General features: G+C 45.7%; 4 protein-coding genes and 2 non-coding genes across 12 annotated transcripts; 5 read left to right on the plus strand and 1 right to left on the minus strand.

The window, feature by feature from the left end:
- The first annotated feature begins 8,783 nt into the window (after window positions 1-8,783).
- On the plus strand, window positions 8,784-11,356 carry LOC123447030 (glucan endo-1,3-beta-glucosidase 7). The gene is made up of 3 exons (XM_045123584.1): window positions 8,784-9,130; window positions 9,272-10,555; window positions 10,864-11,356. Exons 1-3 carry the CDS (start codon window positions 9,064-9,066, stop codon window positions 10,896-10,898), a joined length of 1,386 nt encoding a protein of 461 aa, XP_044979519.1. The 5' UTR covers window positions 8,784-9,063; the 3' UTR covers window positions 10,899-11,356.
- A 16,459-nt stretch (window positions 11,357-27,815) lies between these two features.
- LOC123447031 lies at window positions 27,816-30,131 on the plus strand. The gene is made up of 2 exons (XM_045123585.1): window positions 27,816-28,123; window positions 29,402-30,131. Exons 1-2 carry the CDS (start codon window positions 28,062-28,064, stop codon window positions 29,607-29,609), a joined length of 270 nt encoding a protein of 89 aa, XP_044979520.1. The 5' UTR covers window positions 27,816-28,061; the 3' UTR covers window positions 29,610-30,131.
- A 1,180-nt stretch (window positions 30,132-31,311) lies between these two features.
- Window positions 31,312-31,384, minus strand: TRNAR-CCU. The gene has a single exon. It is a non-coding gene; the product is annotated as a tRNA-Arg (tRNA).
- A 2,963-nt stretch (window positions 31,385-34,347) lies between these two features.
- Window positions 34,348-34,419, plus strand: TRNAQ-CUG. Its single transcript has one exon. It is a non-coding gene; the product is annotated as a tRNA-Gln (tRNA).
- A 4,722-nt stretch (window positions 34,420-39,141) lies between these two features.
- On the plus strand, window positions 39,142-40,139 carry LOC123447032 (glycine-rich RNA-binding protein blt801). Its single transcript, XM_045123587.1, has 2 exons — window positions 39,142-39,362; window positions 39,509-40,139. The coding sequence occupies exons 1-2, from the start codon at window positions 39,255-39,257 to the stop codon at window positions 39,887-39,889; spliced, it is 489 nt and encodes a 162-aa protein (XP_044979522.1). The 5' UTR covers window positions 39,142-39,254; the 3' UTR covers window positions 39,890-40,139.
- Window positions 40,140-43,164: 3,025 nt separating this feature from the next.
- On the plus strand, window positions 43,165-47,064 carry LOC123447033. Of its 7 annotated transcripts, none has more exons than XM_045123592.1 (6): window positions 43,869-43,959; window positions 44,059-44,080; window positions 44,181-44,505; window positions 44,766-44,822; window positions 44,903-45,011; window positions 45,134-47,064. In XM_045123592.1, exon 6 carries the CDS (start codon window positions 45,603-45,605, stop codon window positions 46,890-46,892), a length of 1,290 nt encoding a protein of 429 aa, XP_044979527.1. In that variant the 5' UTR covers window positions 43,869-43,959; window positions 44,059-44,080; window positions 44,181-44,505; window positions 44,766-44,822; window positions 44,903-45,011; window positions 45,134-45,602; the 3' UTR covers window positions 46,893-47,064. The 7 variants fall into 7 exon arrangements, with proteins under 7 accessions (XP_044979529.1, XP_044979528.1, XP_044979525.1 ...); XM_045123591.1 differs by having other exon boundaries at window positions 43,884-43,959; window positions 44,048-44,080; XM_045123590.1 differs by having other exon boundaries at window positions 43,867-44,080; window positions 44,737-44,822.
- Window positions 47,065-71,686: the final 24,622 nt, after the last annotated feature.

The following is a 71,686-nucleotide window of genomic DNA, read 5'->3' on the forward strand; positions in this document are numbered from 1 at the left end:
AAGAGGATAACGCGAAGCTGAGATGACAATCTCCACAAGAATGGAAAAAGACTGAGAGAAACACTCCTTCGAATCTTCAATGGAGAGAATGACGAGAAGAACATCACCAAGAATAGTTGAGACACTCCGGAATAAAGAAGAATGCAAGGTCGAGCCAAATAAGACAATTAATTCAAATAGGCCTTGGAGAAGGGATATGACTGATGAAATTCATACTTACATCATAGTTGAAAAGAATTAATGATCTCCAAAAAAGGATTAAAAGAGCCAGGAAAGATCGTGGGAAAGAACCTGTGGGTTATGGGCCCACTCAAAGAAATCACCGTTAGAAAAGATTGCTTAGAAGAGAGATATCGCACCGGTATGAAGAGAACTAGATGAGGTTAGCACCTCGAAATAATTGAAAAGAATGGAAACAAAAAAACTTCTAGGATAGCTTCAACGCTCCGGATCGAAAAGAGAGGAATAAATAACAAGATAGGCTCATAATAATTCCCAACATAGGAAAGAATTACAAGGATGAAAAGGATGTGATGAATCACGGACAACTGAATTAAAATCACCGGAAAAGATGACAAGAATGAATAAAGATGAACATGAATCTCCTGAGAATGTTCACCATGAATCACCAGTTAAAATAGAAAAGAATAGACAGCGGAAGCACAAAGAAAAGAAAACTCTTGGATGAAAATTGAATCACTGAAGAAAAAGGGTGTGAGGGCGGGGGAAAACAAAGACAACTCGGAACAGATGAGACAAACTCCGGAAAGGATTGAGAGAATGATCTGCAAAAATTAGAGAGGATTGAATTCACTTAAGAGAAGCACACCGGTTGGAAAAGAATTGATAAGACAACTCCGGTAGACAAGAATTGATATGACAATTTGAACGAACAAAAGAATTTGCATTCCCACATAAAAATATGAGAACACCACTTAGGAAAGATATGAATTCACCACTTGACATCGAAGCAACACGAATTACCATAATCAACAAAGCAAAGGGAGAGGCTTATGAAACAAGCCAGAACAAACTCATGAGAAAGATTTCGTCCGATATTTTCGTGGACAGGATCGCACGGGCTCGATTTTACAGTAGCCATCAAGTGCAAGGCAGTGCACCCGACATACGAAGCGTCCCCGAGTCGTAGCAAGCTACAAGGACTCTTTAAGACACACCGTGTACTGCTGTAAGTCGACCGTGAACAAACGAATCCACTAGATGTCGAACCCCAACCTAACATCATGCATTTGTTGGAAGATTGTCCTATAAGAAACTACTTGAATTCCCACCTATGAATTCCCGAAATATCTGGTCATGCAATCCGGTACACGGATACAAGGAGTAATATTCACACAACTCCTATACTAACCCGTCACCTGTATCACATCCGTCAACACACGACCAGAATCTCGGACCTTCATCTACAACAGACCCTCGTGATCACAACGATACAAAGTATGGCAGTACTCCCGAACAATCTGCACCAGTACTGGGGACATCGGGGTTATCTCGCCACTACTAGTATTGAAGCAATTACGAACATCCTTCGTTCTGAGATACTAAGAAATCTGAATGATAAGGATGTGCTCAAGAATCCCCTGGAGCTCAACTCCCCGGAAGAAAATCAAGTTAGACAGGAGGCACCAAGACAGAACTCCGTCACATCGGCATCATATAGATTCCAAAAATATCCGTGTGATCCTAAAAAACATATTGAGTGGGAAGAGGAGTAGAGTAAATTATTACGTCAAGATTCCTCACCAGAGCATAGAAGAGGAGAAAAAAGAATCCTACTCTCTGATATATAACTAGACTCAAATAGTTTTTCACTAGACTCGACTCGACCATGTTCGATCAATCAAGGGGGCTCCTAGGTCGGTCCTTGTTTTGATACCAACTTGTCACGCCCAAGATGCGACCCTATCCTCAATTTGGCACAAAGGCCTCGTCAGGGATAGAAACGCATCTCGTCGTGTCGCAAGAATGGATATCGTTACAAGTACATGTACTGAAAAGAAGATATATATATATATATATATATATATATATATATATATATATATATATATATATATATATATATATATATATATATATATATATATATATATATATATATATAATTGGCTTACACTCGCCACAAGCTACATCAGTACATTACATAATTATCAAGAGTAAGAGCAGGGTCCGACTACGGACGAAAACAAACGAGAAAAGAAGAACGACGTCCATCCTTGCTATCCCAGGCTGCCGACCTGGAACCCATCCTAGATCGATGATGAAGAAGAAGAAGAAGCAACTCCAAATGAACAATCAATGCACTCGTGTCAAGTAACCTTTACCTGTACCTGCAACTGATGTTGTAGTAATTTGTGAGCCACAGGGGACTCAGCAATCTCATTTCCAAAGGTATCAAGACTAGCAAAGCTTAATGGGTGAGGCAAGGTTAAGTGGTGAGGTTGCAGCAGCGGCTAAGCATATATATGGTGGCTAACTTACGAGTACCAGAAATAAGAGGGGGAAGATCTACGCATAACGGACGTGAACTACTCATGATCAAATGAATGATCCTGAACACCTATTTACGTCAGACATAACCCCACCGTGTCCTCGATCGGAGAAGGAACTCACGAAAGAGACAGTCACGGTTACGCACACAGTTGGCAAGTTTTAATTAAGTTAACTTCAAGTTATCTAGAACCAGTGTTAAACAAAGTATCCACGTTGCCACATAACCGCGGGCACGGCTTTCCGAAAAGATTTAACCCTGCAGGGGTGCTCCAACTAGTCCATCACAAATTACCACAAGCCGCATAGAAATCCTCAATCACGAAGCTCGCGATCTCGTCGGATTCCCTAGTGGAAAACCTCAACTCTGAGATTACCCAAAGCATCACGGTATCCCGATGCACAAGATATCTCGTCAAAGGTAAAACTAATCCAGCAAGGCCGCCCGACGTGTTGACGATCCCGATAGGAGTCGCGTACCTCGTTCTCAGGGCACGACGGGTGGGTCACACTAGGAGATACCAAACCTCGGGTTGCCCCGCGGTGGCCTCGTAGTCTGCCAATTTAGACCAACACTCATGAGGAGCACTGGCCCGGGGTTGATTAAATTTCCTCGGGTTAATTACTCCCTATGCAGTTCATTAGTTATTAGGCAAATGTAGTACCAAAGTTGGGCCTTGCCACACCAGCTTTAATCTAAAAATTATTATCAAGGGGGTCCCCATAACAACCCCGATCGTGTTAGGAGCGCTCGTTTATGGAACATAACACCGGTAGCCGAAAACTAAGGGGCAAAGGTGGAACAAAACACTAGGCTAGAAAGGCTGAGCCTTCCACCTTTTACCAAGTATATAGGTGCATTAAATTAAATAGCATTTAATAGGGTGATATGACAAGGAACCCATGTTATCACATGGAAGCATCTGCACCTGCAACTAGCAACGCTAACAACATGGGTAAGCAAGCGGTAACATAGCCAATCAGTGGTTTGCTAGGTCGAACAGGTTGAAGGTATTCATGGCATTGTTGAGAGGCTGATATTTAACATGTAGTAGGCAACGAGACATAATCGATAGCATCGAAATAACTAGCATGGCAATGATAGTAATGGTATCTGGGGAAATGATCATCTTGCCTGAGATCCCGCTTGGAAGAAGAACAACTCGGCGGAGTCGGCAAACCAAAGTAGTCGAACGGGTCCTCACATCCGACACGCTTGCGGAACTCTATCGAGACGGGGAAACCGGAAACAAGCATCAACACAAATATTCACCACACGATGCACAACATGAGGCATAACCTACTATGATGCATGATCAGTTCAAAGATGCAAGGGATGGCATGGCAATTCATCTCACGCAAACTCTACACACCAAGTGAAGCTCGATATGCAACGGGTTGCATATCGACGAAACTTCACGTTTAATTATTTAATTCACTCCCGTTAATTTGCCGGCAAGATTAAATTGTTGTTAACATGGCAAGGGGTGAAGCGACAGACCTACATGACAACCTAATCGACAGCACGTCGGACTTAGAACGGAGCTACGACACAAGAACATGCAACACAAGATTATATGCCATGAATGCATCATGCATGCAAGACATCACACCACGGCAAGAAGGGAAAGAAGCAAGGTGTCGACACGGCGAGCGAAAGGGAAACTATGTCGGCAACATGGAAACAAAGCCACGGCAACGTCCCTATCCCGATACTCGTCGAGATATCGTGCCAACGTATAGGAAGCGAGTGCGGGAACGTTAATTAAAGAATGGGGTGATCCCGTATATCGGGTTCCCATGTGTCGGGGCACAACAAAAGTGATACAACGTGCTACAGCTACATACGACGCAAAACATACGGTGCATACACACGATACAACTCATACATCACATGCATACGGTTCTCGACCACGTCTCATCGGTATACCTTCGATCAGTGAAGGGGTACAAGATCGTCGTGGTCGTCGTGGAAGTAGTCGTACACGCGCCGGTAGTTGAAGTAGTGGTACACGGTCTCGTCGACGGTAGTCGTTCGCTCGGCGTCGTGGTTCTCAGGTCTTCGACGTCGGTAGTCGATCACGGGTCTTCGGCGACGTCGAGGAAGTCGAACTCGTTTCCGGGGGTCGTCGAGGGCGTCGTGGTTCTCGGGTCTCGTCGGAACCATGAAGGAGGGAATGGCACACGCGGCGGCGGCAAACAGCAGCACAAGCTAGCGACGGAGGCCACGGCTACAAGCGGCAGCAACTAAGAGCAACAGCTACACGCAAGCAAGCTCTAACATCTACAACAACTAGCTAGCTAGCCAGGCAAGCAACAACTACAACTAGAAATGCTAGCAATAGCAACTAGCACATCTAGCTACAGCGAACATGCACGACAGCTAGCAACGACAAGCACGCAAGCAGCAACTAGCTACATGCATCAGCCGGCACAACAACAAGCCATCGGCAGCAACAGGAACAGCACTTGGCACGCAGCATCCTCAGGCATGCAACAGCCGCGTGCACAACAACAACATCGGCAGCTTCGGCCACAACGACAACAACACATAGCAGGCAAGCACAGCATCCCAACAGCAAGCAGTAGGCGCGACAGCAACACGACACGACGACATAGCACGCAGCGGCAGCAACGGCAACGCCAGCGGCGAGCAAGCACGGCAACATCAAAGCGACACGGCAACGCTAGCAACACCAAGAAACGACAGCGACATGCTACACAGCAGCAAGCATCGCCTCCAGCATCTGGCAGCAGCAGCAGCAACAGCATACCAGCAACAGCAGGAGAACGCAGCGGCATACACACACTAGACCAGCAGCCTACGACAGCAAAACCTAACGCAACAGCAACAACAAGAGCTACTGCAGGGGCAACAACAACAGGAGAGGCCATGGCACAGCGACGCTGGCGGGGGCCTCGGGCCGGCCGAGAGATGGAGGCGGCGCCGGCGCACGGGAAACGGCAGGCGAGGCCACGGCGCGGCGACGGGGAGGCGCGGGGCGCGGGGCGGACGAGGTCGGCGGGGGAGCATCTCCTGGCGGCGCGGCGAGCACGGACGGGGAAAGCACGGCGCGGGGCAGACGAGGGACTCCGGCGGCGAGGCGAGCCGGCTCGGCCGGGGCTCGCGGGCAGGCGCAGGGAGGGACGCTGGTGAGCTCGCGAGGCGGCGAGGTCCGAGGGAGGAGCGCGACGGGGTGAGCACGGCGACATGACGGCTCGGGAGACAGCGACACGGGCGGCGGCCATGGCGCTTTAGCGACGGGAGAGGAGAGGGGCTGAGAGGGAGGAAGGAGGCGCTCGGGAGGATACGACGCACGGGAGGAAACAGGGAACGAGGGAGGAGCGGGCTAGGTCAGGGAGGGGAGGCTGGGCCTTGGGCCGGCTGGCCTGGGCTGGCTCCTCCCCCATTTGTTTTTTTTAAACTAGATTTTTTCCTTTTTTTTAAAAAAAAGGAAAAAAATCACAAGAACAGGTTTTAACAGAAAAATTTAAATAAAGAAAATGTCTTTTAACTACTTAAAAACATACCCCACTATAAGAAATAGTTTTGGGCATTTTTTTAAACGAATAAAAATAAACCTTTTGAAGAATAAAACTACCCCTTTACAAAAGAATAAAAATCAAACCCCTTTAAAGAATTAAATAAAAAACTCTTTATTTAAAGGATAAAATAAAAGCTCTTTAAAAGAGAAAATAAAATGAGACGGTTTTAAAATAAAACAAAAGGAGAATTAAACTAAAAACCAAGGGTTACCCCCACATTTAATAAAAGAACCCTTTTAATGAAAAAAAGAAGACGACCCCTTTTAAAATAGAGGTTTTAAAACGGGAAATCTTAGCAACCGCAAAAAAAAATACAAGAGGAGAGGAGGGGAGCAAATGTTTTAGGTCCTCGGTGCAAAAGGGTTTAGCGGTGGCTCTCACGCACGCACTCTCAACACGCCAACAAACGACGTCACACTCACAAAGCTCTAACACCCAACAACACGGCAACAAGCAACACCGTCAAAACATAGTTGACATGATGCCATGCATGATACGATGATGCAAACTACATGACCATGCAACGAATAAATCTAATCACACGACGGAAACGGAAATAAAGGGGAATCTTCTGGGCGTCGGCATCGGGCTGTCACATCCTCCTCCGTCGCGTGCTAGACGCGACTCCTCACTGGAGTGACATCGCCTATACATATTAGTCCACCACGCGTGGTGGCACTAGGAGTATCGTCGGCCAGTGCAGTATCCGGATGTCAACCCGCCTCGTGGCTGGCATGTGGATCCGCAAGAGATCCTTATTCCGGGAATGCCACATTTAGTGTGGCGCATGCCGAGGAGGTTCGCCGGCGTCGCGAGGCCCTCAGTCCGGAGCAGCGGTAGATGTGTGCCTACTCGCCAGACTCCCCCAACTGGGAGCGCTGGTTCGTGCTAGAGCACGAGGAGGAGCGCCGCCAGGGCGTTCACGTCGACCACGACGCTCCTCCGTCGCCACATGAGGTTCTGTCGCACGAGGAGGACGAAGAGGCGGCGTACCAAGCCGCCCTCGAGCGCGCCGTGCAGCAGGTGCTGGAGGCGAGCATGATCGAGGAGGAGGCCCAATGGGATGAGATGGAGCAAGCCCTCGCCTTGTCGGCGACACAGCTCAGTTCACGCCCCGCTCTTCGTCCCGCCTCCGCCACCACCGTCGCTTCCCATCGCTGAGCCCAAGGCGGAGCCGTAGCCCATGCCGACGCAGAAGCGCTCGCCGCCTCCACCCACTTGGTCGGACGAGCCTCGCGAGTGGGTAAGCGCGCCTCCGGTCCACTACGTCACGACGTCGGAGGAGGTGGAGGCACACCTTGAGCGCTGGAAGGCGCACTGACTCACCGAGGAGGAGGCTGACGACGAGCGACAGATGCTTTGGGAGCAGTTGTCGCACCGCTATGCATAGGCACTGCAGCTTGAGGAGGAGGAGGAGAGTGCGCCTGGCGATCCGCAATGCCGGCGCCTTAGCAGACGCCGGAGGAGGCTGTCCTAGCAGCGTACCAAGCGGCGTTCTGGTGGGCTGGCTCGGCTCCCGTCTTCACCAACTTCACCGGTGGCGATGGCGACGTCAAGGGCAACGACAAGGCCAACGACGTCTAGGGCAGCGTGAGGGTGTAGATTTTTTTATGTTTCAATTAATGTTTAATTATGTTTAAGTGGACTTAAGCCGACGGATGATCGACCACTATAATATTCCATTATGTTTATTTCTGGACCTGTTTTTTTTTTCTTTATACGCGGATAAATTTATGTCCGCCTTCCGTTAGGCGCTCAAGGCGACTCATATGAAAATGCGGATGCGCATGTTCGTATGACCGTTGTAAACGAACGAAAAACGAACAAAATACACGTTCATTTGGTCCTACGCGTTGGAATTGATTTTAAAAGATCATATTTGCAATGTCTGTTACTCTAACTGAACGGGAAAGCAGGGACGGCAATGTCGCTGTCCCAGCTATTAACACGCCACCACGTAAGCCTTGTTCGGTTCCTTCAAAATTGAAGGGGTTTGGAAGGATTGAAAGGGATTAAATCCCATACAAGTCAAATTCCTCCTCAATCCCATCCTCGATGGGATTAACCGAATAAGCCTTAAGGCCTCGTTTGGTTAAGCGGGATTGGGGAGGTTTTGGGAGGGATGGATTTCAGGGAATTGGGTGGATCCCTTTGTTTCACCCAATCCTCTCAAATCCCCGGGGCTTTGCTTTCACTAGTCCCCCGAGGAGGGTTTTGAAACACATGGATAGAAAGGGATTGAAGGGGAACGGAGGGGATTGGGCTAAATAAACCCCTCCTACCAAATGGGCGCCCGAGAATCTATGGGGTTTCTGGCCCTCCCAGGGATTTTTCTCGCAAAGCCCCGGGGATTGGACAGGATTAAGTGGAACAAAGGAATTCACCCAATCCCGTAAAATCTCTCTCCCTCAAAACCTCCTCAATCCCTCTTAACCAAACGAGGCCTAAGCCCTTGTTCGGTTCCTTTATATTTAAAAGGATTTGAAGGGGATTGACAGGGATTAAATCCCGTATAAATCAAATTCCACCTAAATTCCCTCCAATCCTCTTAGTCCCCTTAAGTGAACAAAGGCCAATATCCTCTCTCTCTCCCCCACCATCGGCCGCGAGCCATGTCGACCGTCGCCCGTCGCCCGCTCCGCCGCGCCCCCACTCGTCTCGTCGCCGCACGCACGTGGCCACCGCAGAGCTCGGCACACGCACGCTCCAAATCCCAAGCCCCCTTCCACACCCAATACCTTGCCTGGAATCCGCGTCCACGAGGCGAGCGCGAGAGGTCGCACTCTGACGCCACGCAACGCCGGGCGCCACCCGTCACCGCTACCGTGCCCCCGTAACCCGCGGACGCACACGATTCTTGCTCGATTTGGCCGGCCTCCTCCGTTTGCGTGTCGTCCTAATAACTAACTGCTTCACTCTCTCACTGCTCCCCTCTCCCTCCTCTCGCTTTCCGGTCCCTGGCTGACACACACATTAGCTCCTGCTGATCCGAGCAAAGATCCGTCCATGGAGGCCGAGTCGAGAAAGCTCCTCCTGCTCTGCCTCTGCTGCTTCGTCTTCCTCGCCACATCGGGTAAGCCAGCCACCAAAGTGCCTCCGCTTTCCGACCCATCGCCACTCCCCAGGAAGGAAGGAAGGAAGGAAGCTTTCCACTCCTTTTCCACCCGTAAAGCGCAGCTGTTTTAGCTTGTCTGGATTTCATCCATTCCCGCAGGCGCGCAGCCGCACATCGGCGTCAACTACGGCGAGGTGGCGGACAACCTGCCGCCGCCGGACGCGACGGCGAAGCTGCTCAAGTCCACCGCCATCACCAAGGTCCGCCTCTACGGCGTCGACGCGGGTCTCATCCGCGCGCTGGCCGGCACGGGCGTCTCCCTCGTGCTCGGCGTGGCCAACGGCGACATCCCCGCCATCGCCGCCGACCCCAACGCCGCCTCCGGCTGGCTGGCCGCCAACGTGCTGCCGTTCGTCCCGGCCTCGTCCATCTCCGTCGTCGCCGTCGGCAACGAGGTGCTCGAGTCCGGCGACGCCGCGCTCGCCGCCGCGCTGCTCCCGGCCATGCAGAACCTCCGCGCCGCAGCCGTCGCGGCCGGCGGCGCCGCCGCCGGGATCGGCTTCTCCACCGTCAACACCATGGCCGTGCTCGCGCAGTCCGACCCGCCGTCCGCCGGCGCGTTCCGCGCCGACGCGGCCGCGCAGCTGCAGCAGATCCTGGGCTTCCTCAGCCGCACCGGCGCGCCCTTCATGGTCAACCCCTACCCCTACTTCGCGTACCAGTCCGACCCGAGGCCCGACACGCTCGCCTTCTGCCTCTTCCAGCCCAACGCCGGCCGCGTCGACGCCGGCTCCAGGATCAGGTACGCCAACATGTTCGACGCGCAGGTCGACGCCGTCAAGTCGGCGCTGGGCCGCGCCGGGTACGGCGCCGTGGACATCGTGGTGGCCGAGACCGGGTGGCCGACCAAGGGCGACCCCGCGGAGGCCGGCGCCACCGTGGACAACGCCAGGGCCTACGTTTCCAACCTCGTCGCGCACCTCGGGTCCGGCGCCGGCACGCCGCTCATGCCGGGGAGGCCCGTGGACACGTACCTCTTCGCGCTCTACGACGAGGACCTCAAGCCCGGCCCGGCGTCCGAGCGGGCCTTCGGGCTCTACCACACCGACCTCACCATGGCGTACGACGCCGGCCTCACCTCGTCCGGCTCCGGCGCGGCCACCACGCCGACGACGCCGACGACGCCGAGCAAGGGGTCGGGGTCCGGGTGGTGCGTGGCGAGCGCGGGGGCGACGGAGGCGCAGCTGCAGACGGACATGGACTACGCGTGCTCGCAGGTGGGCGTGGACTGCGGCGCCATCCAGCCCGGGGGCGCGTGCTTCGAGCCCAACACGGTGCGCGCCCACGCCGCCTACGCCATGAACCAGCTCTACCAGGCCGCCGGCAGCCACCCATGGAACTGCGACTTCCGGCAGTCCGCCACCCTCACCTCCACCAACCCCAGTAAGCCTCCAATCCTTCCTTGCCACCTTCCATCGCCATTGCTCGCCGGACCATGCATCACGGGCAGGGCAGCAGAGCTTGTTCTTTGCCCTGCCAGTGCCAGCATTTGGCACTGCGCTGCCCACATGTGCATTGGTCCTTGATCGCCATTCACTCATTGTCCATTGCATCTGCCCACTGACAGTTAGTACTGGATGGAGTCCTACATCACTGTACCTCATTAACCATCCTCTGCGTTTTTACCGCCATGTCGAATGAATCAATCAAAGAGGCCACATACTAACCATGGTTGCGGTGGTTTGCTGCAGGCTACGGCTCGTGTGTCTTCACCGGAGGCCAATGATGCAATGCAACTCAACTCAAAAAATTCTTCCGGCCGTGATGGTGCGGTGAGCGCCATGATTGGATCGAATCATCATCGAGTAAAGCCACGAAACAGTGGGCGGTGGTTGTGCGCGGGATGCGTTGCTGCATACGCATCGCATCCCCCATGTTTTCATTTCGTTTCATTCCATATATCCTTGCAGCCGAGCAATTCTTTTTAGATCTAGAGATGGCGTGTGCTGTACGATGTACACGCCCAATCCTTTTCTACCTGCCTTGGTCTTGGTGTGTACTGTACAATGTACATGGGTGGTGTGTGGTGACGAGCTTTGTGTGCTTCGTGCGTGTGTGTGTGTGTGTGTTTGTGTGTACGCCCGTAACTTGGATTGCTGGTAGAGTGTTGTACGTAGTATTATTTGTTCGGCGTTCATGTGTAAGCATTTGACATTGAGCAATTGGATCTTGGTGCCTGAATCAGTGAATCTAGCCGATCTTCAATTGGGGAAGGGTCGCTGATGGTGGTGCGGCGTCATGTTTTGACGGCGTGGAGGCAATTAGTTCGTGGGATTACGGTTGTGGTTGGTCTGTGAGTTCGACCATGTGCTACTCTTGTCGGGATTCCGTTTGCCTTGTGCCACCTACCGATGCCCCGTGATTGGCTTGGCTGGCTGAGAGCTGAGTTGTTTGTGTACGCTCATCCTTTTTCCCCTTTTACTTTTTTTACAAAAAATGGCGCCATTGATTCGAATTAAAAACTTTCTATGGTATATACATTCCTACATAAGCATCTACAGTAGTGGACATCAAATCCGGGCCCTCAAACTCCACAAATCCGGGCCCTCAAACTCTCACGGACGAGACAAATCCGGGCCCTCAAACTCTCACGGACGAGACAGGCGGCGACTGATCACGTCCCATATTAGGTGTTAGTTTTGCATCTGATATGTCATCCCCTAGATTCATATAAACCATGAAAAAAAAAACCTACGTACTAGTCTAAACTACGCTTCGTCATCGTCGGAGATGTCCACGACGTCCTTGTCGGGTGCCTGGTCGCCGTCATCGATTCCGATCGAAGCATATCCACGCCAACGTCCTCACGTCCTCCTCCTCCTCTGACGTCCTCCTCCACCTCCGAATGCGGTGTATTTGGAGATAGCCCCGCGGCGATCCGGACTTCGCGCCTTGCCAGGATGTGCTCAAGGAGCTACAACCGGCGCTCCGACGTTAGATGCGTTGCCCGACAGCATGGGGCAATGGCTACTAGCTGAAAGTGCGGGATGGCGAGTAGAAAGTGGCAGACGGCGAGCGTAAAGTGGTGGCGGCGGACGGGAAGGAGGGAGGGAATGCAAATGGATGGGGTTACGGTGACGGTGATCGACTTAAATAGTAAGGCTAGGACACGACAAGGTCCGCCAGAGCTGCACTAGGAGGCAACAGAGGAGGCGCCTGTCAGACTGTTGGGTTTCCAGACGATTTCGCGTGGGCCTCGGATGTCAGTCCGACGTGCCGGACGCGTCCGGTCACGCCCCGACCTTCCCATATTCGTCACATATTTGGTTTGGATATGAGGAGTATCGGTCAGCTCGGTCATTTGAGGCGCCCGTATGTGTCGTTTTTCTTTTGACCAGTCACTGACCGGACTGTCCGTCCATGCGTTCGAGGCGGGTTTGTGGTGTCTGATTATAGATGCTCTTGCATCTGATGGAAGGAGAGTACCTATTAGAGTGAAGATCTTGTTTGTAACCTGAATGCTGCTAGCATTTATTGTTATGAACTTGACTTGTCCATGTGAATCTGCATAGGACGCGTTTGGTTGCCTGCATGAGGCCCAACCAGGCCTGCGCGAGAAGAAAACAAACTGTTTGGTTGGTTGCATACATTGTTGGGCCTGCATGGCACGATGTTTAAAGCACTCCTGGGCCTAGCTCCGTAAGAACGCTCGAATCGGCAGTTTCTCCAGAGCCAGGGGCGAGCGGTGCACGTGGGCGGTGGCGGCTGCACTCGCTCGACCACTCTCTAGAAGCCGCTTTGCTTCCCGAAAGGCCGGCAGTTATTAGCCTCATCGCCCCCACCGCTCCCTCTCCCCACTCTCCGCCACTATCCCAACTCTCATCGACGACGACGGATTGGAGGAGAGCAAGAAAACCACCGGACTCCATCACCGGTGAGCGGATCATCACCTGCCCTGCGGCAATGGCGCTAAGCACTTTTCTGTTCGCCATGCACTACTTTTTCGCGTTCGATCCGGCAGTAGATTCGATCCACGATGCAAAGAGGAATGGGGAATAGAGGTAGATAAGCATGGCACTTCATACTAGTTTATACGAGTTCATAGTAGTTCATACTAGTTCATGTAGACACTGGCTAACCGCACCGTTGAGGCGTACAGAGCGGCCGGTCGAGTGGATGGCCTTCATCTTCTTGTCCATCGACGTGTGGGGCGGCGGGTCATCGTCGTCCTTGGCGAAGTCGAGGTCGATCTGCCAGCTATGACAACCTGCCTCCGGCGCCCTCACTGGCATCTGCACTGGTTCTTCCTCCTCCTTAGGCTCCTCATCGATGACCGACGACGGCACGATTGCCGTCTCCCAGTACACTGCGGCACGACGGTCATTAGGAGCCTAGTAGTTCTTGTACTTGGACCACCTCTTCCTATATTTAGCGTCGTCGGAGATGGCCTGATTCATGGCCGAGCGAATGATGTAGACTACCATCGCGCCCTTCGTTGGGTTAGGAATAAATGTCTTCAACTCTTGTGCAGTGGCCCTCATGAGCACTGCATCAGATTCATTCTGCATGTCAGACATAGAGCCAAAGTTAGAGCACACCTCCATGGTGTTCTCAAACTTGGTGTTGTCACCATTCGACCACCCGAGGAAGAAGGACCTTCAGCTAATACCCCAACAGAAGGGGTTGGCGTTGGCGTTGGAGCTGGAGCTCATGACAATAGAGGAGCAGGAAGGTTGATAGTGAGAGAAGATAGGGTGTGGGTAAGTAGTGGTGGTCAGGTTGAGTAAATATAGGCGCGATGGAGAGGAGGAAGAGTGGCAGTCATGTCGTTTTAGCTACATGCTGTTCAATGAGCCATGAACTCTGTCTGTGCCTGACTCCATGAATTATGTGCGGATCGAGGAGAGCAATGAGATGGGCACGGAGGTGCTCCCGACCATTAACAAGAAGGGCAAAGCGGCGGTTCATCCAATACCCGAGGTGGTGTTGTCGCCCACCGCCGAGGAAGGACCGAAGACGCCAACGGTTGGTGACGACGAGTGCATGGAGGATCCCCGTAGTAGCAAGCGTCGCAACTACGGCCACTACCATGAGGAGGGTGGCCCAACTCACTTCAGGAAGGTCATCCTTGCACCGAAGCTTGAGTGCATCCTCATGCCCCTGGACTTCACCAAGCACTTCGCCACGGTGCCGACGGAGTTCAAGCTGAAGAACAACACCGGCTGCTCCTGGAGGGTGACAGTCAAGCTGATGAACGACAGGGTGACCATGGATCGGGGTTGGGCCACCTTCACCGCCATTCACCAGATCAATATCGACTACATGGTGACGTTCAATCTCCTGACTCCCGACACCCTCGAGGTCATCATCTTCGATGACGAGGTGGTCAAGAAGTGCGGGAAGCATGAAAAAGCCTTCGTCGCCAGGGACTAGGGCCGGGGCACCTCCTTCCTAAGTACTATCGAGTCTGTTTGAACTATGGTTTATGCGTTGGACTATTTGAACTATCGTTGTGGACTATGTTGTTAACTAAGTTGAAGCTCTGTTTATGCTCTTCTCTGCTTATGATGTGTGGTACATGGTTGTGCCGTAGTGTGCTGCTAACCTCACCAACTAGCCAAAGAGGTTACCACACACCACACGTTGCATACAACCAAACACTATGCCTTGGATTTGTCCACTAACATGCAGGTGTTGGAAATATGCCCTAGAGGCAATAATAAATTAGTTATTATTATATTTCTTTGTTCATGATAATCATTTATTATCCATGCTATAATTGTATTGATTGGAAACACAATACTTGTGTGGATACATAGACAAAACACTGTCCCTAGTAAGCTTCTAGTTGACTAGCTCGTTGATCAAAGATGGCCAAGGTTTCCTGGCCATAGGCAAGTGTTGTTACTTGATAATGGGATCACATCATTAGGAGAATCATGTGATGGACTAGACCCAAACTAATAGACGTAGCATGTTGATCGTGTCATTTTGTTGCTACTGTTTTCCACGTGTCAAGAATTTGTTCCTATGACCATGAGATCATATAACTCATTGACACCGGAGGAATGCTTGTTGGAAATATGCCCTAGAGGCAATAATAAATTAGTTATTATTATATTTCTTAGTTCATGATAATCGTTTATTATCCATGCTATAATTGTATTGATTGGAAACACAATACTTGTGTGGATACATAGACAAAACACTGTCCCTAGTAAGCCTCTAGTTGACTAGCTCGTTGATCAAAGATGGTCAAGGTTTCCTGGCCATAGGCAAGTGTTGTCACTTGATAACGGGATCACATCATTAGGAGAATCATGTGATGGACTAGACCCAAACTAATAGACGTAGCATGTTGATCGTGTCATTTTGTTGCTACTGTTTTCTGCGTGTCAAGTATTTGTTCCTATGACCATGAGATCATATAACTCACGGACACCGGAGGAATGCTTTGTGTGTATCAAACGTCACAACGTAACTGGGTGACTATAAAGATGCTCTACAGGTATCTCCGAAGGTGTTCGTTGAGTTAGTATGGATCGAGACTGGGATTTGTCACTCCGTGTGACGGAGAGGTATCTCGGGGCCCACTCGGTAATACAACATCACACACAAGCCTTGCAAGCAATGTAACTTAGTGTAAGTTGCGGGATCTTGTATTACGGAACGAGTAAAGAGACTTGCCGGTAAACGACATTGAAATAGGTATGCGGATACTGACGATCGAATCTCGGGCAAGTAACATACCGAAGGACAAAGGGAATTACATACGGGATTATATGAATCCTTGGCACTGAGGTTCAAACGATAAGATCTTCGTAGAATATGTAGGATCCAATATGGGCATCCAGGTCCCGCTATTGGATATTGACCGAGGAGTCTCTCGGGTCATGTCTACATAGTTCTCGAACCCGCAGGGTCTGCACACTTAAGGTTCGACGTTGTTTTATGCGTATTTGAGTTATATGGTTGGTTACCGAATGTTGTTCGGAGTCCCGGATGAGATCACGGACGTCACGAGGGTTTCCGGAATGGTCCGGAAACGAAGATTGATATATAGGATGACCTCATTTGATTACCGGAAGGTTTTCGGAGTTACCGGGAATGTACCGGGAATGACGAATGGGTTCCGGGAGTTCACCGGGGGGGCACCCACCCCGGGGAAGCCCATGGGTGTTTGGGGTGCCACACCAGCCCTTAGTGGGCTGGTGAGACAGCCCAAGAGAGGCCTATGCGCATAGGAAAGAAAATCAAAGAGGAAAGGAAAAAAAAGGGAGGTGGGAAAGGGAAGAAGGACTCCACCTTCCAAACCAAGTGGATTTTGGTTTGGGAGGGGGAGACCTTCTCCCTTGGCTCGGCCGACTCCCTTGGGAGTTCTTGGACCCCAAGGCAAGTCTCCCCCCCTCCTCCTCCTATATATAGTGGGGTTTTTAGGGCTGATTTGAGGCGACTTTTCCACGGCAGCCCGCCCACATACCTCCACGGTTTTTCCTCTAGATCGCGTTTCTGCGGAGCTCGGGCGGAGCCCTCCTGAGACAAGGTCATCACCAACCTCCGGAGCGCCGTCACGCTGCCGGAGAACTCTTCTACCTCTCCGTCTCTCTTGCTGGATCAAGAAAGGCCGAGATCATCGTCGAGCTGTACGTGTGTTGAACGCGGAGGTGCCGTCCGTTCGGCACTAGATCGTGGGACTGATCGCGGGACGGTTCGCGGGGCGGATCGAGGGACGTGAGGACGTTCCACTACATCAACCGCGTTCACTAACGCTTCTGTTGTACGGTCTACAAGGGTACGTAGATCACACATCCCCTCTCGTAGATGGACATCACCATGATAGGTCTTCGTGCGCGTAGGAAAATTTTTGTTTCCCATGCGACGTTCCCCAACAGTGGCATCATGAGCTAGGTTCATGCGTAGATGTCTTCTCGAGTAGAACACAAAAGTTTTTGTGGGCGGTGATCCCTCCTTAGTCTTTTCTTGATTCCGCGGTATTGTTGGATCGAAGCGGCTCGGACCGACATTACTCGTACGCTTACGAGAGACGGGTTTCATCGCTACGAGTAACTCAGTTGCTTAAAGATGACTGGCGGGTGTCAGTTTCTCCAACTTTAGTTGAATCGGAATTGACCGAGGAGGTCCTTGGATGAGGTTAAATAGCAACTCATATATCTCCGTTGTGGTGTTTGCGTAAGTAAGATGCGATCCTACTAGATAGCCATGGTCACCACGTAAAACTTGCAACAACAAAATTAGAGGACGTCTAACTTGTTTTTGCAGGGTATGCTTGTGATGTGATATGGCCAACGATGTGATGTGATATATTGGATGTATGAGATGATCATGTTGTAATAGTTAATATCGACTTGCACGTCGATGGTACAGCAACCGGCAGGAGCCATAGGGTTGTCTTTAAACTAACGTTTGTGCTTGCAGATGCGTTTACTATATTGCTAGGACGTAGCTTTAGTAGTAATAGCATGAGTAGCACGACAACCCCGATGGCGACACGTTGATGGAGATCATGGTGTGACGCCGGAGACAAGAAGATCGTGCCGGTGCTTTGGTGATGGAGATCAAGAAGCGCATGATGATGGCCATATCATGTCACTTATGAATTGCATGTGATGTTAATCCTTTTTGCACCTTATCTTGCTTAGAACGACGGTAGCATTATGAGGTGATCTCTCACTAAAATTTCAAGACGAAATTGTGTTCTCCTCGATTGTGCACCGTTGCGACAGTTCTTCGTTTCGAGACACCACGTGATGATCGGGTGTGATAGACTCAACGTTCACATACAACGGGTGTAAAACAGTTGCACACGCAGAACACTCGGGTTAAGCTTGACGAGCCTAGCATGTGCAGACATGGCCTCGGAACACATGAGACCGAAAGATCGAGCATGAATCGTATAGTTGATATGATTAGCATAGAGATGCTTACCACTGAAACTATTCTCGACTCACGTGATGATCGGACTTGACATAGTTGATTTGGATCATGTACCACTCAAATGACTAGAGAGATGTACTTTTTGAGTGAGAGTTCTTAAGTAATATGATTAACTGAACTAATTGTCATGAACATAGTCTAATGGTCTTTGCGAATTACGATGTAGCTTGCGCTATAGCTCTACTGTTTTTATATGTTCCTAGAGAAAATTTAGTTGAAAGTTGATAGTAGCAAACTTTGAAGAGGATTGTCCTCGTTGCTGCGCAGAAGGCTTATATCCTTAATGCACCACTCGGTGTGCTGCACCTCGAGCATCGTCTGTGGATGCTGTGAACATCCGACATACACGTTTCTGATGACTACACGATAGTTGAGTGTAAAATACTTAATGGCTTAGAAGCAAGGCACCGAAGACGTTTTGAAACGTCACGGAACATAAGTGATGTTCTAAAGAGATGAAATTGTGATTTCATGCTCGTGCCCTTGTTGAGAGGTACGAGACCTCCGACAAGATTCTTTGTCCACAAAGTAAAGGAGAAAAGCTCAATCGTTGAGCGTGTGCTTAGATTATCTGAGTACGACAATTACTTGAATCAAGTGGGAGTTAATCTTTGAGATGAGATAGTGATGGTTCTCCAAAGTCACTGCCACCAAGCTGTGAGAGCTTCGTGATGAACTATAACATATCAAGGATAGATACAATGATCCTTGAGCGATTCGCGATGTTTGACACTGCGAAAGTAGAAATCAAGAAGGAGCATCAATAGTTGATGGTTTGTAAAACCACTAAGTTTCAAGAAAGGCAAGGGCTAGAAGGGATACTTCGTGAAACGGCAAAACAGTTGCTGCATTAATGAAGAGACCCAAGATTAAACCCAAACCCGAGACTAAGTGCTTCTGTAATGAGGGGAACAGACACTGAGGCGGAGCAACTCTAGATACTTGGTAGATAAGAAGGCTGGCAAAAGTCGAAAGAAGTATATTTGATATACATGATGTTGATGTGTACTTTACTAGTACTCCTAGTAGCATGAGGGTATTGGATACCGGTTCAGTTGCTAAGTGATTAGTAACACGAAATGAAAGCTACGGCATAAACGGAGACTAGCTAAAGGCGAGGTGACGATACGTGTTGGAAGTGTTTCCAAGGTTGATATGATCAAACGTCGCACGCTCCCTCTACCATCGGGATTGGTGTTAAACATAAATAATTGTTATTTGGTGCTTGCGTTAAGCATGAACATGATTGGGTTGTGTTTATTGCAATACGATTATTCATTTAAGGGGAATAATGGTTACTCTATTTTCTTGAATAATCACCTTCAATGGTTTATTGAATCTCGATCGTAGTGTTACACATGTTCATGATATTGGTGCCAAAAGATACGGGGTAATGATGATAGTACCACTTACTTGTGGCACTGCCGCTTGAGTCATGTTGGTATAAATTGCATGAAGAGGCTCCATGCTGATGGATCTTTATACTCACTTGATTTTGAATCACTAGTGACATGCAGATCATACCACATGAGCAAGGCCTTGTTTTCATTGAGATGAAATAAGATAGTAACTTGTTTGAAGTGATACATTTTGATGTATGCAGTCCAATGGGTGCTGAGGCACGCAGTGGATATCATTATGTTCTTACTTCAATGACGATTTGAGTAGATACTAGAGTATTTGCTTAATGAATCACAAGTCTGAAATATTGAAAAGTTCAATTCTGTTTCGGAGTGAAGTTCGTCGTAACAAGAGGATAAACTGTCTACGATATGATCATAGAAATGAATATCTGAGTTACGAGTTTTGGTATGCAGTTAAGACAATGTGGAAATTGTTTCGCGGTTCATGCCACCTAGAACATCATAGTGTGATGATGTGTCTGAGCGTCATAGCCACACACTATTTGGTATGGTGCATGCTATGATGTCTCTTTACCACTATCGTTTATGGGTTAAGCATTAGAGACAACCGCATTCACTTTAAATAGGGCACCACGTATTTCCGTTGAGATGACATAGTATAGACTGAGGTTTAGAGAAATCTAAACTGTCGTTTCTTGAAAGTTTGGGGTTTCGACACTTATGAGAAAAAGTTTCAGTCTGATAAGCTCGAACCCAAAGCGGATAAATGCATCTTCATAGGATATCCAAAACAGTTGGGTACATCTCCTATCTCAGATCCGAAAGCAAAGTGTTTGTTTCTAGAAACGGATCCTTTCTCGAGGAAAGGTTTCTCTCGAAAGAATTGAGTGGGAGGGTGGTAGAACTTGATGAGGTTATTGAACCATCACTTCGACCAGTGTGTAGCAGGGCGCAAGAAGTTGTTCCTGTGGCGCCTACACCAATTGAAGTGAAAGCTGATGATGGTGATCATCAAGCATCGGATCAGGTTACTACAAGCCTCGTAGGTTGACAAGGTCGCGTACTACTACAGAGTGGTACGGTAACCCTGTCTTGGAGGTCATGTTGTTGAGCAACAGTGAACCTACGAGTTATGGAGAAAGCAATGGTGGGCCCAGATTCCGACAAATGGCTGGAAGCCATGAAATCCGAGAGAGGATCCATGTATGAAAACAAAGTGTAGACTTTGGAAGGACTACTTGGTGGTCATAGGACTATTGAGTAAAGATGGATCTTTAAAAGGAAGACAGACGATGATAGTGATAAGTCACTGTTAAGAAAAGCTCGACTTGTCGCAAAGATGTTTCCGACAAGATCAAACAGTTGACTATGATGAGACTTTCTCACTCGTAGCGATGCTAAAAGTCTGTTAGAATTATGTTAGTAGTTGCTGCATTATTTATGAAATATTGCATGTAGGATGTCAAAACATTGTTTCCTCGACGGTTTCCTTGAGCAAACATTGTATGAGATACAACCATGAGGTTTTGTCGATCCTAAAGATACTAGCAAGTATGCAAGCTCCAGCGATCCTTAAATGGACTGGTGCAAGCATCTCGGAGTTGGAATATACACTTTGATGAGATGATCAAGGATTTTGGGTTTGTACAAGGTTTATGAGAAACTTGTATTTCCAAAGAAGTGAGTGGGAGCACTATAGAATTTCTGATAAGTATATGTGGTTGACATATTATGGATCAGAAGTAATGTAGAATTTCTGTAAAGCATACAAGGTTGTTTCAAAGGAGTTTTCAAAGGAATACCTGGATTGAGCTACTTGAACGTTGAGCATCAAAGATCTATGGAGATAGATCGAAAGCGCTTAATGGAAGTTTCAACAAGATGCATGCCTTGACAAGTTTTGAAGGAGTTCAAAATAGATCAACAAAGAAGGAGTTCTTGGTTGCGTTGTAAGGTGTGAATTTGAGTAAGACTCAAAACCCGACCACGGCAGAATAAAGAGAATAGACGAAGGTCGTCTTCTATGCCTTAGCCGTAGACTCTAAAGTATGCCATGCTGAGTACCGCACCTGATGTGTGCCTTGCAACAAGTCTGTTGAGAGGTACAGAGAGTGATCCATGATTGAATCACTAGCAGCGGTCAAAATTTATCCTTAGTAACTGATGGACTAAGGAATTTTTCTCGATTATGGAGGTGGTTAAAGAGTTCGTCGTAAAGGGTTACGTCGATGCAAGCTTTGACACTAATCCGAATAACTATGAGTAGTGAAACGGATTCGTATAGTAGAGTAGATATTTGGAGTATTTCCGAATAGCACATAGTAGCAGCATCTATAAGATGACATAAAGATTTGTAAAGAACACACGGATCTGAAAATTTCAGAACCTTTGACTAAAACCTCTCTCATGAGCAAGACGTGACCAGACCCCATAACTATATGGGTGTTGGATTCGTTGGAATCACATGGTGATGTGAACTAGATCATTGACTCTAGTGCAAGTGGGAGACTGTTGGAAATATGCCCTAGAGGCAATAATAAATTAGTTATTATTATATTTCTTTGTTCATGATAATCGTTTATTATCCATGCTATAATTGTATTGATTGGAAACACAATACTTGTGTGGATACATAGACAAAACACTGTCCCTAGTAAGCCTCTAGTTGACTAGCTCGTTGATCAAAGATGGCCAAGGTTTCCTGGCCATAGGCAAGTGTTGTTACTTGATAACGGGATCACATCATTAGGAGAATCATACGATGGACTAGACCCAAACTAATAGACGTAGCATGTTGATCGTGTCATTTTGTTGCTACTGTTTTCTGCGTGTCAAGTATTTGTTCCTATGACCATGAGATCATATAACTCATTGACACCGGAGGAATGCTTTGTGTGTATCAAACGTCGCAACGTAACTGGGTGACTATAAAGATGCTCTACAGGTATCTCCGAAGGTGTTAGTTGAGTTAGTATGGATCGAGACTGGGATTTGTCACTCCGTGTGATGGAGAGGTATCTCGGGGCCCACTCGGTAATACAACATCACACACAAGCCTTGCAAGCAATGTGACTTAGTGTAAGTTGTGGGATCTTGTATTACGGAACGAGTAAAGAGACTTGCCGATAAACGAGATTGAGATAGGTATGCGGATACTGACGATCGAATCTCGGGCAAGTAACATACCGAAGGACAAAGGGAATGACATACAGGATTATATGAATCCTTGGCACTGAGGTTCAAACGATAAGATCTTTGTAGAATATGTAGGGTCCAATATGGGCATCCAGGTCCCGCTATTGGATATTGACCGAGGAGTCTCTCGGGTCATGTCTGCATAGTTCTCGAACCCGAGGGTCTGCACACTTAAGGTTCGACGTTGTTTTATGCGTATTTGAGTTATATGGTTGGTTACCGAATGTTGTTCGGAGTCCCGTATGAGATCACGGACGTCACGAGGGTTTCCGAATGGTCCGGAAACGAAGATTGATATATAGGATGACCTCATTTGATTACCGGAAGGTTTTCGGAGTTACCGGGAATGTACCGGGAATGACGAATGGGTTCCGGGTGTTCACCGGGGGGGGGGGGGCAACCCACCCCGTGGAAGCCCATAGGCCTTGGGGGTGGCGCACCAGCCCTTAGTGGGCTGGTGGGACAGCCCAAGAAGGCCCTATGCGCCATAGGAAGAAAATCAAAGAGAAAAAAAAGGAGGAGGTGGGAAAGGGAAGAAGGACTCCACCTTCCAAACCAAGTTGGATTTGGTTTGGAAGGGGAGACCTTCCCCCCTTGGCTCGGCCGACCCCCTTGTGAGTCCTTGGACCCCAAGGCAAGGCTCCCCCTCCTCCCCCTATATATACGGAGGTTTTAGGGCTGATTTGAGACAACTTTGCCACGGCAGCCCGACCACATATCTCCACGGTTTCACCTCTAGATCGCGTTTCTGCGGAGCTCGGGCGGAGCCCTGCTGAGATAAGATCACCACCAACCTCCGGAGCGTCGTCACGCTGCCGGAGAACTCATCTACCTCTCCGTCTCTCTTGCTGGATCAAGAAGGCCGAGATCATCGTCGAGCTGTATGAGTGCTGAAGGCGGAGGTGCCGTCCGTTCGGCACTAGATCGTGGGACTGATCGCGGGACGGTTCGCGGGGCGGATCGAGGGACGTGAGGACGTTTCACTACATCAACTGCGTTCACTAACGCTTCTGCTGTGCGGCCTACAAGGGTACATAGATCGAACATCCCCTCTCGTAGATGGACATCACCATGATAGGTCTTCGTGCGCGTAGGAAAATTTTTGTTTTCCATGCGACGTTCCCCAACAGCAGGCAACCAAACATCAGGCAGTGTGGTTCAGACCATGCAAATAAGAGGGCATGCATCCAACCAAACAACTTGTAGATGGTGCATTTAAGGTTGTTTTGCTCAATCAGGCTGAGTTGAGAAGGCTATGCAATGCAACTACTGTAGACTAAAGGAACAAAACACACCCATAGTGAGCTTTGTTTTGCAATGTTTCCTCAGGAGTAGAGATCCTTTCTAAAGACCATCTTTTAGATATTGCTTGTGCTGCAAATTGGATCTGCAAAGGAGAAGTACCTTTCCTTTGAAAAAGTTTGTCCTTCCTGGCTTCCTAGAGATACCACATGAAAGTATAAAATGTTGCTTAATGTAGCATGGCTGGTTAGGGCCCTGGGTGTTTAAAATATAAAGAGACTAGAGAGTGAGAGTTTTGCATTAAAAGGTCCTTTTTCATATACCAAGGGTCAATGAATAGCCGTAGACATAGCTATGTATGTTGATGTCGAGGTAGCCAATTATGATGATGTATTCATTGTCAAGGCAGTCGTGATCGATGATGTAGTCGTTGTGGATGATGAAGCCTTATAAAGTCGGAGGCACTAAAAATTTGTCATGTGTATGACGAAGCTGCAACATGTAGCCAACGTTAAAAACTCTTGCCTACAAAGAAGAAGAAGAATCATTGTAGTCTTTGTAACCTGTAATCTGAAGGGTGGCTTCATACTCCTTTATTTTTTCAAGGATGAAAGATTTTAACGAGGCAAGCACTAATAAAGCTCAAGCTTATCCCACATGATGACATTTTGCCTCATTTTAATTTTTCTGTTTTTTCTAAAAAATAATACATTTCGGGCATTTTTTGCTAACGTGCCAAACATCCTCTCGTTTCTTGCTATAAAAAGGGCTGCCCCCTCCTTCCATTTCTCATAATCAAACATCCTCTCATTTTCCATACTCAACACATGGATGCTGCCATTCCTCTCAATGCACATATTCGTCACAAAAGCTCATGTTGGGACTACTTCGATTAAAAAATAGTAGTGACGGGTGATGTCGAAATGCAGAAAGCTAAGTGCAAGAGATCGGGGGTCTTGTTATCCATGGGGCACGATGGAATCGGCCACCTTTCGTAGGCACAAAAATGCACACATTGAGAGGGACGAGAAGACCGTGAGTAGACAAGGCGTGTAGTTGTGGTATTTCTAATTTGCTAAAAGAAAAACCCGTGTGGTGTACCGGAAAAAATACCACACATTTCTACACAATAATCATGACTGAAAACCCAACATGTCCACATGCATCCCATATCTGTTGTCGCTTATCCTCCTTCACACCTTCTTCAACGGCGATCACGATGTTCACATAATCATAATGCATTTGAATGTAGTCAATTCTAATACATCTCTCTTGCTTTCTCTCTGCATAAGATGAAAAATGTATTTTGTTTTTTCACGTGGAGATTTTCCCGAGTATGCGTGGTTATAGAGGGATTTTTCATCTTCAAACAAATTTTGTTGAGGTGTTGATTTCTAATACGGATCAACACCTGTACAAAATAAAGACGGATAGTGCACAGTTTGATTAAAATAGCATCACAAATAACATTTGCAAAAAAAACAGATAAAACAATATCATATTTAAATTATAAATATTTTTATAAAATCGAGTGTGTCTATATCTCCCTTATGGCAAGACCGAAGGCTCCTGAAGAGCCTCCTTAAATGGCTCGGCCGAGTGCAAGAAGGAGCGCTAGCTCTCTAACGTGTTCCTTTTTTCACGCATCGATTAAGGCTCTGTTCGGAATCTCTTCCTGCCGCTCCACTCCGTGTAGTTGTGAAGCTCGGTTTCAGTCGCTCCGTCAAAATACGTTGTAGCCTGCTCCGCTCCGGGAGCGCAGCTGACGGAGCGGAGAGAAACCAAACATGCACTAAATCACAAGTTTATTTATATTTCAGAATTTATTTTCTTCTTCTTGATTTCTACAATTTTTCATTTTTCTTAATTTTATTTACATTTCTGAAATGTTTATATATAAATGGTATAAATATTATAATTTGTTAAAAAAATGTTCATGGCAAGTTTAAAAAGTCCATGAAATATAAAAAATCAGTCTTCGCATAATTAAAAAAAAATGTTCGCACCATTTAGGAATATGGTTCAAACATTTAAAATGTTCACTCATTTGGAAAAATGTTCATCACATTTTCGAATATGATGATGCAGTGCAAACAATTTGTACACTTATTTTTCTATATAAGAATGGAACCAACTAAAAATCTTCTTGACATTAAGAAAATATCGGTGTTTGTAACACATAAAATTGTTAACATGTTTTTTAAAATGTTCATAAAATGTAATGATGGTCAAACATGTATTGGAAAACTTCAACATGTATTAAAAAGGTTCAACGTGGATATAAAAAATATTTATCATGTATTCAAAAGACTAAAATGTATTCGAAAAAGTCAACATGCATTTGAAAATGTGAATATATTTTGAAAATGTTCATGAAATCTAAAATCATGTTCGTAGATTTTTTTTTTCACGAAAAAGGATTTACCCCCGTTTTGTATTACAAAGCAACCATCCGAAACATCCATCGATAGGTGCTAGGACGGAAACAACATAGTCACGCCCAAAAGAAATGATAAAAAAATACAATAGAAACAAATACCGACACCAGTGGATCGACAAAAACGCAAAGGACTCGCGTCCGCTGCAGTCACCAAGGCTTTCACACCAAGCTCCATGACTCCAAAGCGCCGATACCCATCAACACCTCCAAAAAGGATTACGATGATGACGACTTTGGTGCCAAGGTTCTCCCCCGGTACCCAACGAGGCGCGAGGAAGGGTAGCCCCCGATGCCCTCGAGGAAGGTTCGGCGACACCCAAAGTCGTCGCCGCGTCGGTGTCAGCCGGGCCGACAAGGGGTTCCCCCGATCCCAAACTGCACATCGGGCGCTCTGGAGCCTTCCACCAAACCGACCTTCACCATGCACCAACGCGGTCTTGAGGCCCCCGCGCCCTCTCACCTCGACACCGTAAGGAGAGACCTGCGGAGCGATAAAAAGGAGTCAGGACTAGGAGCAGCAGCACCGTTGGCACGCGGGAGGGCTCAACCTCCACCATCAATGATGGTAGCCGACCGAACGCTTCGTGGAACTTTTGGAAAAACGATCATGACTTAGAAAAAACGTTGACTTCAATTCCACAAAAGATCATTCTAAAATCGCTCTAGAAGGTTCCCCGAATCGGTTCAAATCCTATTCGTAAGGGGTGCCATGACACGCGCGCGCATGAAACCTTTTGGATGTCTCTCGCCATTGTTTTGATGTGGTGATGACGGCTCGCCGATTCTTCGATGCTGGTGGAGGACTGCGATGCGAGCGCGCGGGCAGCAGTGTGGCAATTTTTTTGTGATACTCAATGCAAATTGCATTAAACAGTGTCCGAAGCCAAATCACTCGCCGCTAAATTGGATACACATGGGTCTGGGCCATCAGTCACATTGTTCGGTTCCCCAGCCATCAGCGAGCCCTTCGACGCAAGGGTGTGCGCTACCTGATTACAAGTTCTAGGACAGTGCACACTCTTACACTCGATGAAATTACAAAGGATAAAAGCTTGCAAGCGGTCGGCCACCACACCTAGGTAGGAGAGATCAACACCCGCGTCATCCAGAGCTTCCTTCAACAGGAGAGCATCGGTTTTCAAGTAGACCCTACCGATCCCCAGCTGTAACGCCAACGACACGACAACTTCAGCAGCAAGCATCTCTTAGTGCAGCGGGCTTAGCAGATTTTCCAGAAAGCACGCCGCACAAGCCATCGCCTCTCCCTCATGGTTTGAAAGAGCCGTCGATGTTAATTTTAATCCACTCCGCCGACGATTTTGATGAGGCCGGGTACGGCGGAGGTTGCGGTAAAAAGATGAAGAGAGGATCCACCGTTGACTGACTCCATCATGCGGCCGTGCAGTGACCGTCCGTAAATTTGGATCGGTCGCCCGGCGCCTAGCCCAAATGGTTAGGGGTAAATGGCGCAAATAATCAGTTTTCTTATATGGCCTAAACGAAGGACTTCCAAGTTGCAACCCAACCAACCAACCCCTCGTCCTCGTCGCCTCCTCGTCCTCTTCCTGCAACGACTTTTCTCCCCTCTTCTTCTTCTTCCAAGCCCAAATCGGGCCAAACCCCGACGCTCCCAATCGCCCAGCTCGGCGATCCGGAAGCAGGATCTGCAAGAAGAGGGGAGGGGAGGGGAGGGGAGGCAGGCGGGCGGGCGGCGGTGGCGGCCAGGCCGTCAGCGGCGGCTGGGGTGTCTGCGATGATAACCCGGTCCAAGCTGGTGGAGCAGCTGCGCGACTACCAGATCCGATCCCAGCACAAGTAAATTCCCCCCCTATCTAACCCGCCGAGAATCCCTCACTAGGTTGCGGTGATTGATGCTCAGATCTTGGGTCTCCCTGATTTTGGCCCCCTCTAATCGTGCTAGGTTCGGGTGCATGCCTGGTTGATTTAGGGTGTAATGCGATTTGCTCCGCCCTTGTAATTCAACAGTGTGGAGCGATTCGCTTAGCGGCCTAGTCATCAGCTGTGAATTCGATGTTGATGCCCGCGGGCATTTCTACCATTTCTAGCTGGTAACCTAGATCCAGCAAAAAGCATTGTACAACAGTTGTTGGAACAACAATGCCTGCTATCTGCCTATCCTTGTCAAGATCTTTGCCATGGCCTTTTTAAGCCAGTGTTAGTGTTTTTTTTTACTCATCAGTGCCTCGGTTGCACGTGTAGTGCATGCTTTCACCATATCAAAACCTGCCTGCATGTGTACTCCAATTTCTGAAGAGTCGTGCTTTGCCAATTTTCGTCTGTGGGCGACCAATTAGTGGTTGCCCGTTTTGAGGAGCCGGATGGTGAATGGGCCATCAAATCCTAGGTCCATTGTTTGGTCTGACCAATTAGTCGTGCTTTACTCTTCCTTAGTAAGCTTAAACCTAGTACATAGTGAAGGATTATATCTCTGTTAAATTTGATTGAACAACCATTGATGGATCTGGGTTCGAACCAGCCTCTCTGCATTACACTTCGCAGAGGTAAGACTAGATTCATATAATCCCTCCCCTGACCCCACCTTGTGTGAGAGCTTCTATGCACCGGGTCTGTCCTTTAACCATTGATCGATCAAATGATTCCAAGGCACTCCACTTGTGCCTCCACATGCTATTTACCTATATCCATGTCAGCTCTCAAATGCATCATTCAGAAGAATTTCATTATTTCATATCTCTTAGGCGGTTGTTATGGCAAACTACTTGGTTGATGTTTCCAGAATGTAAATGGTGTGCCTATGTTCGTCTGAAATGCATCATTCAGAAGAGTTGTATATCTCTTAGGCGATTGTTATGGCAAACTACTTGCTTGATGTTTCCAGAATGTAAACGTTGAACGATGCTAGCTGACCAGTTTATCTTGTTATGAAGAGTTTCATGCCGCACTAAAAGGCTGATAATTCCTTCAGATAAATCATGCGACTTTGTGGTGTGATGTGTTATTCTCCTGTATTGATCTGAAACGATTTCCTCTCACTGTTAGTCCTCCCTCAGACACGCTTGCCTCTTTTCATGATCTGATCTGAACATGGTTCTGCTTTCTGAACTTCTGCAGGCGCGACATCATCGGAGCCATCTCATGGGGCTTGCTGTGTTGCCTCCTAATAGTATCCTCGTACATGATGCTATACTTCAGGCACTTCTGGTTATCAGCCGTCATCATCTCCGTCGGCATCCTTCTTCCCGCCGGCCTGTATATTTTGAGGCAGAGAAAGCTGGCTAAGAAAAGAGAGCGGAGATTATTGTTGCCTCTCTCCATGTAAGGTTATTACATTGTAGTGGTAGGTTCCCCTGATTTTGCGGTTATTCTTGACTAGACAGAATCCGCATTCCAGGCTTGCTTGGCACACATCCAAACAGTTGATAGGCCTCTGCTGCCTAGTATACGAGTCCATATTCTTTAGTCTCCACTAAAGTGCTGGAAGAAGTACACCATCAATTTTTGAGGCTCCAGTGTTGTGCGAATACACCAGCTTGTGTGTTTCTGCTGCGGTTTGTTTTCCTCTTCTTTTTTCTTTTAATGGTGCTTGCAGCCTGACAAGGTATCTTGATGTATCCCGACCGACCCCGAGTCATGCTTTTGTAACTAAAGAAGAATAGTTTTGTTGTTCTGATGGAATTTGTGAGCTTCATGCCCTCTCCAGCCACTCTCAGTCAGTCAGTCCAGTTGGTTCCTGGAGCGAAGTGATGATACTGGACGGTTCTTTCACATGATTGTATACAAATCATATATCAAGCACTGTAGTGCTCCTGAAATACATTTGTGCATGTAATCTTTGCAACAATGTATGCTGCTCCATCATGGCAATCCTTGGACATGAGCGCCCATCCGTCCGGTGCTTCAGAAATTATTTGTCCTTTTTGCTTATGCGAAGGAAGTAACTTGTATTCCAATCCATCCAGATTTCTTTCAAGAGGAAACAGCATGCTGCTTGAAAATGTTTGCTCCTCCGTTTTGGAAAAAAAAATACTCTGCTCCTTTTGGTGTTCTTTTTTGCCTACTGTCCAGGGATCTATGGATCTATGGCAATTATGTTCAGTAGTCCACATTCTTTAACCTTTACTAAAGTGCTGGAAGAAATAAAATCAGAGCTACATTGTTGTGCGAGTAGATAATCTCCAATGTGTTTTGGGTGCATTAGCTTGTGTTTTCTGCTGCAGTTTGTTTTCCTCTTTCTCTTCTGTTAAATGGTGCTTGCAGCCTGACAAGGTATCTCGATGTATCTGACCGCCCCGAGTCACTCTTGTGTAACTAAAGAAGAACATATTGTTTTGTTATTCTGGATGGAGCTTTCACAAAAATGTATCTCCACAAATCATGCTTTACGCACTGTAGTGCTGCTGAGATACATCTGTACCTGTAATCTTTGCAACATATATGTTGCTCTGTAATTGCAATCCTTTGACATTGACGCCATCCGTCCGGTGCGTCCGGTGCTTCAGAAATATTTTTCCTTTTTGCTTATGCCAGAGGCTTTCCCTGAGAGAAAATATAGTAGGAAGTGACTTATGATATTATATTCAAAAAAAAGAAGTGACTTACAATATATTTGTATCCATCCAGATTTCCCACGAAGAGGAAACGGTGTGCTGCTTTGTTCCTCTTTTTAGTCTATATACTTCAGCTATATGGATAATGGGATCTATGGCAATTATGTTCAGATGCAAAAGAAAATAAATCAGATGCAACTAATCTGTAAGTCTTTTCTACTCCTGTCACTCCTAAATATAAGTTTTTTTTAGAAATTTCAATATGGATTTCATACAGAGCAAAATGACTAGAAAAAGAAACAAAGTAGCAAAACCGTTTTCTCTAATATATATATATATACATATACATTCATGTAGACCGCATGAAGAACTTGAAAGAGCTTATATTTAGATACATATACAATAGTTTGATTAGCTTATTGTCATGGTGTCATGGATCGTTGCAAATACAGCAGATGGAAGGACAAAAAAAATCGCGCCAGGTAGGGGTCGAACCTACGGCCTTCCGCTTAGGAAACGGACGCTCTATCCACTGAGCTACAGGCGCTTTCATGTGCAGCATGTAATGTACTATACTTTATAGTCACTGAGTTCATACTGGGTAGCACTATTGTGGGTCGCCAATACAGATTATGAGTAGGGCTGTTTTCTTTGGTTTATGGGACTAAATAAATTGTAGTCTACGATCTGAGGAGAGCTGTTTCGTGTTTTTTTTCCTTGAAAGCTGATAATAAGGAGGGCTTATTCATGAACAGGCACTCTCTCTTAAAGTATCTTCAACACCGGATGACAAATATTTTACACTGTCGAAATAATGACTTTTAACGCGCTGGAGAGCGCTGGCTCTAGCGGCCGCCGCAAAAAATTATACGCGCGAGTCGTTCCAGCAGGCTCTGCAAAAAAACATACACACGTCCTAGCACAAACAACATATGAATACTCCAAGCAAAACCAATTTAAAAATCAAACACATAAAAAAATAATTAACAATAAATAGTTCATTTTTTGACAAATAGTTTATCTTCCAATACAACAAATATTTTATTTTTGACACTGCAACATCAAATATAAAACATCAAACATATAAATCATCATTCGTTTTGTCGGTCATTTCATGTCCACCACTCCTTGATTAGATCTTTGTGCGGATCATTATGTGTTTGGGCATGCCGAATGGCATTGATAGAAGACAACAAATCGGGCCACCCTTGCAGCACTCCGCCGCACTTGCATGGATGTCTCAAGAGCTCATATTGAAAGTAGTCTAAATCTTGGCCACGTTCATTCTGTATGATCATGTTATGCATGATCACACAAGCATGCATGATGTACCAATGGATCTTTTGATCCCAAAATCTAGCCGGTCCTCTCGCAATAGCAAATTGGGCTTGCAAAATCCCAAAAACTCTCACCACATCTTTCTGAGACGCCGCCTGAGCATTGTGGAAATCTAGATTTTTCTTACCTTCTAGTTTTTTCAATGACTTGACAAATGTTTGCCACTTTGGGTAGATGTCATCCGTAAGATAGTAGACATAGTTATATGTATGGCCATTTGCTACAAACTCCACCGGTGGCAGTTCACCATTTGCAAAGTTATTCATGAGTGGTGACAGAATAACATCGTTGATGTCATTTAAAGATCCATGCATTCCTAAAAAAAAGCATGCTAAATCCAAGTCTCTTGATCGGTCACCGGCTCAAGGATTACAGTGGAATCATTTTTCTAGCCGTGGAATTGCACATGTCATGTCCTAGGACACTTCTTCCAACTCCACTGCATGTAATCTATTGAGCCAAGCATATGTGAGAACCCGCAAGCTTTGTTCATCTCCAATAGCCTTGCGATGTCTTCAGCATTGAAAGATCTCAAATACCCTGGGCCAAACACTTGCACAATTTCGACTGCGAAGTGCTTGACATACATGATGGCCTGGCTCTCACCCATGGCCAAGTGGTCATCAACTAGATCAGCCGGAATACCGTACGCCAACATACGCAAAGTGACTGTTACCTTTTGAAATGTGCTATGCCCGAGTTCTCCGGCGGCATTCCTCCTTTCATGCAAGAATTGGTCATGGCTCGCCAGTTTCTCTGTAATGCACATGAACAACTCGGTGTTCATCCTATACCGATGCCTGAAGTAGGACTCGAGGTATGTGGGATTTTCCATAAAATAGTGCCTCGTCAATCTGTTGTGGGCATCAATTTTATCCATTCAAATTTTCTGTCGACCCATAACCGAACCACCGTGTTTCGGCTTTTTGTTGATGTGCATAGCTAGGATCATTGCTACGTCCTCCTCCTCTTCAATATCAAATTCTTCTTCGAAAGAATTATATGACTAAATCATCTACAATATTGAATTAAACTAGTCTAAAAACTACAAAAAACATGCATCAAATTCATGTAAAAAAGTTAAAGTTGAAGCAATACATATCTTGCAAGCATTTTGTCGAACACCTTGTGGGCGCCGAGGGGCGGTGGGCGGCCGGACGCTGCTCGTCGAAGGAACGGCGCGCGAGGGACGGCGGTGGGTAGAGGGAGACGGAGGAAGCAGCGGTGGCGGGTAGAGGGAGACGGAGGAAGCAACGGTGGCGGGTAGAGGGAGATGGAGGAAGCAGCGACGTCATGGGGATAGGCCGGGGAAGCGTCGTCGGGGTCGCCGGAGCAAATGGGGTGGCGCGGGCGGCGGCGCCAACGCCTCGATCTAGTTGTGGTGGAAGTCGCGCGCGGGTCGTAGCTGTCCAGCGCGCGGGAGCGGGCGCACGAATAAGCGGCGAGCGATGTCGTTTCGTCTCGCGCGCTGAACCACTTATGTCGTGTTCACGGTTTTTGTGCCTTCGCTGGAGCGTCCGAAACGCAAAAACACAACTTTTCCAGCGCGACTGTTGGAGATGCTCTTACCTCTCTTTTATCAGTATACACAAGGAGTGGCGAATTTAAGGGATGCTTCAACAGGTCTGAGCCCCCCTCCAAATAATTAGAAAATAAAATTCAGTAATGTTTATCATAAAAAATAATAATAATTGAATTAAAAAACTAAGAGTTAATGTAATTTTTTTTGCATAGTTAACATTGAGGTCCTCCTTCATTTTGTTTCAAGATTCGCCACGGTACACACGCAAGCAACCATCTAATTCTAGTAGCAAAACTTGTACGTGTTGTAGTATTACATTGCCGAGATGGGGAGGGATCAACCCACCAGCGATAACACAATAATTATTATGATTACCAGATGTTCCACTGCATGCATGCGGAGGCAAAAGGATCAAAATCTGTTCTTGTTCTTCTCAAACATCTCTATGGCCATCAGCTGGTTCGTCTGCAGCCTGCCTGACGAGCGCTTCAGTAATCCTGATCCTTTAGTCTTTTCTTATGCCAGTCTAGCCTCATTCACTCTGCTCCTCTTTGCTTTTCTTTTTTTCTTCCGGAGGTCAAGGAGTTATCTCCATCGTCTTCGACTAGTCCTGGAAATAAATGACGAAAGTTGGAGAACAAAACATCAAAGGTCCTATGGTCTAGTGGTTAGGACATTGGACTCTGAATCCAGTAACCCGAGTTCAAGTCTCGGTAGGACCTTATTTTTCATGTTATTTTTGTTTCCTACTCAACATACAAAGTTCCCTAGTCCTTTCAAGGAAAGGACCGTTCTTGGGTGCAAAGTGTTACATTCTTTTTTTGTTCTCCCCACTTTCGTATTCTATATGTGGTTTGTATTTTTTGTTACAGGTTTCTATACACAGAGTATGTGATTTCTATATATATTGTACCATTATTCAAGCATTCCATAGCGACTAGTGTTGCTTTCTTCTTTTGTTCATCTCGCTTTCATCTTTTCTATTTTGGTTCCAGTTTGCTATACATGAATATGGCATCCCATATTTCTTAATCACAAAGAATCACAAAGAATAACTTTATTGGAATCAACTTGGGTGTGTACCCCATGTTTTTTTGAAGCACTTTGTGTCATCCGTAGTTCGCATCTCTTCTACCCAAATAACCGAAAACGACATATTTCTTTTGACCTTTTGTCTAAATACTTTTGGTAGAGTAACGTGTGAACCTTAGGTTACTGTATAAAATGATGTTCATTCTTTGTCGACATGATATATTCTTGGTGCTCTGCATATTGTGTCTGTGTCTCATCATACCATGCTATTGTGAAAAGGGAGGGTGATCGGCCTTCTGTGGTATTTGTCAAACTTAATGTTGATGCTTCTTTTGATCAAACCTTACTTTAAAAAATAATAGAGAAAGTGTCGTCTATATTACCTATCCAAGATTATAAAATAAAACTATCACCAGTAAAGGAATAGACATCCCACAAGGTCTTGTCTAGAGAGTCTGTGTGCGAGTTCAAACAACATACGTGGAAGAAAGGATGCAATACTGTGTAATTTGGGATGATGATGATTTTGAAATCTTCTATCGAAATAAGTAAAAAAAGACACATATTTCTTCAGTGAAAAAAATTGTATTATATATATGGTTTGTATTTTTGTTTCAGATTTCTATACAAACAAATGGCAATCGCTATTTTTTAATTAGGAGAAATATATGCTTTTCTATATACCCGTGTACCGTTTTTGGTGAGGACATCAATCCATTATTACATCCATTATTATACTGAACTAGTTAATAGAGCTCGCGCACGCCAATTGAATTACTAGGTACTTTAGTTTTTCAAACACTCTTTCATATTTTCTATTCTTGTTCAATATATCCATTCCATCTTTCTTAATCACAAGAATAAATTTATCTGAATCAACTTCGTTGTGTACTTCATAATTTTTAAGCACTCCATGTCATCTCTAGTTCACGTCTCTTTTGTTCATGTAAGTGAAAAGACACGTATTTCTTGTTGGGGAACGTCGCATGGGAAACAAAAAAATTCCTACGCGCACGAAGACCTATCATGGTGATGTTCATCTACGAGAGGGGATTTCAGATCTACGTACCCTTGTAGATCGCACAGCAGAAGCGTTAGTGAACGCGGTTGATGTAGTGGAACGTCCGCACGTTCCTCGATCCGCCCCGCGAACCGTCCCACGAACCGTCCCGCGGTCCGTCCCACGATCCGCTCCGATCTAGTGCCGAACGGACGGCACCTCCGCGTTCAGCACACGTACAGCTCGACGATGATCTCGGCCTTCTTGATCCAGCAAGAGAGACGGAGAGGTAGATGAGTTATCCGGCAGCGCGACGGCGCTCCGGAGGTTGGTGGTGATCTAATCTCAGCAGGGCTCCGCCCGAGCTCCGCAGAAACGCGATCTAGAGGAAAAACCGTGAAGGTATGTGGTCGGGCTGCCGTGGCAAAAGTTGTCTCAAATCAGCCCCAATAGCTCCATATATATAGGAGGAGGGGAGGGGAGGCTTTGCTTGAGGCTCAAGGAGCCCCAAAGGCTGCGCCACCAAGGGGAGGAGGAGTCCTCCTCCAATCCTAGTCCAACTAGGATTGGAAGGTGGAGTCCTTCTCTTCCTTCCCACCTCCTTTTTTTTTCTTTTCTCTTTGATTTTCTATCTATGGCGCATAGGGCCTTCTTGGGCTGTCCCACCAGCCCACCAAGGGCTGGTGCGCCACCCCCAAGGCCTATGGGCTTCCCCGGGGTGGGCTGCCCCCCCCCCCCGGTGAACATCCGGAACCCATTCGTCATTCCCGGTACATTCCCGGTAACTCCGAAAACCTTCCGGTAATCAAATGAGGTCATCCTATATATCAATATTCGTTTCCAAACCATTCCGGAAACCCTCGTGACGTCCGTGATCTCATCCGGGACCCCGAACAACATTCGGTAACCAACCATATAACTCAAATACGCATAAAACAACGTCGAACCTTAAGTGTGCAGACCGTGCGGGTTCGAGAACTATGTAGACATGACCCGAGTGACTCCTCGGTCAATATCCAATAGCGGGACCTGGATGCCCATATTGGATCCTACATATTCTACAAATATCTTATCGTTTGAACCTCAGTGCCAAGGATTCATATAATCCCGTATGTCATTCCCTTTGTCCTTCGGTATGTTACTTGCCCGAGATTCGATCGTGAGTATCCGCATACCTATTTCAATCTCGTTTACCGGCAAGTCTCTTTACTCGTTCCGTAATACAAGATCCCGCAACTTACACTAAGTCACATTGCTTGCAAGGCTTGTGTGTGATGTTGTATTACCGAGTGGGCCCCGAGATACCTCTCCGTCACACGGAGTGACAAATCTGAGTCTTGATCCATACTAACTCAACGAACACCTTCGGAGATACCTGTAGAGCATCTTTATAGTCACCCAGTTACGTTGCGACGTTTGATACACACAAAGCATTCCTCCGGTGTTGGTGAATTATATGATCTCATGGTCATAGGAACAAATACTTGACACGCAGAAAACAGTAGCAACAAAATGACACGATCAACATGCTACGTCTATTAGTTTGGATCTAGTCCATCACATGGTTCTCCTAATGATGTGATCCCGTTATCAAGTGACAACACTTGCCTATGGTCAGGAAACCTTGACCATCTTTGATCAACGAGCTAGTCAACTAGAGGCTTACTAGGGACAGTGTTTTGTCTATGTATCCACACATGCATTGTGTTTCCAATCAATACAATTATAGCATGGATAATAAACGATTATCATGAACTAAGAAATATAATAATAACTAATTATTATTGCCTCTAGGGCATATTTCCAACGTTTCTTTTGATCTTTAGTCGAAATAGTTTTGGTAGACTAAGGCCCTGTTTGGAACCACCCAGATTATATAATTCAGTTTTTATAATCCATTATGTCTTTAAACAGAACAATTTATGGTGTAGATTATAAAAACTAGATGAACAGATTATTAAAAAACTCATAATCTACTCTACCCGAGCTAAAATCAGATTACAGATTGTTAATGACCCATTACCCTTTGTAAAGTTGGAGATAATTACATTCCTACCACCGCCATCCTCCTCTTTAAAAAAGAAAACAGAGGGCGGACATGTCATTATGTAATATAAAACATGGATTATAGTTTATACAATCTGGCCTCCAAACATGCCCACGTAGATTATTTTTATGAATCGGATTATATAATCTATCTTCATAATCCAGATTATCATAATCTATTGTGGGTTCAAACAGGGCCTAACACGTGAGCTATATAAAATGATGTTCAGTCTTATCGACATGATATATTCTTGGCGCTCCGCGTATTTTGTGTGTGTGTCCCATCATATACCATGCTAACGTGAAAAGGGAGGGTGATTGGCCTCCCGTGGTATTTGCCAAATTTAATGTTGATGTTTTTTTTATCAAGATTTACTTTAAAAAAAGATTAAGAAACAATGTATTCCATTACTTTGTTATTATTACAACTTCGGGGCCCTTCGTGACCCCTCTATCTCTTTCTAGTCTTTTTTTATCAACGGTACATAGAAAGAGCCGTTTGTCCTCGAGAAACAAAGAGCTCATATTTTTTCAATTCATAAATGTTGTAAATCGAAGAGTTTGTCCCTCTTCAGATATTGACGATGTCGGAGGAGGGAAACCCGACCCATCAACCTTCAACCACAAATGCACCTTCTTCCAGCTGTCGTCGACTTAGACCATCGTCCACACCCGTTCCTAACCAACCTCCTCTTCTTGTGCTCCACACTAACGCGAGAGCAAACACAGTCGCACGAGCGAAGCTCGAGGGCACAAGTCCATCATAAGCATGCCAGCGCCACCATCCCCGCTTGAACAAACCAAACCACTCCCGAAATCCGATCATAGAACATGACGCCTCGTCCTCACAAGGTCCGGAGGTTCTTTACTCAACACGAACGCCTTCGTCTTCGAAGCCAAGACGTCGAACGATCAAAACCTAAACTAATCACCCCCCCTAAACACACGTATTTATGCAATGACATTGCAAACTGCATTTCACTCCTCCCATCAAAGAATAAAAGTAGGAGTAGCATGTTTCACCCCAAGTGGCCGCTACCCGAAAATATCTGCCGACGTGCCGCGTGATTGGTCCATACCAGGTCCGGCGCGCCACGACCCGATCGGGCAAAGGGGCTGCGGGGTTGGTGGCGGCGCGGGAATCGAAAACCCTAGACGACGCGACGCTCCTCCCCGGCCGAAAATATCTTCCTGTCGCGAGCGCCAATCGATCGACCGATCGTGGGCTGGCCCAGAAAGCCAGAAGCCTCCCGCCTCGAGCCCATCGCGCGAAAATATCTCGCTCGATCCTTATCCCGCGGCCGCCGTCCGATCCGATCACGACGGCCCCCGCGGCGCCGCGCGCGCTATAAAAGGGGCGGCTAGGGCGACCTTGACTCCTCGTGCTTTCTCAGGGGTTGGCTTCTCCTCCCCACTCAGTCCTCGGTTCCCCCGGTCCGGTTCGGTTCGGTTCGTTAGGGTTTAGCGGCGGGGAGAAGGATGGCCGACGTCGAGTACCGCTGCTTCGTGGGCGGCCTCGCCTGGGCCACCGACGACCAGTCCCTCCAGAACGCCTTCTCCAAGTACGGCGACGTCATCGACTCCAAGGTATCGTCCCCCGTCCCCGCCCCCGATCCGCTCGATAGATCTGTAGATTCCTCGATTCGAGATGGATCCGCGGTGTTCGACATGTTGAATTCTGGATCTGAGCTAGGGATCTGATTTTTTTGTGTGTGAATTTTTTGGATGCGCAGATCATCACTGACAGGGAGACGGGCCGTTCCCGCGGGTTCGGGTTCGTCACCTTCGCGTCGGACGAGGCGATGCGCCAGGCCATCGAGGCCATGAACGGCCAGGACCTGGACGGCCGTAACATCACCGTCAACGAGGCCCAGTCCCGCCGCTCCGGCGGAGGAGGAGGCGGCTTCGGCGGCGGCGGCGGCGGCTACGGAGGCCAGCGTCGTGAGGGCGGAGGCGGCGGCTACGGAGGCGGCGGCGGTGGCTACGGAGGTGGCCGCAGCGGCGGCGGCGGCGGCTACGGCAGCCGTGACGGCGGCGGCGGCGGCTACGGCGGCGGCGGCGGCGGCTACGGTGGCAGCCGCGGCGGCTCCGGCGGCGGCAACTGGAGGGAGTGAATGGTGGGGCCCCTTGTCGGCCAGTTATCCTAGTTATCGATCTATCCTTTTCGTTTACCTGTCTACCGTGTTATCGCTCGCTCCCGAGTAACCCTAGATCTCGCTCCATCGCTTAGGTTCTGAGATGCTCTGGCTACCGTTAGATGTGACGCTACCGTTCCGTGCTACTTGTTACCGTTCCCCTGTTCCGTTCGCTATGGTTGTGATATGATGTGAAATGAAAAATGAGGGCAAAAGTTTGTTCGCAATATACCGTTAGTTTTCTGTTGGCCGTAGTATGCGTGCAAAAGTTTATTCCTTTCTCCTGATCGTGCCCTGCCGTGGACGTTATTCCTCTTGGGCCTGATATTTTGCCTGTTGCAGTGAACTGATTTTTTGAGTTCGTTGATGTGATGAATCACTGAAATTTTCAATCTCTCTTATGAATGTTTATTTTCGTGAGCACAGTCGAGGAAGTGTTGCACTGCTTGCCATGTCCTATTGAATACTTTTACACTTCCTTGGCGAGTTCTGCTGGTTGAAGTGCACCTTGAATATCTGGAAACATTGGCAAGAAATCATTCAATAGTTAATCTAAGGAAATAGATAGGCAGTTTTCCGTAGCTGCCATTTGAACTACTACTAAATGGACGCTTTGGTTTTATTACTGTCCGATTTATCTTTATTATTAAAGCAGGATCGAACGTCGTGATAGTTCGACCATAGCTTGACCTCTCGATCCCCACTTCCTCCCGCTAGCAATTTTGCTGATTTTTTTTTCATCTCTTCGTAAACCAGGCGATTAAATAAAGAAAACTACCGGTTCATAAAAAAAACCCTACCTTAAAGAAACGATAATCCCCACCAACCCGCGCACATCTTCCCCCGCACGACGCCCCGCCCACCCCGACTCCCTTGCCGCCGGTAAACCCAGCCCTGCCGAATCCCACGCCACGCTGCCTAGCCCCGACCCCCTTGCTGTCGGCCATCCCAGCCCTGATCAATCCCTCGCCGCCGGCCATCCCAGCCCTGATGGATCCGCCTCTCCTCATCCTCGCCGGCGTTGAGTGATGGTGGTGCTCGGGTGGCCCAAGAGCGGGCGTGGCGCGGGCGGGATCCGCCTCTCCTCATCCTCGCCGGCGGCGGCGTGAAGTGGAGAGAGAGGCGGAGATATGTCGAAGTGAACTGGTCCACCGAAGCGCCAGAATAGCTACGCATGGGAGTCAAAGGGTCCAACCATGGCGTGCTCGCTGCTGCCTCCAGGTGTGGCCGCGGCCCTACCGTCTCCTCGCCGGAGCCCCTCCACCTCGAAGGTAATTCGCCAACTACACCTTCTTCAGTTCTTCTACCCCCGTTTCATGGAGCAGACATTTAGTCGAACAGGTTGTGGGCTCCGCCCCTAGATGGTTGACATGAACTGATTTGAAGCTTGAAAAATTGCAAAATAGTTCGGTAACTAACATAATTGCAATATTTCAGAGCCTGCTGGTCAAAATTTTGCTTATTGGATTGTATCCATGACTGTCCCAAGATTTTCACGCCTTTCTGTTGTTGAAATTTGAAGGTTGTCTGGTCATAGTCTTGCAGCTTTGGCTCGCAACAAAGGCAATCAGGAGAATATAGGCGACGTGCCTGATGATGTTCGTGTTGTCTGGTCCTCTGATTGTAACCATAACTCTGAGTAAGTTTACTCTGGTTATTGTGAAAAAAAAAAAAACTGAAGGTTGTAATAGTACTCCTGCTGGAACTTGAACCACTCAAATTTTACCTCAGGAACGCCGGAGTACGGCATTCCTCATTAGCTGATACATTCTACTCCCCGTTTCCCAAAATACTCTCCTGTTAAGGAAGAAGCTGAATGATACATGTGTTCATTTTCTATAACTCTGTATAAGAACATGGTAGATGCCGACATCTTTTTCAACCTGGTGCTTGAGTAATTCACATTGTGGCTAACCAATTAAACTCAATGGGTTGCCGCTGCTGCTTGTCTCAACCACCTGAATCTGAACTTCTATAACATCTTTGCTCACAGGGACAGCCGAATCAAGTCGCCTGCACGAACCAGCTTCACTGGAAGCTGCCTTTAAGTGGTGAGTGCTGCATCCAGTACAACATGCAAGAATTTCAATAGCAAAAGAGAATTTATACTAATAAATATCTGATTTCATTTGGCCTAAGATTTTTACACTAATAAATATCTGATTGCAACTGTAGAGTCCCTCAGATTGAGGAGCCTTGTTGGCTGCTGCGCATGTTCAAGTTCGTCGAGACAAGCAGCTATTTCAAGGGGATCTGCAGATGTTGTAAGTTTTTATACCGGTATATCTCTGAGAGACTGTGTGGATGCCGTTCTAGGTGCGCACATTGTTATCTCTGGCTACTGGATTGGCCCCGACATGGAAGATGGTAGTGATCACGTTGAGGCCATTCTGCAAAGAATTGGCTGATGAGGTGTCATTGTTAACAAGGTGATTTCCCTGGTATTCGAACATAATCTAGGCTGTACCAATACCACCCATAGAATCCGGATTGTAATGTTTGTTTTGGTATGGATCAGTATACGATCTCCTGCGGTCAAATCTGCCATTTTGTTTGTCCTCGATGCCCCTGAATCAACATGGGAAACTTAGACTGATTTTTCTCTTCAACTTCTTTTTTCAGAGAGTGAAGTAGCTCTTTGTGATTTTGCTTTTGTAGCAAGCACATAGATTCTCAAAAGATTAGCGACCTCCAAGAATACATTTACCCATCTGGTGCATGTTCACCCGTGTTCGAAATGCTTTTTTTACTCTGCTTGAACTAGAAAAGATCTGGATGATGTTTGCATTATTGTAGGAAACACTAACAGTGAACGGAATATGCACCAACAGTTAACTGACAAGGCGGCGATGTTGTTGGTACAACAACAACTTATGTGAGCGCGGCGATGTTGTTGGTACAACAACAACTTATGTGAGCTCAGAGCAAAATCTTACCTAGAGTAGAAATTCTGGGCACTAATACTCGTTTGTTTGCACAAATTTAGCTTCTTGGAAGAAAAGCAACAAAATACATCAAATAGAACACATATAAATTACCTACTCACTCAGTTTTGGCTCAAAACAATGATATGTTTCAAGATGAATTATTCCTTGATGCCGGTGCAGCAGATGAGGTCTCTTAAAGGGTACACCGGCAGGCAAAGGGCACAAGCTTCCGATGTTGTTCATACCCTTCAGTTGTCACAACCTTTTTGATAAACTCAAATGGTGGATCGATATTTTTGTCCCCTTAATAGGAGTAACTGACAAAAAACTATCACTTTTAAGGTCATCGTTCCACAGAACTACCAGTTTAAAAAAATTGATCAAAAACTACCATTTTATGGTAATTCGTCCCAGAAAACTAGCATTTTTGTGTGATGACTGTTTTAGAAGATTTAAACACGTTTATGACAAACGGGGCATCTGTCAGGGCTGATGTGACAGAAAAATCAACGCCGTTTATTTTGACTGGTATGTTGACCGTTATGACAGGTGGGGCCCACATGAAACTTCTTCTTTCTCCCCTTTCTCTCTTTAACATTTCAACAAACATCTTATATGCAACAATGAAGGAAGAGCTCGAACTCGAGCACGTCAAAAACACGGCCCGTCAAGTCGTCAGCGGCTGCGCTTCACGTGCACGCACGCGGTGGCCAGCCAGCAACGGCTGCTCTGCGCATGCAAGCGGCGGCCAACCAGCGGTGGCTGCGCACGCAAGCGGCGGCGAGCTAGCATCGGCTACTACGCAAGCGGCGGACTGGAGGAGATCCTCACCGACGGGGTCACCAGCGTCGAGGTGCGAAGGTGAGGCCGCCGCCGCCGCCGCCGCTGCCGGCCCCTCGCTCAGGTACGCCCCCCTCCTCTCCTAACCCCATCTCCTCTCTCTCTCCCTCTCCCCCTCTCTGGCACCTTTCGTTCGATCCGTGCTGAGGCCCGACGAGATTTGTTTTCCTCCGAATACAGGGCCCCGTCCGAGAAGACGCGCGAGGCGACGGGAGGGCGGCCGCGGCGCGAGATGGAGACCGGGGAGCCGGCGGTGCCGCCCAGGGTGACCAGCGGGCGGAGGTACAAATCCTTTTAGCCTTGATTTCTCGATGCGTGCAAGATAACTACCAGTATTATCATCTGATCATCAATTTTCTTCTTGCTGGAGTTACCTCCAAGATCTATGAATTTGCGGATACACGTGAGTATAACATATGTTCTCTTCCCTCTAAACCTAAATCAATATGTTTCTCCTACATATTTTGTAACGTCAATTGCACTCCTCTTATTTCAATCAACAGATTAGAAGACAATCGTCAGCTGAGCTGGAGATGTTCAAAGAACGGTGGGAAAAAGCCGTAAGGGAGGATGACGAGTGGATGGATCCTTTTGACGCCTGATTACTTTGGAAGAATTATTATCTGACATGATGATACAAGGCCCACAATACATGGGTGGATGCGTCCACATTCATCATGGAGGTTGGAGCCGAGATCATGTGGGCCTCATAGCAAAACAGTTACTCTTTTGCTGACTTACACACACCACTCTCTTACACACACCACTCTGCCCTCAAGAGCTAGAAGAACAAGTGGGAGCGGCGTCACTAATACATGGAGATACCGAGTAAGAATCCTTATACCACGAGTGACTGACACAGTATCTTGTAATCTTAATTCGATTCTCCAATTACCGAGGTTGTATAGTGACAATGCATATATGTATGTGCAGTTATTTTAGTAAAATATTTATTTATACTAGAAAGAAAAAAAAGCTTGTCTCATAGTCTACTGTGCCATCTTGACAATAAGCCACGACATGGTTAAGTCAGTTGTAAGGCGGAACAATGTTTGGCAGAGCAATGTGAACGATATGCCGTCATGCAGGCCCCCAGTGATCAGCAGGAGCAGTCTACTGATAATTTTCGTTTTACTGGACCGCAGGTTAGTACATGCTCACTTTCTTGGGTGTGTTGCTGTGATCACTTACCTGGTAATCCAACTGCACTTGTCGTGAAAAAAAGATGAAGCAGGAAGCAGTGGTTGATGCTGATCGGGTGTGTTTTGCTGCACTGCCTGCAATCGATAAGTTTGATGCCATGTTATTCAAAAGCAACACTTATGCTCGAGAAGGTACGATGCTGCTCTGTTTTTTAGCCTGATTTTCCCTACAAGTTTTAACATGGATGCTTCATTTCCTACCTCTGGTTGTTTGTTATGTATGATGCTCACGTGCAAGTGATGTGGCGTTGCAGCTCTCTACAGATGGGGCAGCAGCGATCTCCGTTGCGGTCTCGGAATAACAAGGAGAAGATAAAGGCTGCTGGAGCAGGAAAAGAGTCTCGGAATAACAAGGAGAATATAAAGGCTGCTGGAACAGGCAAAGAGTCTGTTCCAAGACGTCCTGCACGTAGAGGGCAACAAGAAGATGGTACGGGAAGCGCTGCTCGTGCATATAACAGCTTAGCTACCATGGACGATGGCTGTAGCGAGCTGGCATTTCTTGGGGAATGACACTAGCTAGGCCTGCACCGTGTTAGGACTGAAGACATAGTTGAGTGAAATAACATGAAGCAGGTTGAATGCATCAAGGTTTGGTTACAGAAATCCTTCACTTTGACGAGGAGGTTGCTCCTGTAAAACTCGGTGGCGGCGAGCGGCGGCCGTAGCGCAGGAGATCCGGCGGTTGCCCGGTCGAAGAAAAGAATCACGCGCATTGAGACCATGAAGAGGCGCGATGGGGAGTGTAGCGTCGGTGCTGGACAGGATAGCCAGCTGAAGAGAAGCACACGCAGTGCGACCAAGAACTCTGGTGCTGAAATTGATTGCCCATTGAGAAGAGGCACACGCAGTGGGCCTGCCAAGAGCTCCCATGGGGTTCATATAGAGAAAGGTGCCTACAGCGGTGCCGGAAAGGATTTTCAATCGAACGGAGACACACGCAGCACGGCTGTGAACATCTCCCATGCTATTAAAATGGAGAACGAGTCTCTTACCGGTGCTGAAAAGGATTTCGAAATAAAGAGAGGCACACACACAATGAGCAGGAGGAGCTCCAATGGGGAGAAAATGGAGAACAATGCTCGCACAGGTGCCGAAACGGAGTGTCGTTTGGGCAAGTCCAGCGGCAATATTATGGGTGATGGGTTGGCCAACGCGGCTGGAGGAGATTGTTGTTTTCAGGGGCCGGACTGCAACGGTGTCGTAAGAGATGAAATTGTCCAGGATTTTGGGACTGGCGGCAGCGTTGTTGGTGGTGATGGGGCAGCTTGCGTCCCGGAGGGGATTCAGAGTAATGTAGGAGCTGAGAACTGTGAGTCTAAGGGTTCGAAGAAGTCCCGTGTCGCCAGGAACGGGTTAAAGAGCAACGTTTCTTCTGGTGCAGATCATGTGCTGGAGCAGCGGGGCGAAAAAGGTGCTAGCATGGAAAGTGGGGTTACCAAGGAGAGTGATGTAGCAGCCAAAAGGTGCAGCTTTGCAGTTCCTCGAAGCAATGCTAATGACCCGAATTGCCGCAGAGGGCAGAAAGCAATTGTGCCATGGAGGTTCTCGGTTGGGTACAAGCGGTCATTCTCGAAAGCTTTCTGCTCCAATGGCGGGTCTCTCAAAACTCCGGAATACAGGGCTCAGGGCAGCTCAACACAGTGCACTTCAGGAACTAGAAGTATTGTGAGGTGCATGCTACCCCCCTTTCAAATGTTAGAGTTTCGATCGTGCGGGATTTCTCCTCAGGGAAAGGTGAGGACACCTGAACATCATATAAAAAAGGTGAAAGTTGAAAAGGATGACAATCAGGGAATGCCAAAAAATGAAGTTGCCCTTGCTAGGGAGAACGTCATCAGGTCTTTGCGGGATTTCCGCTTAATTTACAAGAATCTTGTGAATAAACTTAAAGACAGGCCACAGAAAGGAGGAGCCGATCTACAAGCTTATAAAATCTCAGGAAGAGGTGCCCTGCACAGTGTAATGACGAGAGTTATGTTGGCCATGTGCGTGGAATCCATGTCGGGTTGAGCTTTGCGTTATTGGTCTTCATCGCACACACCGTTTAGGGATTGATCATATCAAGAAGGATGATGATAGTAATAAAGGAAATAGGTATTCTTAGTCCGTCATGGTATTTTATAGAAATCCCTCTGATGTTTATGACATTAAACCCGTAATACATATCAAATGTTTTTTAAAATAATAATATCTTCTAAACCATAACTCTAAATTTAACATGTTATTAATGAATTTTGATTAGAAAAATATATAGAATCTGAATATGATGTTATTTTACCTGTTAACCATTTAAAAGAAATACTACTCCCTCCGTCTCAAAATAAGTGTCTTAAGCTTAGTATAATTTTGCACTAAAGCTAGTTCAAAGTTGAGACAGTTATTTTGGGACGGAGGGAGTATCTAGGATACAATCTTAATCAATAATGCATTACCCGTCTTTCTTTCATACCGGTATCGATTTGGATTGTGGATGAACATCTCAGCAAAATCATGATTAGAGAAAAAATAGAAGATTACTTGACCGTTTCTTTGCATGTAATAAATCCGAATTCAAGTCATATTTAAATAGAAGACCCGTGGAATCTTGAACTGCGCTTTTGAAAGCTAAGATCATCTTTGTTTGGGTAGTAGCTACAATACTCAAATTATAGACTTTTTTGTAAATTAAGAGCATGTGGTATTCTTTTCTCCCGTTGCAACGCACGGGCCCTTTTGCTAGTAACAGTAAAAGGCGCAAGCTGGAAAACAGCTCTGGCATCTGTTTGTATACTCTTATCCAGCACCCATTGTGGCATTTTCTATCAAGATCATGATTGTACCATATAATAGGATAACTGTGCTCAAATTTTCATTCAATTAGACTAATACTCCCTCTGTAAACTAATATAAAAGCGTTTAGATCATTACTTTAACGATCTAAACATTCTTATATTAGTTTACGGAGGGAGTAGCTTATGCTTATTGCCAAACATCAATGTCATTTCAACATTTCAATGCTTCAATTCCAAATTTGTAAAACAAAAATAACCTGAAAACATTGAAGGAAACAAAACATCATTCTCTTCCTCTTAGGGTATGTACAATGATATCTAGTCAGCCGTTTGTAATATAAGCCAAAAAAACAAGATAGCCTGTCTGTTAGAATACACACGATCTAATTCCATGAGAATCGCTGCCTACCGGCGGCCTAATTGCAGTTGTACGTGAAGCGTTGGTTATAGTGGGCCGAGAGTAGCCCTAGTTGTTTAGAAACTAAGGGCGTGTTTGGGACGGCTCTACTCCACAAAAATCAGCTCGGTTCTAGAAAACATAAGCCAAACGGGATAGCTTTACGATATACAACTCCACAAAAAAGCTAGAATCTCGGGTCCAACTTCTTGGTTTTTTTTGAGCTCTCTAGAAGGTGCTCCATAAAATTGTAGAAGCTGGAGTTGGAGCAAAGTTACCCACCATTGCCACCAGTAAGTGGATACCCCTTCGTTTCTCCCCTCTAATCCACTCAAATAGATCCTTTTCACCAAAAAATTTCATTCGTGAAGCTGGAGCTGGATAAAAGCCAAACATTCTCTTAAAAAGAGCTACAACTCCTATATGAAACTGCTCCAAAATGGATTTGTTGAAGCGGAGCTACTCTTAATGGAGCGGAGCGGTCCCAAACAAGGCCTAACTTTCCTCCTATCTTGTCAGATCTGTATTACGTGAGTAAAAATAGGGTCCAGACAAGGTTTGTTAATTTTGTATATAGTTCACATTTCATCAACCATGAGGTCCAGACAAGGTTTGTTAATTTTGTATATAGTTCACATTTCATCAATCATGACGCATGTGTCGTACATAGTAGTAACACACATACAGTTTCTTTCGTTTTTCTATATATAATAGCTTGTGGACTGCATATTTCTTGTGTGTTACTACTATGTACTGATATGACATGTTGTAACTGGTAAGTGTGATCAGATTATACAAACGCACGGCAACCATGAAGGTAGATATTTTCTGCGATGAAAGATAGCACTTGATCAGCATAATTTACAAGCGGTTGGAGGGTTACAGGCTTACAACCATCCAAACAGACGCCCTATTGTTGGTACCATTTCTGATGCTGTCTGTAGATGAAGTGGAGAGATTATACAGACAACTGGTGTCTCAACTGATGTACATGTCCTTAGAGCAATACACTATATCCGCCCGTCCCACAAAATAACTGATATACGAGACCGGGTTGAAAAATTGCCTCGTATATCATGGAGTGGGCCGGACATTTTTGCGGCCATTTTTGTCGCAAGTTTTCATTACCACGAGTTTGGCGAGTTGGATTCCTCTCATGGTCCCACATTTTTTAGGATTTTTATGTCAAGCATTCCGAACAATAAAATAAAGGAAAAATCTAAACTGCACACAACGCACGGTTGTTTTCCCATGCAGCGGTTGATGCGCGTAAGTTGGAAGAGCTTGCTTAGTAGCGTTGTATTTTAAAAAAGATTTATCTTTTAAACCGTTCTCTCAATCAACGATCCGTTTTAACCACTGATTTTATCGCGACGAGATCTTCAAAACTAGATCCCATGTCGACATGTTTCGACAACATTTTTTTTGCTCGTACTTACCACATTTGTTGCACTTACTTGTCATATTAGTAAGTACTTACTTGTGTGATAAAAATAACTTAATCGTCATATTTTTTTAAAATTCCGTATAAATATGACATCTTGACATAATCAAACTGGCAAACACAAACTACTTTTTTTAGGCGATCACACGCAAAAATATGACAACTCAACATATTTAAAACCGATGACCACAATAAATCTTTTTTGGTCATCGTTTGTAAATATGACAACTTGGCACAGTTAAACTAAGAAGTACACAAAATAGTTTTCTAGCAAATTTATATGTAAATATGACAAGTTGACATATTTAATTTGACAAACACAACCTACTACATGCTTTTTATATCATGTATGATGAAAACTACTACAAGGCTTTGTACAAAATAATATTAAAAAGTGACAATCAAGTTATTTTTTTAGACAAGTAAGTGGTTAATAATATGGCAAGTGAGTCAAAAAATGTGGCAAGTATGAGCGAAAAAAAATAGTTGATGGAACATGTCGACATGGGATCTAGTTTCGACGAACTCGTCGCGAGAAAGTCAATGGTGAAAACGGATCATCGATTAAATTAACGATTTTATAGATAAAACCTTTTAAATTTCAAACATCAAAGAGAATCTTGCATGTGGCAGGTCGTGCTTAGTCTGTAGGAGCCGTCGCAGGGCAAGGCTTTCGTGCGGCGCCGCTGCCTAGTCCAGTCCTAAAATAAACTCACTTTCAGTGCAGTAGGCTGGACCAGTTACTCGACCCTTCCGTGTCCGGTTTCTATAGGACGCGAAATGCTTGCTATATGACGCCCCCTGTAACCAACAACCTTTGATTTTCTCCGAAGCCCAATAGGCCCATCCGCATCAGGCAATGGCATAGACTGAAGAAACCCTAATCTAATTTTTATTTTGAATAAAGCCCAAAATAGGCAGACGGGCTAAGAGACGTGTTGGCGGCCCATGGAGCATGTCCATCTACTGATTTTCTCCCACTTGGCGCATGCCATTTTGAGGGAAGAAAATTAGTTGTCGAGGCACATAACCTCGCTAAACATAGTCTAGGCCTTTGTGAAAGGTATCATGTCTGGGCACTAAGCCTCCATATCTCAATTGTATCACTATAATCAATAAAATGGAGTATGCTTAGAATTGTAAAAACTAGACATGTTTCGCCATCCTAAAAAAAGGTAGACACGTCCCATGACGGCTACGGAAATCCTATTTGGCGCTGCAGGCGCCGGTTAAAGTGCATTTATCTTAACCGGTGCCTGTAGCGCCGCCCATGGGCCGGCCCACTGGGATGACGGTTTTCCCGCATTTTTTCATTTAGTTTTTTAGGTCTTGATTTCTTTAGTTATTCTCTTTTTTCTTGTTTATTTTATTTACTCTTTTTGTTACTTTTTTCATTTTAGTTTTATAATTTATTTTCTAAAAAGTGCAGCCTTTTTTTATTAAAGTTTTTCCAAATTAATGAATTAGTTTTCAAAATACGTGAATTGTTTTCAATATTGGTGAACTTTTTCCAATTTTTTATGATTTTTTTTAAATTTTCTGAACTTTGTTTTGAAATGCATGAACTTTTTTCAAAAATAATGAATTTTTAAAAGGGTTTTGAACTTTTTTTTCAGTTAAAAGAATTTTATTTAGAACATTTTTCAAATTCATGAACTGTTTTTCAAAATCCGTGAACTTTTTTTAAAAAATTTAATTTTTTTTATAGATCAAAGTGAATTTTTTTAAATTCATGAAATTTCATTTTAAAATTTATGAACCATTTTCGCTTTTATAAATTTTTTGTTTTCAATTTTGTTTTTGCTTTTTTGGTTTTTCTTATAGAAAACTTAGCCCTAGAACTGGGCCAGCCCATTATGCAGGGCCTGTAGGCGCTGGTTCTCCTAGCCGGCGCTTAAGGCGCTGACTAGGAGCTCCCCGACGGCTATGTCGTGCATGGAGCCAGACGTAACCCCATCTCGTCACTGACGGTCCAATAAATGACTGGGCCCGATACTGTGCTCTTTGGAGCAGTGTTTAACCTTTCATGTGAGTTTTTATTCTTCTTTTGTTTCTCAGCGTTCTTATATCATTTTTATTTCTTTTCATTTTTACTTGTTTTCAAATGCATGTCAAGTTTTCAATACACAATATACATTTTTTTGAATACACACGTACCATTTTAGGGGTATACATTGAATATTTTTCAAATACAAGATGATTTTGGTTAAAAAATATATTTGAAAATTGTTTGTGAACAAATTAAATATTTTCAAATACACTTTTTTTCTTAATGATATGAAAAATGTTATATTTATGAATTTTCTAAACCAGATTTTTTTTTGTTAAAGTTATAAAACTTTTCTTAAAATTATGCAGACATATTTTTTTGCATTTTATAAACAGTTTTTCATAAATGATGAACACGTTTTTTGAAACAAGTGATTTTTGAAAATGTGGCCAACATGTTTTTGAATGGTATGAAACACCTTTTATACATTAGAGTACACTTTTTGTATTGCTTTATCACTTTAAAATATAAGGATTTTTTCTTTGAAGCACCTGAATATTAATGTCATGAATAATTTTTTAGTGTCATGATGATTTTTTAAATTTCTATTTTTTCTATACCCGATGAAAGTTTTAATTTTTTACGATTAACAGTTTAATCAATATAAGAAAATTGAGTTTTTTAAATATATATTTAGAACATTATTAAATATAAAATAGTTTAAAAATAAACTAAGTTAAAAGAGGAAAAGACAAATGAAAAGAAATTGAAGGAAGTGTACTTGAGCTACTGTCAGTGTTTTCAATCTCCCGATAGGTCTTAAGAAATGCAATGATCTCATCTAGATTTCTGATAGGCTTGACATGTCTACCTACCAATGTTGTCATAGAACAACTTTAACTTTAAATCTCTTTCATCCTCGGTCATCATATTGTGTAGAATTACAAATGCAGTCATGATATTTGAGAGGGATTTCTTAACACAGAAGCGAGGAGGACCTCGATAAATGGCGAACCGAGTTTGCAACACACCAAATGCCCTCTCAATATCTTTTCGGCATGCTTCTTGTGCTTGGGCAAGTTTTGTTTTGAATATTTACCGTGGAGCAAAGCCCCACAATTAAAGAGTACATACAAAGGGAAGCAAGTTAAAGGAGAAAAGCAAGACCTACCTATCCTACGTGTCTATAATTACATAAGAGTGTTGAGCCAAGCCAAAAGCTTAATCCTGGTGCTATCCTTAAGCCTATGTGCTAGAAGATGAATAGCATGTATAAATTTACATCTCTAGGATGCAAAATTTGCCCTTTCTCCCCTGAACGCCCGATGCCGCCCGTCTCCGCCCGCACACCTCCTCGCCTCCGAGCACCTCCACGGTAAGTCCGACGCCCCTCCCTCTTTCCTTTTCTTCTCTCATTTTGCTTAGGGTTAGGGTTAGGTAATGCTTAGGGATAGGGTTCTTCTTCGTTGAGAACTATCTAGACATGGGTAAGGGTGGTTGCTAGAGGATAAATGAATTGAACTTTTTTTAACAAAGCAAGGCACCACATGTGGTGCCTAATTTCATTTCAGCTCATAGAAGAAGTACATAAGAGTTCAATAGATAGGTTGACTAAAGCATCAACATAGCGACCACAATGTAAAAGAATTAGCAAGGAAGAAGCAAAAAAGCACATCCAATAAACCAGCTAGAATAGACTAGCTAAAGAAGCCCAAGCCACAAATTTGATTTGATTAAATTTTGCTATTGTGTGCATCTCTTTGTATGTAGGATTAGTAGTCTTATGTTAAGTAAAAATGTATGTACAATTTGGTAGCAATTTGGTAGTAATTTTATAGAATAATAGCTAATCACTTTGGATAACATAGATCAGTCACATCTCTTGAGTTGTGTATCCAATGATGTAACGAATTGAAGATTTTTGTAGAATGGATTACAATATATTCAAAAGAGCACACTTGTAAATTTTACTCTAGTTCATAATGCCTAGTAAGTCTATGTAGTCTTCTGTTGTACACATATGAGCTTTCAAAATTCTGCATGTGAATGTTATCAAGTATATTTGTTTCTTATATATAATACAATCTGAAAACGTCGAGAGACACATGGAATGCATGTTATTTTTAAATTCTTCATTCTAATTATGATGGTGAGGTTCATATGAATTCTAAGATATGTTTTTAGTGCTTTATATTAGATGGATTTGAGAACACGTGTCTCAATCTTGCAATGTTTAGGTAGTAGTTCATTTATAATTGCTACTAGAAGTTTTAATTCACTTATTTACATAATTTGAAACATGGCATATGGATAATTCGACAAGCAACAACGAATCGGTGTACGACATGCACACGTGAAATAAGGAGAGCTTAGAGCATTCAAAGTGGCTCATAGATAAACTGGAAGAATACAATGTCTCTGTAAAGAATGAAAGAGATATGTTGCTCAGAGAGGGTGCTGATGCCCTAGTTAAGACAAACGAACTAAGGTAGTAGAGGGATAACTTGAAGGAGGAGATGGATAAACTGAAGCAGGAAAAAAACTACTCAGGGCACACAGGACTGAGCTACAGACAGAAGTTGCTCACTTAAAAAATGATGAAGAGAGCACTCGGAAGAAGATTCGTGAGCTGAGGATAATCCTTGATGAAGAGTAGTTTAATTATTTCAGTAGCTTTTGTGAAGTTTTGAACTCTGAAGTTTATGAGTATGTTTAGTTGATCAGTATAACAGATTTCGCAAGCCCGCACCGCAAAAATATCTGTTTTGTTAGACGACTTGCGGTACTGCAAATCCGTAACACAAATAACTATGATTTAAGGAGGTAATATAGCTTAAATAAAAGCAGCAATAATTTTGTAAAATCAGCTTAACAGGTTTTATGATTTAAGGAGGTTTATGAATTTGGAAAGTGTTCATGAACTCGAAAAAAAACTTTACATTTCATAAAAAATGTTTGTTAATGCGAAAAAGTTCATGAGTTCAGAAAAATTTGACAAAATGTCAAACTATCTCATGAATTTGGAAAAGCTTGTGAATTTCAAAATAGTTCAGTAAAGTGTAGATATAGTTCACGAATTCAAAAAATGTTGGCAGAATTGAAAATGGTTCACGTGGTAAAAAATATTCGCGAAACTGAAAACGAATCACGAATTTGAAAATTCTTTGTGATTTTTGTATTTTTACATTAATTCTAGAACTCAGTTCATAAAATTTCAAATTCTGAAGTAGTAATATAAAAATTAAAAATAAAATATTGAAAAACAAAATATAAAAAAGGAAACCCGGCAGAAGAACATAGAGACAAAGCCATGACTGAATATTCTATAAAAATGCAGGTAACGGTATGCACAGTCCCAAATAGGAAATGCGAGCACTGTACAGCACATCCAGTTATTAAAAGGCAAACTAATCTGCATGGTGTCTGATTGCAAGTTTGGTGCAGGTTAAGTACAATATAACTGTTTTTTTTTACCTTTATGGTACGATTATTTTTTACTTTACAATTCATAAATGTGTTTTTGTATTAAAAATGACAATTGGGTATTAAATAATGTTCATCATGCATATAAATATTTCCCATAAATTATAAAAATGTTCGCGAACTATTGGAAAGTTGTTCACCATGATTTCAGAAATATGTTCGTACATATTAAACATTTTTTAAAGAGTGTATAAATATTCTAAAAGTGTTTATGTTTTCTCAAACATAAAGTATACACTTAATAGAAAATGTTCACGGTGTTCAAAAGTGCTCATATTCTTGAAAAAACTGTTCACATATCTGTAGAAAAATCTATGTATTTTACTCTAGAGAATAAAATAAAACCTAAATAAAAAGACAAGAGCAAAATGGAAAATGGAAACGAAAAAAGTAAAATAAAATCATAAAAATAGAAAGACAAAAATATAAAAAAAGAAACAGACACAAAGAAAAAGAACCTAAGAATGAATATTGGAACCAAGAAAAAAACCATAAAAATGGATGAAACCAAACACCAGAAGACCTAAACATGAAAAATCCATTTCCAAAAAATGTAATAAAATGAAATAAGGAAATGCCACCTAAACCGGATGAAAACGGCCTCGAGCTACTGGACCTAGGCCACGTGTTGCTACGCCGAAGGCGAGTGCTTGCAAGACATTGCAGCAAGCGAGATATAAATTTTGTTTCCTGTAAAACTCGTCCTTGATCACTGTACATCCTACTTGTGTCCAGGAAAAAAACATGATCTGCTCATGTAACCATTATAGTACATCAGAGGGATCTACAAAAAATACATGAGAAAAGTAGACACATTGCACAACATCCTTACCGTGATGTATTCTTCCATCAATATATCCATATGGCATGTTATTGCTTTATTATTGCTACCGGGGAATATTGACATTATTTTTACACAACTGATCTTATTATAGAAAGCCTAGACATATTTCTAAAATACGAGATGAGAAACAAGAAGACCGGACAACACGACTTGCAGATGGTCAACGCACATAAACCACAAGCTTATTTCACAAAAATAATGCGCCAGAATAAGATCCTATGCACTTAAGCATGACCTCAAGAAGTCAAAATGAATGCTTAATATATATGATTTTTTCTATTTACAATTTTTGATTTTTTCTATTTACAATTTTTTTTTAGAAAAGGAGGATGACTCCCGGCCTCTGCATCTAGAAGATGCATGCGGTCACTTTATTGATTATTCTCGAGGACCTTATAAAGTATTACAACAATATGACTGAATCCACCATCTTGACAACATTTACCGTTACTCCTATTCATATGATGAAGGGGTGCTAGCTGGACCAAATACCTAGACCACTCACCTAAGCCTAACATCAAAAGCTGGAAGCCCCAACCGAGCCACATACCGGACCTGGGGCACAAACCGGTCTGACGCACTCGCATGTGTCGTCGTCGCCATCTTCCACAGGTCTGTCTTCAGAGCAAATACTGAGGTTACTACCTTGTCTGGCCACTCTGCGATCGACGTCACCATGACGCCAGACAGCTACCTCCTCCTGCGCGAGTCCATCTCCGCACATCAGGTACCAAGTCTCCACTGCGCCACGCCGCCGAGATCCGCCGCCATCAATGGGTAAGATGAAGCACCACTCCACCAAAGAAGCCGCCCACTGGTCCCTCGATCCCGTGTACGCCTCCAAGAATGACGCACCCAAGGAGGAAACGACGCCAACGGGACACCGTCATCTGATCTATTGATCTAGGGTTTCCGCGGAGGTAGCGGATAGAGGTCTGGAGCTTCTCCACAGCGATGCCTTCAAGAAGTTAACGACACAAAAGAGTGCCGCCATCGCCGGTCTTGGCATCAAGCCGAGAACGAGGTTTTCACCCGGATCCGCTCGAAGAACCTCCATCCAACTTTTGTGCACGGATCACCGCCTTCTTTGTCGGAGACTAGACTAAAAGGATCCAGCCGTCGTCGCCAGATCCATGCAGCCAGCACCGGGAGATGGGTCTCCCTGTACCGGATCTAGCACGAACCAGAGAAGATCGGGTCGGAGACGAAGATACCCCTGGAGCCCCGACAGGCCAGCAAAGAGCCACCAACACCACCGCGTCCATATCGACGGCCACGCCGGGCCACTGCCACCCCCCGCGATGTCCGGTAGTCACCAGATCCGATACCGGAACCGGTCGGACCAACGGGCGCGCCGCCACCCAGCCATGGGGTCGCCACCCTGGCCACCGTCGTCCCTTGTGCATCCGGCCGATTCCCACCGGCACCACCACAGGCGTCGCCGCCGGGACGCCGTGCCGCCGCAGATCTAGGCGCCCGCGCCACCCATGAATGTTTACATGTCGAGGTGGCCATTTAATATGCTTGATTGCATGTTGAAATAGGTCTTCGCCTATGCATGTGTTGGGGAACGTCGCATGGGAAACAAAAATTTTCCTACGCGCACGAAGACCTATCATGGTGATGTCCATCTACGAGAGGGGATGAGTGATCTACGTACCCTTGTAGATCGTACAGCAGAAGCGTTAGTGAACGCGGTTGATGTAGTGGAACGTCCTCACGTCCCTCGATCCGCCCCGCGAACAATCCCGCGATCAGTCCCACGATCTAGTACCGAACGGACGGCACCTCCGCGTTCAGCACACGTATTACTCGACGATGATCTCGGCCTTCTTGATCCAGCAAGAGAGACGGAGAGGTAGAAGAGTTCTCCGGTAGCGTGACGGCGCTCCGGAGGTTGGTGATGATCTCGTCTCAGCAGGGCTCCGCCCGAGCTCCGCAGAAACGCGATCTAGAGGAAAAACCGTGGAGGTATGTGGTCGGGCTGCCGTGGAAAAGTCGTCTCAAATCAGCCCTAAAACCTCCGTATATATAGGTGGGAGGGAGGGGACCTTGCCTTGGGGCTCAAGGAGCCCCAAGGGGGTCGGCCGAGCCAAGGGGGGAAGGCTCCCCCCCCAAACCGAGTTGGACTTGGTTTGGTGGGTGGGAGTCCTTCCTTCCCTTCCCACCTCCTCTTTTTTTTCTTTTCTCTTTGATTTTCTTTCCTAGGCGCATAGGGCCCTTTTGGGCTGTCCCACCAGCCCACTAAGGGCTGGTGTGCCACCCTCAAGGCCTATGGGCTTCCCCGGGGTGGGTTGCCCCCCGGTGAACTCCCGGAACCCATTCGTCATTCCCGGTACATTCCCGGTAACTCCGAAAACCTTCCGGTAATCAAATGAGGTCATCCTAGATATCAATCTTTGTTTCCGGACCATTCCGGAAACCCTCGTGACGTCCGTGATCTCATCCGAGACTCCGAACAACATTCGGTAACCAACCATATAACTCAAATACACATAAAACAACGTCGAACCTTAGGTGTGCAGACCCTGCGGGTTCGAGAACTATGTGGACATGACTCGAGAGACTCCTCGGTCAATATCCAATAGCGGGACCTGGATGCCCATATTGGATCCTACATATTCTACGAAGATCTTATCGTTTGAACCTCAGTGCGAAGGATTCTCCAACCACTTGTATAAACCCAAATGCTTTGATCACCTCATCAAAGCGCTTGTTCCAATTCCGAGATGCTTGCACCAGTCCATAAATGGATCGCTGGAGCTTGCACACCTTGTTAGCATTCTTAGGATCGACAAAACCTTCGGGTTGCATCATATACAATTCTTCCTTAAGGAAACCGTTAAGGAACGCCGTTTTGACATCCATCTGCCAGATTTCATAATCGAAAAATGCAGCTATTGCTAACATGATTCTGACGGACTTAAGCATCGCTACGGGTGAGAATGTCTCATCGTAGTCAACTCCTTGAACTTGCGAAAAACCCTTTGCCACAAGTCGAGCTTTATAAACGGTCACATTGCCGTCGGCGTCCGTCTTCCTCTTAAAGATCCATTTGTTCTGAATAGCCTTGCGGCCCTCAGGCAGTACCTCCAAAGTCCACACTTTGTTCTCATACATGGATCCTATCTCGGACTTCATGGCTTCTAGCCATTTGTTGGAATCCGGGCCCACCATTGCTTCTTCATAATTTGCAGGTTCATTGTTGTCCAATAACATGATTGACAAGACGGGATTACCGTACCACTCTGGAGCAGCATGTGGTCTCGTCGACCTGCGTGGTTCGACAGAAACTTGAACCGGAGTTTCATGATCATCATCATTAACTTCCTCCTCAACCGGCGTCGCAACGAGAGAGGTTTCCCCTTGTCCTGCGCCACCATCCAGAGGGATGAGAGGTTCGACAACCTCGTCAAGTTCTATCTTCCTCCCACTCAATTCTCTCGAGAGAAACTCCTTCTCGAGAAAAGCTCCGTTTTTAGCAACAAACACTTTGCCCTCGGATTTGAGATAGAAGGTGTACCCAACTGTCTCTTTTGGGTAACCTATGAAGACACACCTTTCCGCTTTGGGTTCCAGCTTTTCAGGCTAAAGCTTTTTGACATAAGCATCACATCCCCAAATTTTAAGAAACGACAACTTTGGCCTTTTGCCATACCATAGTTCGTATGGTTTCGTCTCAACGGATTTTGATGGTGCCCTATTTAAAGTGAATGCAGCTGTTTCTAATGCATAACCCCAAAACGATAACGGCAAATCGGTAAGAGACATCATAGATCGCACCATCTCTAATAAAGTACGATTACGACGTTCGGACACACCATTACGCTGTGGTGTTTCAGGCAGTGTTAACTGTGAAACAATTCCACATTGTCTTAAGTGAGCACCAAACTCGAAACTCAGATATTCACCCCCACGATCAGACCATAGGAATTTGATCTTCTTGTTACGATGATTTTCAACTTCACTCTGAAATTGCTTCAACTTTTCAAATGTTTCAGACTTGTGCTTCATCAAGTAGACATAACCATATCTACTCAAATCGTCAGTGAAGGTGAGAAAATAACGATATCCGCCGCGTGCCTCCACGCTCATCGGACCACACACATCGGTATGTATGATTTCCAACAAGTCACTAGCACGCTCCATTGTTCCGGAGAACGGAGTCTTAGTCATCTTGTGTCACGCCCAGATGCGACCCTATCCTCAATTTGGCACGAGGGCCTCGTCAGGGATAGAAGCGCATCTCGTCGTGTCGCAAGAATGGATATCGTTACAAGTACATGTACTGAAAAGAAGAGATATATAAAGAGTTGGCTTACACTCGCCACAAGCTACATCAGAGTCACATCAGTACATTACATAAACATCAAGAGTAAGAGCAGGGTCCGACTACGGACGAAAAAAAACGACAAAAGAAGAACGACGTCCATCCTTGCTATCCCAGGCTGCCGGCCTGGAACCCATCCTAGATCGATGAAGAAAAAGGAGAAGAAGCAACTCCAAATGAACAATCAACGCGCTCACGTCAAGTGACCTTTACCTGTACCTGCAACTGGTGTTGTAGTAATCTGTGAGCCACAGGGGACTCAGCAATCTCATTTCCAAAGGTATCAAGACTAGCAAAGCTTAATGGGTGATGCATGGTTAAGTGGTGAGGTTGCAGCAGCGGCTAAGCACATATTTGGTGGCTAACTTACGAGTACTAGAAATAAGAGGGGGGAAGATCTACGCATGACGGATGTTTCTACTGACGATCAAATGAATGATCCTGAATACCTGCCTACGTCAGACATAACCCCACCGTGTCCTCGATCGGAGAAGGAACTCACGAAAGAGACAGTCACGGTTACGCACACAATTAGCATGTTTTAATTAAGTTAACTTCAAGTTATCTAGAACCAGTGTTAAACAAAGTTTCCACGTTGCCACATAACCGCGGGCACGGCTTTCCGAAAGATTTAACCCTGCAGGGGTGCTCCAACTAGTCCATCACAAATTACCACAAGCCGCATAGAAATCCTCAATCACGAAGCTCGCGATCTCGTCGGATTCCCTAGTGGAAAACCTCAACTCTGAGATTACCCAAAGTATCACCGGAATCCCGATGCACAAGATATCTCGTCAAAGGTAAAACTAATCCAGCAAGGCCGCCCGACGTGTCGACGATCCCGATAGGAGTCGCGTACCTCGTTCTGAGGACACGACGGATGAGCGATGGTTACCACGCCAAACGCCGAGTTGCCCCGGGTAGCGTTAATAAGCTGCTCTGTTTTGGACCAACACTCATGAGGAGCACTGGCCCGGGGGTTGATTACATTATCCTCGGGGTCCGGAAAGTACCTATGCAATTTTATTAGGTGTTTAGGCAAATGTAGTACCAATGTTGGGCCTTGCCAGACCAGCTTTAATCTAAAACGAATTATCAAGGGGGTCCCCATAATGACCCCGATCGTGTTAGGAGTGCTCATTTATGGAACATAACACCGGTAGCCGAAACTAGGGGGGGCAAAGGTGGAACAAAACACCAGGCTAGAAAGGCCGAGCCTTCCACCTTTTACCAAGTATATAGGTGCATTAAATTAAATAGTATTTAATATGGTGATATGACAAGGAACCCATGTTACACATGGAAGCATCTGCACCTGCAACTAGCAACGCTATCAACAGGGTTAAGCAAGCAGTAACATGGCCAATCAGTGGTTTGCTACGTCGAACACGCTGCGGAACTCTATCGAGACGAAGCAAACCGAAAACACAAATCAACACACGGGATTCACCACACGATGCACAACACATATGATGCATGAGTTACTGGATACATGCAAGTCACGGCATGGCAAATCACACAATCAAACGCTACACATTAAGTGAAGTTCAATATGCACGAGTTGCATATTGACGAAACTCCACGTTAAATATTTAGTTCACTCCCAATTAGATACACGGCAATATTAAATGTGGTTAAACATGGCAAGAGGTGAAGCGTAATTAAACTACTTATCTAGGCATTTTAAGTGAGGTCGGAAATGACATATAGCACCTCCGAAATGACCCCACGTGTTAATTTACAATTCTGTCCAGATCTGAACTAAAGCATTTAATTGGTTGTGAAACAACAAAACAAATAGGTTCACGTGATTCTACGCGTCTTGGCAAGCAATCTACACATAAGGAACATCTCCAACGGAGCTACGGATCAAAAGATACGGACACCGCAAGATATGATGGCATGAATGCAAAATGTGTGCAACGGCGGCTACGAGCACTTCATCACATGCAACCAGCAAGATAAAATGAAACTACACAAGATTCTAAGCAAGTTTCATGTAGGACACGATCAAATCGGAGCTACGGTTCAAACACTACGAGCAAAACAATAAATGACTACAATCTGCCTAAAACAGCCACATAGCACTTTCTACGCCCCACAACTACGGCTACACAACTCCGATAAGCTCAAGCAAGGCATGGAACAGAAGAGGGCAAGAAGCACTACTACAAACAACTAACAACAACTAGCATGGCATCATGGATCACTAGGGAAAGAAGTCTCAAAAAGGCATCCCACTCACTATTTCAGACTTAGAGAAAATTACACCTCATGCAAGTGCAGTTTTCAGCCTGAAGCTATATTGACAGCAGAAAAATCTATAGCTACAGGTCTCCAAATGGCATGAAACTTAACAGCATGCTATAGAAACACAAGGGGTACAACTAACTCCATTGGACCAACCTCAAAAGAGCTACAGATCACAAGATGCAAGCAAGACAAGACAGCAACAAAATATAACAGAATCCAGACTTAGAAATATTTCAGCTCCTCTAAACAGCACTATTTCTAGCAACTTGAGAGCAGTCGAACAACACCTAAACATGCATTTCTATTGCAACCAAAAATACCAGGGGCTAAACAAAACATCCAAGAACAAATTCCTAGTTGACAACTCCGTCAAACAACGCACGGAATAAATCCTACGAATTAAACACTCGCAAACTAACTTGCTCAAAAGCTAAAACTAATAGCACAGAAAAATCCATGGGATTTTTCTACCCCAGAAACATATAAAATATGTGGGGTTTGCAACACAAAATAATGCCACACATTAATGCGGGAGAAATAAACCTAGACACGAAAAATAATCTAACGGGCAATCCCTACACGCAAAAAATACAAATGACAGCTCTAAAAATACATGGAAAATAGCTCCCTAGAGCATGGACATTTATCCTACGTCATACGAACAACACGGACACGCGCGGAAAATAACTACGGATCGGAACCTATTATAACAGCACGCAAAACAAAGCATTAGGCACCCTAAACGGCGTTAAACAAATATGCAAGTTGGATAATCGTGTTCTACTCGCGAAGCTACCCCAAAACGATATATAACACGTCTCGAACCGGCTTACGGTTTAAAAGTTACGGGGGTTTAAATAAATAGCTAAATCCTGAAATTAGCTAAACTGAAAAAAACCTAAATCTCTAACGGGCCGAATCTGGTGGGCGCTGGACAACTAAATATCGCACGAGCAGCAATTAAAGGGGACACAGGTCCTCACCTTGGGCCAACGGGCCAGTAGAGGAGGCTGCCCACGTGGGAGCCTGCCTGGCGCGGGCCTTCGGTGTTGCTGGGCCAAGGCGGGGCGAGTGGAGGAGGCCCAGGAGCGCGGGCGACTGGGCCGCTGGCTGGCGCGGCCGGCGCGCGCTCGAGGCCACGGGGCGGTCAACGCGAGGCAAGGCCTCGTCCTCCCGTGCTCTCCAGGAGCACGAGGACATGGCAGAGGTGGCGGCGCAGCATGGGAACTCCGACGAGGGGCTCGAGGATGGCCAGATCTGAGGAGGGGGTCGCCGGATCCGGTCTTGACGAGCCCGATCCCGGCGGCGGCGAGCCCGGAGACGACAGGGGCGGCAAGATGCTGCAGGCGGCGGCCGGCGAGGCACAAGGCTCCGGCGAAGGAACTACAGGTGCGGCGAGGCAAGGTGGAACCGGCGGCATAGATTGGCTCTGCTCCGGCGAGCTACTGCTGCCCCGCGACGGGAGGCTGGAGACGAGGCGGCTGCAGGGGCGGCGCGAGGCGGCGCGCTAGGGCGCGGGGGCTGTTGCCTCGGGCAGGGAGAAGCGGCGGCGCAGCCCGGGCCGAGGGCAGGCCTGCTGCGGGCTTGGGCAGGCCCTGTCGGTGGGAGGAGAGAGGCTAGGGTTTCGGGGATGGCACAGATTCCAAGGAAGACCTAGGGTTGCTGCCTAAATAATAGGGGGGGGGGGTCTATTTATAACAAATGGGGGGCTAGGTTTAACCGGAATTTCGTTCCGGATCCAACCGCAGGGTCGGATTCGGACGATTCCGAACGTGGGCGATGGGTACGCGGCCGTGTAGAGGGAATACCCGGAGACGAGAGGGAGACGGGCGGCGCGGCACGAATTTAAAACACCGACAGACGTCCGACGAATAACCGAAGACGGTGCCGCTACGGTCGACCGTTCGGGTACCAGACGGTCTCCGATCGCGACAAAATTCGACAGGCGGCCTAGCTACATCTAATCGCGACCGCGTGCCAAGTTTCACCTTGATCAGAGGAAGTTTTAAATGCACTTTAAAACCAGGGTTTTGACGGTGCCGCGGGCACGTGCGTGTCCGGTCGGACTCGGAACGAACAACGACGAGAACCGGCAACTACTAACGGATGCAAGTTTGAAAACGGGCGGCAACGGAGATGCCGATGCAATGCTGATGATGCGCATGATGCGATGATGATGCGGCAACTGAAAATATGCACACGACGAAAACGGAAAGAAAAGGGGAAGCTTCTGGAACGTCGACATCGGGCTGTCACATCTTACACATGAGGCATGGTTCGCACGTGTCAAGTGAATCAAAGTCAAGTGACTCCAAAAGTCCATCAGCATGGAGTTTCTTCATGCGCTTTACACCAATATGACCTAAGCGGCAGTGCCACAAAAATATGGCGCTATCATTGTTAACTCTAACTCTTTTGGTCTCAATGTTTTGTATGTGTGTATTGCTATCAAGATTCAATATGAACAATCCTCTCACATTGGGTGCATGACCATAAAAGATGTTACTCATAGAAATAGAACAACCATTATTCTCTGACTTAAAAGAGTAACCGTCTCGCAATAAACAAGATCCAGATATAATGTTCATGCTCAACGCAGGCACTAAATAATAATGTTTTAAGTTCATCACTAATCCTGATGGTAACTGATGTGAAACTGTGCCGACGGCGATTGCATCAACCTTGGAACCATTTCCTACGCGCATCGTCACTTCATCTTTCGCCAGCCTTCGTCTATTCTGCAGTTCCTGTTTCGAGTTGCAAATATGAGCAACAGAACCGGTATCGAATACCCAGACACTACTACGAGAGCCGGTTAAGTACACATCAATAACTTGTATATCAAATATACCTGATTTTTCTTTGGCCGCCTTCTTATCTGCCAGATACTTGGGGCAATTGCGCTTCGAGTGACCCATACCCTTGCAATAGTAACACTCCGTTTCAGGCTTAGGTCCAGCTTTGAGTTTCTTTGTCGGATTGACAACAGGCTTGCCGTTCTTCTTTGAATTACCCTTCTTGCCTTTGCCGTTTCTCTTGAAACTAGTGGTCTTATTCACCATCAACACTTGATGCTCTTTACGGAGTTCAGACTCTGCGACTTTCAGCATCGCAAACAACTCGCCGGGAGACTTGTTCATCCGTTGCATGTTGTAGTTCAACACAAAGCCTTTATAGCTTGGCGGCAGTGATTGAAGGATTCTGTCAGTGATAGCCTCTTGCGGGAGTTCAATCCCCAGCTCAGCTAGACGGTTTGAGTACCCAGACATTTTGAGCACATGTTCACTGACAGACGAGTTTTCCTCCATCTTGCAAGCATAGAATTTATCGGAGGTCTCATACCTCTCGATCCGGGCGTTCTTCTGAAAGATAAACTTCAACTCCTGGAACATCTCAAATGCTCCATGACGCTCAAAGCAACGTTGAAGTCCCGGTTCTAAGCCATACAAGACTGCACATTGAACTACTGAGTAGTCCTCCTTACGTGCTAACCAAGCGTTCTTAACATCCTGATCAGCCGTAGCGGGTGGTTCATCTCCTAGCGCAGCATTAAGGACATAATCCTTCTTCCCAACTTGTAAGATTAGCTTAAGATTACGAGCCCAGTCTACAAAGTTGCTTCCGTCATCTTTCAACTTAGCTTTCTCTAGGAACGTATTAAAATTTAGGGTGACTGTCGCGTGAGCCATGATCTACAACACAAATATATTCAAAGTGGACTTAGACTATGTTCAAGATAATTAGAGTTTAACTTTAATCAAAATTATACGCTAAACTCCCACTCAAAAAGTACATCTCTCTTAGTCATTTGAGTGGTTCATGATCCACTTACACTAGCTCAAGTCCGATCATCACGTGAGTTGAGTATAGTTTCAGTGGTAAGCATCCCTATGCTAATCATATCATCTATATGATTCATGATCAACCTTTCGGTCTCATGTGTTCCGAGGCCATGTCTGCACATGCTAGGCTCGTCAAGTTTAACCCGAGTGTTCTGCGGGCGCAACTGTTTTGCACCCGTTGTATGTGAACGTTGAGTCTATCACACCCGATCATCACGTGGTGTCTCGAAACGACGAACTGTAGCAACGGTGCACAGTCGGGGAGAACACAATTTCGTCTTGAAATTTTAGTGAGAGATCACCTCATAATGCTACCGTCGTTCTAAGCAAAATAAGGTGCATAAAAGGATTAACATCTCATGCAATTCATAAGTGACATGATATGGCCATCATCACGTGCTTCTTGATCTCCATCACCAAAGCACCGGCATGATCTTCTTCTCACCGGCGCCACGCCATGATCTCCATCAACGTGTTGCCATCGAGGTTGTCGTGCTACTCATGCTATTACTACTAAAGCTACATCCTAGCAAAATAGTAAACGCATCTGCAAGCACAAACATTAGTATAAAGACAACCCTATGGCTCCTGCCGGTTGCCGTACCATCGACGTGCAAGTCGATATTATCTATTACAACATGATCATCTCATACATCCAATATATCACATCACATCGTTGGCCATATCACATCACAAGCATACCCTGCAAAAACGCACATCACCGCCTGTTGGAAATATGCCCTACAGGCAATAATAAATTAGTTATTATTATATTTCTTAGTTCATGATAATCGTTTATTATCCATGCTATAATTGTATTGATTGGAAACACAATACTTGTGTGGATACATAGACAAAACACTGTCCCTAGTAAGCCTCTAGTTGACTAGCTCGTTGATCAAAGATGGTCAAGGTTTCCTGGCCATAGGCAAGTGTTGTCACTTGATAACGGGATCACATCATTAGGAGAATCATGTGATGGACTAGACCCAAACTAATAGACGTAGCATGTTGATCGTGTCGTTTTGTTGCTACTGTTTTCTGCGTGTCAAGTATTTGTTCCTATGACCATGAGATCATATAACTCACGGACACCGGAGGAATGCTTTGTGTGTATCAAACGTCGCAACGTAACTGGGTGACTATAAAGATGCTCTACAGGTATCTCCGAAGGTGTTCGTTGAGTTAGTATGGATCGAGACTGGGATTTGTCACTCCGTGTGACGGAGAGGTATCTCGGGGCCCACTCGGTAATACAACATCACACACAAGCCTTGCAAGCAATGTGACTTAGTGTATGTTGCGGGATCTTGTATTACGGAACGAGTAAAGAGACTTGCCGGTAAACGAGATTGAAATAGGTATGCGGATACTGACGATCGAATCTCGGGCAAGTAACATACCGAAGGACAAAGGGAATGACATACGGGATTATATGAATCCTTGGCACTGAGGTTCAAACGATAAGATTTTCGTAGAATATGTAGGATCCAATATGGGCATCCAGGTCCCGCTATTGGATATTGACCGAGGAGTCTCTCGGGTCATGTCTACATAGTTCTCGAACCCGCAGGGTCTGCACACTTAAGGTTCGACGTTGTTTTATGCGTATTTGAGTTATATGGTTGGTTACCGAATGTTGTTCGGAGTCCCGGATGAGATCACGGATTTCACGAGGGTTTCCGGAATGGTCCGGAAACGAAGATTGATATATAGGATGACCTCATTTGATTACCGGAAGGTTTTCGGAGTTACCGGGAATGTACCGGGAATGACGAATGGGTTCCGGGAGTTCACCTGGGGGGGGGGGGGCACCCACCCCGGGGAAGCCCATGGGTGTTTGGGGTGCCGCACCAGCCCTTAGTGGGCTGGTGAGACAGCCCAAGAGAGGCCTATGCGCATAGGAAAGAAAACCAAAGAGGAAAAAAAAAGGAGGTGGGAAAGGGAAGAAGGACTCCACCTTCCAAACCAAGTAGATTTCGGTTTGGGAGGGGGAGACCTTCCCCCTTGGCTCGGCCGACTCCCTTGGGAGTCCTTGGACCCCAAGGCAAGTCTTCCCCCTCCTCCTCCTATATATAGTGGGGTTTTAGGGCTGATTTGAGATGACTTTCCACGGCAGCCTGACCACATACCTCCACGGTTTTTCCTCTAGATCGCGTTTCTGCGGAGCTCGGGCGGAGCCCTGCTGAGACAAGGTCATCACCAACCTCCGGAGCGCCGTCACGCTGCCGGAGAACTCTTCTACCTCTTCGTCTCTCTTGCTGGATCAAGAAGGCCGAGATCATCGTCGAGCTGTATGTGTGCTGAACGCGGAGGTGCCGTCCGTTCGGTACTAGATCGTGGGACTGATCGCGGGATAGTTCGCGGGGCGGATCGAGGGACGTGAGGACGTTGCACTACATCAACCGCGTTCACTAACGCTTCTGCTGTACGGTCTACAAGGGTACGTAGATCACACATCCCCTCTCGTAGATGGACATCACCATGATAGGTCTTCGTGCGCGTAGGAAAATTTTTGTTTCCCATGCGACGTTCCCCAACAGTGGCATCATGAGCTAGGTTCATGCGTAGATGTCTTCTCGAGTAGAACACAAAAGTTTTTGTGGGCGGAGATGTGCGTTTTGCTGCCCTCCTGATTCTTTTCTTGATTCCACGGTATTGTTGGATCGAAGCGGCTCGGACCGACATTACTCGTACGCTTACGAGAGACTGGTTTCATCGCTACGAGTAACTCCGTTGCTCAAAGATGACTGGCGGGTGTCAGTTTCTCCAAATTTAGTTGAATCGGATTTGACCAAGGAGGTCCTTGGATGAGGTTAAATAGCAACTCATATATCTCCGTTGTGGTGTTTGCGTAAGTAAGATGCGATCCTACTAGATACCCATGGTCACCACGTAAAACATGCAACAACAAAATTAGAGGACGTCTAACTTGTTTTTGCAGGGTATGCTTGTGATGTGATATGGCCAACGATGTGATGTGATATATTGGATGTATGAGATGATCATGTTGTAATAGTTAATATCGACTTGCACGTCGATGGTACGGCAACCGGCAGGAGCCATAGGGTTGTCTTTAAACTAGCGTTTGTGCTTGCAGATGCGTTTACTATTTTGCTAGGATGTAGCTTTAGTAGTAATAGCATGAGTAGCACGACAACCCCGATGGCGACACGTTGATGGAGATCATGATGATGGAGATCATGGTATGACGCCGGTGACAAGAAGATCATGCCGGTGCTTTGGTGATGGAGATCAAGAAGCACATGATGATGGCCATATCATGTCACTTATGAATTGCATGTGATGTTAATCCTTTTATGCACCTTATCTTGCTTAGAACGACGGTAGCATTATGAGGTGATCTCTCACTTAAATTTCAAGACGAAATTGTGTTCTCCCCGACTATGCACCGTTGCGACAGTTCTTCGTTTCGAGACACCACGTGATGATCGGGTGTGATAGACTCAACGCTCACATACAACGGGTGCAAAACAGTTGCACACACAGAACACTCGGGTTAAGCTTGACGAGCCTAGCATGTGCAGACATGGCCTCGGAACACATGAGACCGAAAGGTCGAGCATGAATCGTATAGTTGATATGATTAGCATAGAGATGGTTACCACTGAAACTATTCTCGACTCACGTGATGATCGGACTTGAGATAGTGGATTTGGATCATGTACCACTCAAATGACTAGAGGGATGTACTTTTTGAGTGGGAGTTCTTAAGTAATATGATTAATTGAACTAATTATCATGAACATAGTCTAATGGTCTTTGCGAATTACGATGTAGCTTGCGATATAGCTCTACTGTTTTTATATGTTCCTAGAGAAAATTTAGTTGAAAGTTGAGAGTAGCAAACTTTGCAGACTAAGTCTGTAAAACCGAGGATTGTCCTCGTTGCTGCACAGAAGGCTTATGTCCTTAATGCACCACTCGGTGTGCTGCACCTCGAGCGTCATCTGTGGATGCTGTGAACATCCAACATACACGTTTCTGATGACTACACGATAGTTCAGTGCAAAATACTTAATGGCTTAGAAGCAAGGCACCGAAGATGTTTTGAAACGTCACGGAACATAAGTGATGTTCTAAAGAGATGAAACTGTGATTTCATGCTCGTGCCCTTGTTGAGAGGTACGAGACCTCCGACAAGATTCTTTGTCCACAAAGTAAAGGAGAAAAGCTCAATCGTTGAGTGGGTGCTCAGATTGTCTGAGTACGACAATCACTTGAATCAAGTGGGAGTTAATCTTCCAGATGAGATAGTGATGGTTCTCCAAAGTCACTGCCACCAAGCTGTGAGAGCTTCGTGATGAACTATAACATATCAAGGATAGATACAATGATCCTTGAGCGATTCGCGATGTTTGACACTGCGAAAGTAGAAATCAAGAAGGAGCATCAATAGTTGATGGTTTGTAAAACCACTAAGTTTCAAGAAAGGCAAGGGCTAGAAAGGATACTTCATGAAACGGAAAAACAGTTGCTGCACTAATGAAGAGAACCAAGATTAAACCCAAACCCGAGACTAAGTGCTTCTGTAATGAGGGGAACAGTCACTGAGGCGGAGCAACTCTAGATACTTGGTAGATAAGATGGCTGGCAAAAGTCGAAAGAAGTATATTTGATATACATGATGTTGATGTGTACTTTACTAGTACTCCTAGTAGCACGAGGGTATTGGATACCGGTTCAGTTGCTAAGTGATTAGTAACACGAAATGAAAGCTACGGAATAAACGGAGACTAGCTAAAGGCGAGGTGACGATACGTGTTGGAAGTGTTTCCAAGGTTGATATGATCAAACGTCGCACGCTCCTTGTACCATCGGGATTGGTGTTAAACCTAAAATAAATGTTATTTGGTGCTTGCGTTAAGCATGAAAATGATTGGATCATGTTTTTGCAATACGATTATTCATTTAAAGAGAATAATGGTTACTCTATTTTCTTGAATAATCACCTTCAATGGTTTATTGAATCTCGATCGTAGTGTTACACATGTTTATAATATTGGTGCCAAAAGATACGGGGTAATGATGATAGCACCACTTACTTGTGGCACTGCCGCTTGAGTCATGTTGGTATAAATTGCATGAAGAGGCTCCATGCTGATGGATCTTTATACTCACTTGATTTTGAATCACTAGTGACATGCAAGACATACCACATGAGCAAGGCCTTGTTTTCATTGAGATGAAATAAGATAGTAACTTGTTGGAAGTGATGCATTTAGATGTATACAGTCCAATGGGTGCTGAGGCACGCAGTGGATATCATTGTGTTCTTACTTCAATGACGATTTGAGTAGATACTAGAGTATTTGCTTAATGAATCACAAGTCTGAAATATTGAAAAGTTCAATTCTGTTTCGGAGTGAAGTTCGTCGTAACAAGAGGATAAACTGTCTACGATATGATCATAGAAATGAATATCTGAG

This window comes from Hordeum vulgare, chromosome 4H (assembly GCF_904849725.1).
Source record: "Hordeum vulgare subsp. vulgare chromosome 4H, MorexV3_pseudomolecules_assembly, whole genome shotgun sequence".
In the NCBI taxonomy this organism is placed as follows: domain Eukaryota; kingdom Viridiplantae; phylum Streptophyta; class Magnoliopsida; order Poales; family Poaceae; genus Hordeum; species Hordeum vulgare.

What these genes read in the sequence shown, in the direction of transcription:
- LOC123447033 (XM_045123590.1), top strand. Translation starts at nt 45,603, where the DNA reads ATGAAGAGGCGCGATGGGGAGTGTAGCGTCGGTGCTGGACAGGATAGC.
- LOC123447031 (XM_045123585.1), top strand. Translation starts at nt 28,062, where the DNA reads ATGATAACCCGGTCCAAGCTGGTGGAGCAGCTGCGCGACTACCAGATC. An exon ending in CAGATCCGATCCCAGCACAA is followed by an intron (nt 28,124 to 29,401) that starts GTAAATTCCCCC and finishes GAACTTCTGCAG; the next exon opens with GCGCGACATCATCGGAGCCA.
- LOC123447030 (XM_045123584.1), top strand. Translation starts at nt 9,064, where the DNA reads ATGGAGGCCGAGTCGAGAAAGCTCCTCCTGCTCTGCCTCTGCTGCTTC. An exon ending in CGTCTTCCTCGCCACATCGG is followed by an intron (nt 9,131 to 9,271) that starts GTAAGCCAGCCA and finishes CCATTCCCGCAG; the next exon opens with GCGCGCAGCCGCACATCGGC. An exon ending in CCTCACCTCCACCAACCCCA is followed by an intron (nt 10,556 to 10,863) that starts GTAAGCCTCCAA and finishes GGTTTGCTGCAG; the next exon opens with GCTACGGCTCGTGTGTCTTC.
- LOC123447032 (XM_045123587.1), top strand. Translation starts at nt 39,255, where the DNA reads ATGGCCGACGTCGAGTACCGCTGCTTCGTGGGCGGCCTCGCCTGGGCC. An exon ending in GCGACGTCATCGACTCCAAG is followed by an intron (nt 39,363 to 39,508) that starts GTATCGTCCCCC and finishes TTGGATGCGCAG; the next exon opens with ATCATCACTGACAGGGAGAC.